This window comes from Tachypleus tridentatus, chromosome 1 (assembly GCF_004210375.1).
Source record: "Tachypleus tridentatus isolate NWPU-2018 chromosome 1, ASM421037v1, whole genome shotgun sequence".
Lineage (NCBI taxonomy): Eukaryota > Metazoa > Arthropoda > Merostomata > Xiphosura > Limulidae > Tachypleus > Tachypleus tridentatus.
Genome location: NC_134825.1, coordinates 180,649,579 through 180,721,667, shown reverse-complemented (window position 1 = coordinate 180,721,667; position 72,089 = coordinate 180,649,579). Strand labels below are relative to the sequence as shown.

Below are 72,089 nucleotides of genomic sequence, written 5' to 3'. Positions count from 1 at the left end.
GCCCATCAGTGTGTCTTGACTTGACCTACAGAGTACATAGTAATGTGTGTGGAATGCCCATCAGTGTGTCTTGACTTGACCTACAGAGTACATAGTAATGTGTGTGGAATGCCCATCAGTGTGTCTTGACTTGACCTACAGAGTACAGTAAGAATGCCCATCAGTGTGTCTTGTGTGGAATGCCCATCAGTGTGTCTTGACTTGACCTACAGAGTACATAGTAATGTGTGTGGAATGCCCATCAGTGTGTCTTGACTTGACCTACAGAGTACATAGTAATGTGTGTGGAATGCCCATCAGTGTGTCTTGACTTGACCTACAGAGTACATAGTAATGTGTGTGGAATGCCCATCAGTGTGTCTTGACTTGACCTACAGAGTACATAGTAATGTGTGTGGAATGCCCATCAGTGTGTCTTGACTTGACCTACAGAGTACATAGTAATGTGTGTGGAATGCCCATCAGTGTGTCTTGACTTGACCTACAGAGTACATAGTAATGTGTGTGGAATGCCCATCAGTGTGTCTTGACTTGACCTACAGAGTACATAGTAATGTGTGTGGAATGCCCATCAGTGTGTCTTGACTTGACCTACAGAGTACATAGTAATGTGTGTGGAATGCCCATCAGTGTGTCTTACAGAGTACATAGTAATGTGTGTGAATGCCCATCAGTGTGTCTTGACTTGACCTACAGAGTACATAGTAATGTGTGTGGAATGCCCATCAGTGTGTCTTGACTTGACCTACAGAGTACATAGTAATGTGTGTGGAATGCCCATCAGTGTGTCTTGACTTGACCTACAGAGTACATAGTAATGTGTGTGGAATGCCCATCAGTGTGTCTTGACTTGACCTACAGAGTACATAGTAATGTGTGTGGAATGCCCATCAGTGTGTCTTGACTTGACCTACAGAGTACATAGTAATGTGTGTGGAATGCCCATCAGTGTGTCTTGACTTGACCTACAGAGTACATAGTAATGTGTGTGGAATGCCCATCAGTGTGTCTTGACTTGACCTACAGAGTACATAGTAATGTGTGTGGAATGCCCATCAGTGTGTCTTGACTTGACCTACAGAGTACATAGTATGTGTGTGGAATGCCCATCAGTGTGTCTTGACTTGACCTACAGAGTACATAGTAATGTGTGTGGAATGCCCATCAGTGTGTCTTGACTTGACCTACAGAGTACATAGTAATGTGTGTGGAATGCCCATCAGTGTGTCTTGACTTGACCTACAGAGTACATAGTAATGTGTGTGGAATGCCCATCAGTGTGTCTTGACTTGACCTACAGAGTACATAGTAATGTGTGTGGAATGCCCATCAGTGTGTCTTGACTTGACCTACAGAGTACATAGTAATGTGTGTGGAATGCCCATCAGTGTGTCTTGACTTGACCTACAGAGTACAGAGTATGTGTGTGGAATAGTAATGTGTGTGGAATGCCCATCAGTGTGTCTTGACTTGACCTACAGAGTACATAGTAATGTGTGTGGAATGCCCATCAGTGTGTCTTGACTTGACCTGTACATAGTAATGTGTGTGGAATGCCCATCAGTGTGTCTTGACTTGACCTACAGAGTACATAGTAATGTGTGTGGAATGCCCATCAGTGTGTCTTGACTTGACCTACAGAGTACATAGTAATGTGTGTGGAATGCCCATCAGTGTGTCTTGACTTGACCTACAGAGTACATAGTAATGTGTGTGGAATGCCCATCAGTGTGTCTTGACTTGACCTACAGAGTACATAGTAATGTGTGTGGAATGCCCATCAGTGTGTCTTGACTTGACCTACAGAGTACATAGTAATGTGTGTGGAATGCCCATCAGTGTGTCTTGTACTTGTGTGTAACCTACAGAGTACATAGTAATGTGTGTGGAATGCCCATCAGTGTGTCTTGACTTGACCTACAGAGTACATAGTAATGTGTGTGGAATGCCCATCAGTGTGTCTTGACTTGACCTACAGAGTACATAGTAATGTGTGTGGAATGCCCATCAGTGTGTCTTGACTTGACCTACAGAGTACATAGTAATGTGTGTGGAATGCCCATCAGTGTGTCTTGACTTGACCTACAGAGTACATAGTAATGTGTGTGGAATGCCCATCAGTGTGTCTTGACTTGACCTACAGAGTACATAGTAATGTGTGTGGAATGCCCATCAGTGTGTCATAGTAATGTGTGTGGAATGCCCATCAGTTGTCTTGACTTGACCTACAGAGTACATAGTAATGTGTGTGGAATGCCCATCAGTGTGTCTTGACTTGAACCTACAGAGTACATAGTAATGTGTGTGGAATGCCCATCAGTGTGTCTTGACTTGACCTACAGAGTACATAGTAATGTGTGTGGAATGCCCATCAGTGTGTCTTGTGTACAGAGTACTGGAATGCCCATCAGTGTGTCTTGACCTACAGAGTACATAGTAATGTGTGTGGAATGCCCATCAGTGTGTCTTGACTTGACCTACAGAGTACATAGTAATGTGTGTGGAATGCCCATCAGTGTGTCTTGACTTGACCTACAGAGTACATAGTAATGTGTGTGGAATGCCCATCAGTGTGTCTTGACTTGACCTACAGAGTACATAGTAATGTGTGTGGAATGCCCATCAGTGTGTCTTGACTTGACCTACAGAGTACATAGTAATGTGTGTGGAATGCCCATCAGTGTGTCTTGACTTGACCTACAGAGTACATAGTAATGTGTGTGGAATGCCCATCAGTGTGTCTTGACTTGACCTACAGAGTACATAGTAATGTGTGTGGAATGCCCATCAGTGTGTCTTGACTTGACCTACAGAGTACATAGTAATGTGTGTGGAATGCCCATCAGTGTGTCTTGACTTGACCTACAGAGTACATAGTAATGTGTGTGGAATGCCCATCAGTGTGTCTTGACTTGACCTACAGAGTACATAGTAATGTGTGTGGAATGCCCATCAGTGTGTCTTGACTTGACCTACAGAGTACATAGTAATGTGTGTGGAATGCCCATCAGTGTGTCTTGACTTGACCTACAGAGTACATAGTAATGTGTGTGGAATGCCCATCAGTGTGTCTTGACTTGACCTACAGAGTACATAGTAATGTGTGTGGAATGCCCATCAGTGTGTCTTGACTTGACCTACAGAGTACATAGTAATGTGTGTGGAATGCCCATCAGTGTGTCTTGACTTGACCTACAGAGTACATAGTAATGTGTGTGAATGCCCATCAGTGTGTCTTGATGACCTACAGATCATGTGTGTGAATGCCCATCAGTGTGTGACTTGACCTACAGAGTACATAGTAATGTGTGTGGAATGCCCATCAGTGTGTCTTGTTGTAACCTACAGAGTACATAGTAATGTGTGTGGAATGCCCATCAGTGTGTCTTGACTTGACCTACAGAGTACATAGTAATGTGTGTGGAATGCCCATCAGTGTGTCTTGACTTGACCTACAGAGTACATAGTAATGTGTGTGGAATGCCCATCAGTGTGTCTTGACTTGACCTACAGAGTACATAGTAATGTGTGTGGAATGCCCATCAGTGTGTCTTGACTTGACCTACAGAGTACATAGTAATGTGTGTGGAATGCCCATCAGTGTGTCTTGTTGTAACCTACAGAGTACATAGTAATGTGTGTGGAATGCCCATCAGTGTGTCTTGACTTGACCTACAGAGTACATAGTAATGTGTGTGGAATGCCCATCAGTGTGTCTTGACTTGACCTACAGAGTACATAGTAATGTGTGAATGTGTGACCTACAATGCCCATCAGTGACCTGTACATAGTAATGTGTGGAATGCCCATCCTGACTTGACCTACAGAGTACATAGTAATGTGTGTGGAATGCCCATCAGTGTGTCTTGACTTGACCTACAGAGTACATAGTAATGTGTGTGGAATGCCCATCAGTGTGTCTTGACTTGACCTACAGAGTACATAGTAATGTGTGTGGAATGCCCATCAGTGTGTCTTGACTTGACCTACAGAGTACATAGTAATGTGTGTGGAATGCCCATCAGTGTGTCTTGACTTGACCTACAGAGTACATAGTAATGTGTGTGGAATGCCCATCAGTGTGTCTTGACTTGACCTACAGAGTACATAGTAATGTGTGTGGAATGCCCATCAGTGTGTCTTGACTTGACCTACAGAGTACATAGTAATGTGTGTGGAATGCCCATCAGTGTGTCTTGACTTGACCTACAGAGTACATAGTAATGTGTGTGGAATGCCCATCAGTGTGTCTTGTTGTAACCTACAGAGTACATAGTAATGTGTGTGGAATGCCCATCAGTGTGTCTTGACTTGACCTACAGAGTACATAGTAATGTGTGTGGAATGCCCATCAGTGTGTCTTGACTTGACCTACAGAGTACATAGTAATGTGTGTGGAATGCCCATCAGTGTGTCTTGACTTGACCTACAGAGTACATAGTAATGTGTGTGGAATGCCCATCAGTGTGTCTTGACTTGACCTACAGAGTACATATAAGTAATGTGTGTGGAATGCCCATCAGTGTGTCTTGTGTCTTGACTTGACCTACAGAGTACATAGTAATGTGTGTGGAATGCCCATCAGTGTGTCTTGACTTGACCTACAGAGTACATAGTAATGTGTGTGGAATGCCCATCAGTGTGTCTTGACTTGACCTACAGAGTACATAGTAATGTGTGTGGAATGCCCATCAGTGTGTCTTGACTTGACCTACAGAGTACATAGTAATGTGTGTGGAATGCCCATCAGTGTGTCTTGACTTGACCTACAGAGTACATAGTAATGTGTGTGGAATGCCCATCAGTGTGTCTTGACTTGACCTACAGAGTACATAGTAATGTGTGTGGAATGCCCATCAGTGTGTCTTGACTTGACCTACAGAGTACATAGTAATGTGTGTGGAATGCCCATCAGTGTGTCTTGACTTGACCTACAGAGTACATAGTAATGTGTGTGGAATGCCCATCAGTGTGTCTTGACTTGACCTACAGAGTACATAGTGTGTGGAATGCCCATCAGTGTGTCTTGACTTGACCTACAGAGTACATAGTAATGTGTGTGGAATGCCCATCAGTGTGTCTTGACTTGACCTACAGAGTACATAGTAATGTGTGTGGAATGCCCATCAGTGTGTCTTGACTTGACCTACAGAGTACATAGTAATGTGTGTGGAATGCCCATCAGTGTGTCTTGACTTGACCTACAGAGTACATAGTAATGTGTGTGGAATGCCCATCAGTGTGTCTTGACTTGACCTACAGAGTACATAGTAATGTGTGTGGAATGCCCATCAGTGTGTCTTGACTTGACCTACAGAGTACATAGTAATGTGTGTGGAATGCCCATCAGTGTGTCTTGACTTGACCTACAGAGTACATAGTAATGTGTGTGGAATGCCCATCAGTGTGTCTTGACTTGACCTACAGAGTACATAGTAATGTGTGTGGAATGCCCATCAGTGTGTCTTGACTTGACCTACAGAGTACATAGTAATGTGTGTGGAATGCCCATCAGTGTGTCTTGACTTGACCTACAGAGTACATAGTAATGTGTGTGGAATGCCCATCAGTGTGTCTTGACTTGACCTACAGAGTACATAGTAATGTGTGTGGAATGCCCATCAGTGTCTTGTGACCTACAGAGTACATAGTAATGTTGTGGAACCTACTTGACTTGAGTACATAGTAATGTGTGTGGAATGCCCATCAGTGTGTCTTGACTTGACCCTACAGAGTACATAGTAATGTGTGTGGAATGCCCATCAGTGTGTCTTGACTTGACCTACAGAGTACATAGTAATGTGTGTGGAATGCCCATCAGTGTGTCTTGACTTGACCTACAGAGTACATAGTAATGTGTGTGGAATGCCCATCAGTGTGTCTTGACTTGACCTACAGAGTACATAGTAATGTGTGTGGAATGCCCATCAGTGTGTCTTGACTTGACCTACAGAGTACATAGTAATGTGTGTGGAATGCCCATCAGTGTGTCTTGACTTGACCTACAGAGTACATAGTAATGTGTGTGGAATGCCCATCAGTGTGTCTTGACTTGACCTACAGAGTACATAGTAATGTGTGTGGAATGCCCATCAGTGTGTCTTGACTTGACCTACAGAGTACATAGTAATGTGTGTGGAATGCCCATCAGTGTGTCTTGACTTGACCTACAGAGTACATAGTAATGTGTGTGGAATGCCCATCAGTGTGTCTTGACTTGACCTACAGAGTACATAGTAATGTGTGTGGAATGCCCATCAGTGTGTCTTGACTTGACCTACAGAGTACATAGTAATGTGTGTGGAATGCCCATCAGTGTGTCTTGACTTGACCTACAGAGTACATAGTAGTAATGTGTGGAATGCCCATCAGTGTGTCTTGACTTGACCTACAGAGTACATAGTAATGTGTGTGGAATGCCCATCAGTGTGTCTTGACTTGACCTACAGAGTACATAGTAATGTGTGTGGAATGCCCATCAGTGTGTCTTGACTTGACCTACAGAGTACATAGTAATGTGTGTGGAATGCCCATCAGTGTGTCTTGACTTGACCTACAGAGTACATAGTAATGTGTGTGGAATGCCCATCTTGACCTACAGAGTACATAGTAATGTGTGTGGAATGCCCATCAGTGTGTCTTGACTTGACCTACAGAGTACATAGTAATGTGTGTGGAATGCCCATCAGTGTGTCTTGACTTGACCTACAGAGTACATAGTAATGTGTGTGGAATGCCCATCAGTGTGTCTTGACTTGACCTACAGAGTACATAGTAATGTGTGTGGAATGCCCATCAGTGTGTCTTGACTTGACCTACAGAGTACATAGTAATGTGTGTGGAATGCCCATCAGTGTGTCTTGACTTGACCTACAGAGTACATAGTAATGTGTGTGGAATGCCCATCAGTGTGTCTTGACTTGACCTACAGAGTACATAGTAATGTGTGTGGAATGCCCATCAGTGTGTCTTGACTTGACCTACAGAGTACATAGTAATGTGTGTGGAATGCCCATCAGTGTGTCTTGACTTGACCTACAGAGTACATAGTAATGTGTGTGGAATGCCCATCAGTGTGTCTTGACTTGACCTACAGAGTACATAGTAATGTGTGTGGAATGCCCATCAGTGTGTCTTGACTTGACCTACAGAGTACATAGTAATGTGTGTGGAATGCCCATCAGTGTGTCTTGACTTGACCTACAGAGTACATAGTAATGTGTGTGGAATGCCCATCAGTGTGTCTTGACTTGACCTACAGAGTACATAGTAATGTGTGTGGAATGCCCATCAGTGTGTCTTGACTTGACCTACAGAGTACATAGTAATGTGTGTGGAATGCCCATCAGTGTGTCTTGACTTGACCTACAGAGTACATAGTAATGTGTGTGGAATGCCCATCAGTGTGTCTTGACATGACCTACAGAGTACATAGTAATGTGTGTGGAATGCCCATCAGTGTGTCTTGACTTGACCTACAGAGTACATAGTAATGTGTGTGGAATGCCCATCAGTGTGTCTTGACTTGACCTACAGAGTACATAGTAATGTGTGTGGAATGCCCATCAGTGTGTCTTGACATGACCTACAGAGTACATAGTAATGTGTGTGGAATGCCCATCTGTGTGTCTTGACTTGACCTACAGAGTACATAGTAATGTGTGTGGAATGCCCATCAGTGTGCGTCTTGACTTGACCTACAGAGTACATAGTAATGTATGTGGAGTGCCCATCTGTGTGTCTTGACATGACCTACAGAGTGCATAGTAATGTGTGTGGAATGCCCATCAGTGTGTCTGACTTGACCTACAGAGTACATAGTAATGTGTGTGGGTGCCCATCAGTGTGTCTTGACTTGACCTACAGAGTACATAGTAATGTGTGTGGAATGCCCATCAGTGTGTCTTGACTTGACCTACAGAGTACATAGTAATGTGTGTGGAATGCCCATCAGTGTGTCTTGACTTGACCTACAGAGTACATAGTAATGTGTGTGGAATGCCCATCAGTGTGTCTTGTTGTAACCTACAGAGTACATAGTAATGTGTGTGGAATGCCCATCAGTGTGTCTTGACTTGACCTACAGAGTACATAGTAATGTGTGTGGAATGCCCATCAGTGTGTCTTGACTTGACCTACAGAGTACATAGTAATGTGTGTGGAATGCCCATCAGTGTGTCTTGACTTGACCTACAGAGTACATAGTAATGTGTGTGGAATGCCCATCAGTGTGTCTTGACTTGACCTACAGAGTACATAGTAATGTGTGTGGAATGCCAATCAGTGTGTCTTGACTTGACCTACAGAGTACATAGTAATGTGTGTGGAATGCCCATCAGTGTGTCTTGTTGTAACCTACAGAGTACATAGTAATGTGTGTGGAATGCCCATCAGTGTGTCTTGACTTAACCTACAGAGTACATATAATGTGTGGAATGCCCATCAGTGTGTCTTGACTTGACCTACAGATTACATAGTAATGTGTGTGGAATGCCCATCAGTGTCTTGTTGTAACCTACAGAGTACATAGTAATGTGTGTGGAATGCCCATCAGTGTGTCTTGACTTGACCTACAGAGTACATAGTAATGTGTGTGGAATGCCCATCAGTGTGTCTTGACTTGACCTACAGAGTACATAGTAATGTGTGTGGAATGCCCATCAGTGTGTCTTGACTTGACCTACAGAGTACATAGTAATGTGTGTGGAATGCCCATCAGTGTGTCTTGTTGTAACCTACAGAGTACATAGTAATGTGTGTGTGCCCATCAGTGTGTCTTGACTTGACCTACAGATTACATAGTAACGTGTGTGGAATGCCCATCAGTGTGTCTTGACTTGACCTACAGAGTACATAGTAATGTGTGTGGAATGCCCATCAGTGTGTCTTGTTGCAACCTACAGAGTACATAGTAATGTGTGTGGAATGCCCATCAGTGTGTCTTGACTTGCAACCTACAGAGTACATAGTAATGTGTGTGGAATGCCCATCAGTGTGTCTTGACTTGACCTACAGTACATATGTGTGTGGAATGCCCATCAGTGTGTCTTGACTTGACCACAGAGTACATAGTAATGTGTGTGGAATGCCCATCAGTGTGTCTTGTTGCAACCTACAGAGTACATAGTAATGTGTGTGGAATGCCCATCAGTGTGTCTTGACTTGACCTACAGAGTACATAGTAATGTGTGTGGAAATGCCCATCAGTGTGACTTGACTCCCAGAGTACATAGTGTGTGTGGAATGCCCATCAGTGTGTCTTGACTTGACCTACAGAGTACATAATAATGTGTGTGGAATGCCCATCAGTGTGTCTTGTTGTAACCTACAGAGTACATAGTAATGTGTGTGGAATGCCCATCAGTGTGTCTTGACTTGACCTACAGAGTACATAGTAATGTGTGTGGAATGCCCATCAGTGTGTCTTGACTTGACCTACAGAGTACATAGTAATGTGTGTGGAATGCCCATCAGTGTGTCTTGACTTGACCTACAGAGTACATAGTAATGTGTGTGGAATGCCCATCAGTGTGTCTTGACTTGACCTACAGAGTACATAGTAATGTGTGTGGAATGCCCATCAGTGTGTCTTGACTTGACCTACAGAGTACATAGTAATGTGTGTGGAATGCCCATCAGTGTGTCTTGACTTGACCTACAGAGTACATAGTAATGTGTGTGGAATGCCCATCAGTGTGTCTTGACTTGACCTACAGAGTACATAGTAATGTGTGTGGAATGCCCTTCAGTGTGTCTTGACTTGACCTACAGAGTACATAGTAATGTGTGTGGAATACCCATCAGTGTGTCTTGACTTGACCCACAGAGTACATAGTGTGTGGAATGCCCATCAGTGTGTCTTGACTTGACCTACAGAGTAATGTGTGTGGAATGCCCATCAGTGTGTCTTGACGTGACCTACAGAGTACATAGTAATGTGTGTGGAATACCCATCAGTGTGTCTTGACTTGACCCACAGAGTACATAGTAATGTATGTGGAATGCCCATCAGTGTGTCTTGACTTGACCTACAGAGTACATAGTAATGTGTGTGGAATGCCCATCAGTGTGTCTTGACTTGACCTACAGAGTACATAGTAATGTGTGTGGAATGCCCATCAGTGTGTCTTGACTTGACCTACAGAGTACATAGTAATGTGTGTGGAATGCCCATCAGTGTGTCTTGACTTGACCTACAGAGTACATAGTAATGTGTGTGGAATGCCCATCAGTGTGTCTTGACTTGACCTACAGAGTACATAGTAATAATGTGTGGAATGCCCATCAGTGTGTCTTGACTTGACCTACAGAGTACATAGTAATGTGTGTGGAATGCCCATCAGTGTGTCTTGACTTGACCTACAGAGTACATAGTAATGTGTGTGGAATGCCCATCAGTGTGTCTTGACTTGACCTACAGAGTACATAGTAATGTGTGTGGAATGCCCATCAGTGTGTCTTGACTTGACCTACAGAGTACATAGTAATGTGTGTGGAATGCCCATCAGTGTGTCTTGACTTGACCTACAGAGTACATAGTAATGTGTGTGGAATGCCCATCAGTGTGTCTTGACTTGACCTACAGAGTACATAGTAATGTGTGTGGAATGCCCATCAGTGTGTCTTGACTTGACCTACAGAGGTACATAGTAATGTGTGTGGAATGCCCATCAGTGTGTCTTGACTTGACCTACAGAGTACATAGTAATGTGTGTGGAATGCCCATCAGTGTGTCTTGACTTGACCTACAGAGTACATAGTAATGTGTGTGGAATGCCCATCAGTGTGTCTTGACTTGACCTACAGAGTACATAGTAATGTGTGTGGAATGCCCATCAGTGTGTCTTGTTGTAACCTACAGAGTACATAGTAATGTGTGTGGAATGCCCATCAGTGTGTCTTGACTTGACCTACAGAGTACATAGTAATGTGTGTGGAATGCCCATCAGTGTGTCTTGACTTGACCTACAGAGTACATAGTAATGTGTGTGGAATGCCCATCAGTGTGTCTTGACTTGACCTACAGAGTACATAGTAATGTGTGTGGAATGCCCATCAGTGTGTCTTGACTTGACCCCATAGTAATGTGTGTATGCCCATCAGTGTGTCTTGACTTGACCTACAGAGTACATAGTAATGTGTGTGGAATGCCCATCAGTGTGTCTTGACTTGACCTACAGAGTACATAGTAATGTGTGTGGAATGCCCATCAGTGTGTCTTGACTTGACCTACAGAGTACATAGTAATGTGTGTGGAATGCCCATCAGTGTGTCTTGACGTAACCTACAGAGTACATAGTAATGTGTGTGGAATGCCCATCAGTGTGTCTTGAATTGACCCACAGAATACATAGTAATGTGTGTGGAATGCCCATCAGTGTGTCTTGACTTGACCTACAGAGTACATAGTAATGTGTGTGGAATGCCCATCAGTCTTGACTTGATGTACATAGTGTGTGGAATGCCCATCAGTGTGTCTTGACTTGAACCTACAGAGTACATAGTAATGTGTGTGGAATGCCCATCAGTGTGTCTTGACTTGACCTACAGAGTACATAGTAATGTGTGTGGAATGCCCATCAGTGTGTCTTGACTTGACCTACAGAGTACATAGTAAGTGTGTCTTGACTTGTGTGGAATGCCCATCAGTGTGTCTTGTTGACCTACAGAGTACATAGTAATGTGTGTGGAATGCCCATCAGTGTGTCTTGACTTGACCTACAGTACATAGTAATGTGTGTGGAATGCCCATCAGTGTGTCTTGACTTGACTACAGAGTACATAGTAATGTGTGTGGAATGCCCATCAGTGTGTCTTGACTTGACCTACAGAGTACATAGTAATGTGTGTGGAATGCCCATCAGTGTGTCTTGACTTGACCTACAGAGTACATAGTAATGTGTGTGGAATGCCCATCAGTGTGTCTTGACTTGACCTACAGAGTACATAGTAATGTGTGTGGAATGCCCATCAGTGTGTCTTGACTTGACCTACAGAGTACATAGTAATGTGTGTGGAATGCCCATCAGTGTGTCTTGACTTGACCTACAGAGTACATAGTAATGTGTGTGGAATGCCCATCAGTGTGTCTTGACTTGACCTACAGAGTACATAGTAATGTGTGTGGAATGCCCATCAGTGTGTCTTGACTTGACCTACAGAGTACATAGTAATGTGTGTGGAATGCCCATCAGTGTGTCTTGACTTGACCTACAGAGTACATAGTAATGTGTGTGGAATGCCCATCAGTGTGTCTTGACTTGACCTACAGAGTACATAGTAATGTGTGTGGAATGCCCATCAGTGTGTCTTGACTTGACCTACAGAGTACATAGTAATGTGTGTGGAATGCCCATCAGTGTGTGTGACTTGACCTTGACTTGACCTACAGAGTACATAGTAATGTGTGTGGAATGCCCATCAGTGTGTCTTGTTGTAACCTACAGAGTACATAGTAATGTGTGTGGAATGCCCATCAGTGTGTCTTGACTTGACCTACAGAGTACATAGTAATGTGTGTGGAATGCCCATCAGTGTGTCTTGACTTGACCTACAGAGTACATAGTAATGTGTGTGGGAATGCCCATCAGTGAATGTCAGTTGACTTGACCTACAGAGTACATAGTAATGTGTGTGGAATGCCCATCAGTGTGTCTTGACTTGACCCTACAGAGTACATAGTAATGTAGTAATGTGTGGAATGCCCATCAGTGTGTCTTGACTTGACCTACAGAGTACATATAGTAATGTGTGTGGAATGCCCATCAGTGTGTCTTGACTTGACCTGCAGATTACATAGTAATGTGTGTGGAATGCCCATCAGTGTGTCTTGTTGTAACCTACAGAGTACATAGTAATGTGTGTGGAATGCCCATCAGTGTGTCTTGACTTAACCTACAGAGTACATAGTAATGTGTGGAATGCCCATCAGTGTGTCTTGACTTGACCTACAGAGTACATAGTAATGTGTGTGGAATGCCCATCAGTGTGTCTTGACTTGACCTACAGAGTACATAGTAATGTGTGTGGAATGCCCATCAGTGTGTCTTGACTTGACCTACAGAGTACATAGTAATGTGTGTGGAATGCCCATCAGTGTGTCTTGACTTGACCTACAGAGTACATAGTAATGTGTGTGGAATGCCCATCAGTGTGTCTTGACTTGACCTACAGAGTACATAGTAATGTGTGTGGAATGCCCATCAGTGTGTCTTGACTTGACCTACAGAGTACATAGTAATGTGTGGAATGCCCATCAGTGTGTCTTGACTTGACCTACAGAGTACATAGTAATGTGTGTGGAATGCCCATCAGTGTGTCTTGACTTGACCTACAGAGTACATAGTAATGTGTGTGGAATGCCCATCAGTGTGTCTTGACTTGACCTACAGAGTACATAGTAATGTGTGTGGAATGCCCATCAGTGTGTCTTGACTTGACCTACAGAGTACATAGTAATGTGTGTGGAATGCCCATCAGTGTGTCTTGACTTGACCTACAGAGTACATAGTAATGTGTGTGGAATGCCCATCAGTGTGTCTTGACTTGACCCTACAGAGTACATAGTAATGTGTGTGGAATGCCCATCAGTGTGTCTTGACTTGACCTACAGAGTACATAGTAATGTGTGTGGAATGCCCATCAGTGTGTCTTGACTTGACCTACAGAGTACATAGTAATGTGTGTGGAATGCCCATCAGTGTGTCTTGACTTGACCTACAGAGTACATAGTAATGTGTGTGGAATGCCCATCAGTGTGTCTTGACTTGACCTACAGAGTACATAGTAATGTGTGTGGAATGCCCATCAGTGTGTCTTGACTTGACCTACAGAGTACATAGTAATGTGTGTGGAATGCCCATCAGTGTGTCTTGACTTGACCTACAGAGTACATAGTAATGTGTGTGGAATGCCCATCAGTGTGTCTTGACTTGACTTACAGAGTACATAGTAATGTGTGGAATGCCCATCAGTGTGTCTTGACTTGACCTACAGAGTACATAGTAATGTGTGTGGAATGCCCATCAGTGTGTCTTGACTTGACCTACAGAGTACATAGTAATGTGTGTGGAATGCCCATCAGTGTGTCTTGACTTGACCTACAGAGTACATAGTAATGTGTGTGGAATGCCCATCAGTGTGTCTTGACTTGACCTACAGAGTACATAGTAATGTGTGTGGAATGCCCATCAGTGTGTCTTGACTTGACCTACAGAGTACATAGTAATGTGTGTGGAATGCCCATCAGTGTGTCTTGACTTGACCTACAGAGTACATAGTAATGTGTGTGGAATGCCCATCAGTGTGTCTTGACTTGACCTACAGAGTACATAGTAATGTGTGTGGAATGCCCATCAGTGTGTCTTGACTTGACCTACAGAGTACATAGTAATGTGTGTGGAATGCCCATCAGTGTGTCTTGACTTGACCTACAGAGTACATAGTAATGTGTGTGGAATGCCCATCAGTGTGTCTTGACTTGACCTACAGAGTACATAGTAATGTGTGTGGAATGCCCATCAGTGTGTCTTGACTTGACCTACAGAGTACATAGTAATGTGTGTGGAATGCCCATCAGTGTGTCTTGACTTGACCTACAGAGTACATAGTAATGTGTGTGGAATGCCCATCAGTGTGTCTTGACTTGACCTACAGAGTACATAGTAATGTGTGTGGAATGACCCCATCAGTGTGTCTTGACTGTGACCATCAGTGTGTCAGAGTACAGAGTACATAGTGTGTGGAATGCCCATCAGTGTGTCTTGACTTGACCTACAGAGTACATAGTAATGTGTGTGGAATGCCCATCAGTGTGTCTTGACTTGACCTACAGAGTACATAGTAATGTGTGTGGAATGCCCATCAGTGTGTCTTGACTTGACCTACAGAGTACATAGTAATGTGTGTGGAATGCCCATCAGTGTGTCTTGACTTGACCTACAGAGTACATACTTAACCTAATGTAATGTGTGGAATGCCCATCAGTGTGTCTTGACTTGACCTACAGAGTACATAGTAATGTGTGTGGAATGCCCATCAGTGTGTCTTGACTTGACCTACAGAGTACATAGTAATGTGTGTGGAATGCCCATCAGTGTGTCTTGACTTGACCTACAGAGTACATAGTAATGTGTGTGGAATGCCCATCAGTGTGTCTTGACTTGACCTACAGAGTACATAGTAATGTGTGTGGAATGCCCATCAGTGTGTCTTGACTTGACCTACAGAGTACATAGTAATGTGTGTGGAATGCCCATCAGTGTGTCTTGACTTGACCTACAGAGTACATAGTAATGTGTGTGGAATGCCCATCAGTGTGTCTTGACTTGACCTACAGAGTACATAGTAATGTGTGTGGAATGCCCATCAGTGTGTCTTGACTTGACCTACAGAGTACATAGTAATGTGTGTGGAATGCCCATCAGTGTGTCTTGACTTGACCTACAGAGTACATAGTAATGTGTGTGGAATGCCCATCAGTGTGTCTTGACTTGACCTACAGAGTACATAGTAATGTGTGTGGAATGCCCATCAGTGTGTCTTGACTTGACCTACAGAGTACATAGTAATGTGTGTGGAATGCCCATCAGTGTGTCTTGACTTGACCTACAGAGTACATAGTAATGTGTGTGGAATGCCCATCAGTGTGTCTTGACTTGACCTACAGAGTACATAGTAATGTGTGTGGAATGCCCATCAGTGTGTCTTGACTTGACCTACAGAGTACATAGTAATGTGTGTGGAATGCCCATCAGTGTGTCTTGACTTGACCTACAGAGTACATAGTAATGTGTGTGGAATGCCCATCAGTGTGTCTTGACTTGACCTACAGAGTACATAGTAATGTGTGTGGAATGCCCATCAGTGTGTCTTGACTTGACCTACAGAGTACATAGTGTGTGGAATGCCCATCAGTGTGTCTTCTTGACTGTGAACCTACAGAGTACATAGTAATGTGTGTGGAATGCCCATCAGTGTGTCTTGACTTGACCTACAGAGTACATAGTAATGTGTGTGGAATGCCCATCAGTGTGTCTTGACTTGACCTACAGAGTACATAGTAATGTGTGTGGAATGCCCATCAGTGTGTCTTGACTTGACCTACAGAGTACATAGTAATGTGTGTGGAATGCCCATCAGTGTGTCTTGACTTGACCTACAGAGTACATAGTAATGTGTGTGGAATGCCCATCAGTGTGTCTTGACTTGACCTACAGTGTGTCTTGAGAGTACATAGTATATGTGTGTGGAATGCCCATCAGTGTGTCTTGACTTGACCTACAGAGTACATAGTAATGTGTGTGGAATGCCCATCAGTGTGTCTTGACTTGACCTACAGAGTACATAGTAATGTATGTGGAATGCCCATCTGTGTGTCTTGACATGACCTACAGAGTGCATAGTAATGTGTGTGGAATGCCCATCAGTGTGTCTTGACTTGACCTACAGAGTACATAGTAATGTGTGTGGAGTGCCCACGTTTTACTGATGTCACAACAGTACAAATTTGAACGTTAAGAGTCTTTTATATATTTATCTTTTATATATATAAATAAAGAAACAAACGCAAAATTAAAGAAGCCTTACTTATACAACAACTTAAACCCAAAATAAACCAATATAAAGGAACGCCTTTATACCTGTATTAAATATAATAAAATAAAATTATATATTCAAACATCTAACACCGCCCTCTACATTCCGACACTCAGTTACACAACCCCTTCCAAACATGTGGTCAGCTTCCCGTCAGTTACCTCTTTCTTTCTTTGTGAACCTGACGATGACCGAAGAAGGTCGAAACGTTGTTCGCTCTTCAACGTAAAATATTTTCTCAACCTAAACGAGCCGTTTTTGCATACATATTTCTCTACAAGTGGGTCATCACTGATTATTACGTCACTTATATGATGTATTTTTAGTTTCTACTGATTACACACTACTGTATACTGTGGAATACACAGTTAATAACATTGGTATGTCAGGAATCGTTAAATAAAACTGTGGAATACAGTTAATAACATACTGTCTGTAATCGTTAAATAAAGCTGTGGAATACACAGTTAATAACATTAGAATGTCAGGAATCGTTAAATAAAACTGTGGAATACACAGTTAATAACATTAGTATGTCAGGAATCGTTAAATAAAGCTGTGGAATACACAGTTAATAACATTAGAATGTCAGGAATCGTTAAATAAAACTGTGGAATACACAGTTAATAACATTAGTATGTCAGGAATCGTTAAATAAAACTGTGGAATACACAGCTAATAACATACTGTCAGGAATCGTTAAATAAAACTGTGGAATACACAGTTAATAACATTAGTATGTCAGGAATCGTTAAATAAAACTGTGGAATACACAGTTAATAACATACTACGTCTGGAATCGTTAAATAAAACTGTGGAATACACAGTTAATAACATACTACGTATGGAATCGTTAAATAAAACTGTGGAATACACAGTTAATAACATACTGTCTGGAATCGTTAAATAAAACTGTGGAATACACAGTTAATAACATACTACGTCTGGAATCGTTAAATACAACTGTGGAATACACAGTTAATAACATACTGTCAGGAATCGTTAAATAAAACTGTGGAATACACAGTTAATAACATACTGTCAGGAATCGTTAAATAAAACTGTGGAATACACAGTTAATAACATACTGTTTAGAATCGTTAAATAAAACTGTGGAATACACAGTTAATAACATACTGTCTGGAATCGTTAAATAAAACTGTGGAATACACAGTTAATAACATACTACGTCTGGAATCGTTAAATAAAACTGTGGAATACACTGTTAATAACATACTGTTTGGAATCGTTAAATAAAACTGTGGAATACACAGTTAATAACATACTACGTCTGGAATCGTTAAATAAAACTGTGGAATACACAGTTAATAACATACTGTCTGGAATCGTTAAATAAAACTGTGGAATACACGGTTAATAACATACTGTCTGGAATCGTTAAATAAAAATGTGGAATACACGGTTAATAACATACTGTCTGGAATCGTTAAATAAAACTGTGGAATACACGGTTAATAACGTTAATATGTCAGGACGATTTACAAGAGTTGTAAACAAGTGAACAAAATAAACAGAGGGAAATATTTCTATTTTATTTATGTAGATAATTGTGAGTTTGTGTTTTGCTATACGTGAAAAAAAGCTACCTTTATTTTGAGGGAGAACTATTCCTAAATAAGTAGAGAAATATTTCTTCTTGTAATATTAAAGCTCTGTAAGGTTATGTGTCTTAACAGAACTTTCAATCCCAGTGTCTTCTCTTCTTAAAATGTTTGATACATGTTGTTACAGGTATTCGCAGGTGAAATAGTACCAGTTCTTTACGTGTATCATACGCCCTCTAGTGATAAGGTTTTTATTGATCACCAACGTCGCGTGCAAAACTGGTCACACTTTTCACGTGTACATAAGTGAAGTAGTAAGATTCGAAGTTTCTCTCCAGTCCTAGTAATTTTATTGACGCGACAAAAGTGATAATTATCGGATACAAACTGGTAAGTAGAAAAAATATCTCTTGTTAGTTTTTTTGTTTCTAGTGTCCTTACAATGACATTATACAATTTTCATATGTCTAAAAGTTATTCGAACGCTTACAATGTTTATTCTTTTCTATTTGTTAACAAACAAAATTCATCCAAGAAAAAACGAATGTGAACACGTTATATTGTAAGATTGTGTTAGAATAGGGAGGGCTTGTAAAGGTAAATGTATTTAACATTAAGGTTTACACTGATGTGCAGCGTAAACTGTTACAAGGTTTTCATAATGCAACGATGACGAACACATATGTGAAAATTAGTCATTACAATGTTGCCACAATGTAACAAAGACATACAATTCTATAAACATAATACATTGTAATGTTTTATTGTTGTAATAATGACGTACACGTATATAAAGGTAATCCATTGTATAGTTTTATTATTGTAAAAATGACGTACAAATATATAAGCATAATACATTGTAATGTTTTATTGTTGTAATAATGACGTACACGTATATAAAGGTAATCCATTGTATAGTTTTATTATTGTAAAAATGACGTACAAATATATAAGCATAATACATTGTAATGTTTTATTATTGTTACAGCTATGTAAAAAAGCATAACTTTCAAGGACATAACAATAATATATTATAATGTTTTATTACTCTGACAATGACGTCCAAGTACGCTATAGTAATATATAATAACGTTTATTACTGTAACAATGACGTCCAGGACGTAACAGTAATATATTATAACGTTTCATTACTGTAACAATGACGTCGAGGACGTAACAGTAATATATAATAATGTTTTATTACTGCTACAATGACGTTCAAGTACACAACAGTAATATATTATAATGTTTTATTACTGTTACAATGACGTCCAAGTACATAACAGCAATATATTATAATGTTTTATTACTGTTACAATGACGTCCAAGTACACAACAGTAATATATTATAATGTTTTATTACTGTAACAATGACGTACAAGTACATAACAGTAATATATTATAATGTTTCATTATTGTAACAATGACGTACAAGTACACAACAGTAATATATTATAATGTTTTATTACTGTTACAATGACGTACAAGTACGTAACAGTAATATATTATAATGTTTTATTACTGTAACAATGACGTACAAGTACACAACAGTAATATATTATAATGTTTTATTACTGTTACAATGACGTCCAAGTACACAACAGTAATATATTATAATGTTTTATTACTGTAACATTGACGTACAAGTACATAACAGTAATATATTATAATGTTTTATTATTGTAACAATGACGTACAAGTACATAACAGTAATATATTATAATGTTTTATTACTGTAATAATGACGTCCAGGTACAGAACAGTAATATATTATAATGTTTTATTACTGTAACAATGACGTACAAGTACATAACAGTAATATATTATAATGTTTTATCACTGCAACACTGACGTACAAGTACACAACAGTAATATATTATAATGTTTTATTATTGTAACAATGACGTACAAGTACATAACAGTAATATATTATAATGTTTTATTACTGTTACAATGACGTACAAGTACGTAACAGTAATATATTATAATGTTTTATTACTGTAACAATGACGTACAAGTACACAACAGTAATATATTATAATGTTTTATTACTGTTACAATGACGTCCAAGTACACAACAGTAATATATTATAATGTTTTATTACTGTAACAATGACGTACAAGTACATAACAGTAATATATTATAATGTTTTATTATTGTAACAATAACGTACAAGTACATAACAGTAATATATTATAATGTTTTATTACTGTAATAATGACGTCCAGGTACAGAACAGTAATATATTATAATGTTTTATTACTGTAACAATGACGTCCAGGTACAGAACAGTAATATATTATAATGTTTTATTACTGTAACAATGACGTACAAGTACATAACAGTAATATATTATAATGTTTTATCACTGCAACACTGACGTATAAGTACACAACAGTAATATATTCTGTTTTATTATTCATCTGTACTTATACAACAAAACCTTTTCAACTGTAATCTGTCCTCGTAAAGATCCTTTGTTTCTAACGCAAAGCCACACAATACTCTGGCCACCACGTATCGAAACCCGGTTTCTGAGGATGGAAGATCGTGCCCAGTGAGTGAGATCACATTGTTTTCTACTTGCGCGAGCGTGGTCTTGTCGTGATCCGCAGGTTTTACCGGATGTGATGAATACTCTTGTTAAACGATCCGTGGGTTTCCTAATTTTACTGCGATGTAACTTCCTGTTGAAAGAAACGGAAATGAAGTTTTGGCTTTTATAAATAGATCGAAACGTCGTCGTGTAATTTCATTGAAAGGTCAGCCGAATTCTGTTGAAGTTCCCAAAGTGGCTACCACGTCTATTTAAAGTTTCAATGAACGAACTATCCTTCACGTAACTTCCAACCGCTTGGTTTATCTGCTTCAAGTTATGATTTAAGTGGTTTATTCAAGCTGCACTAGGTGTCATTACTTTAAATCTCACAAAGCAACTGGGAGGTGTCAAAATGAAACACATAACTGATATATCGAGTTAATTAAGTACGCTACTATCTAGTTAATGTACACCTATCGTTGACGAAACCGAATAGATAAACCTAAAACAACGTAGAGTTTAATGTGAGGCAGAGTAGCAGATAAGCCTAGCGATTTAAAGCGATTCGCTAGAGAATTTTCTTTATCTCTCCCTACTCCAACAGGGAGGGAAGACCTGGTGACAATTAATTTGTAGTTTATCGAATAAAATCTTTACAGGTTTAGTAAGACTAACAAAGAGCCAGGATGGCTCACAGGTTCACTTGACCAAACGAATATTGATGAATTTACAACACCTGGGAATAAGTCATATGAACTTGGAGGTGTTTGGTTTAAAGCAAACGACAAGACGGAACATATCAACCTCAATTTTTGTAAGTCTACAAACTTGCAGACTGTAGGAACAAAATTGTTATTGAGAAATCAATTATACGTAAGCTGTTCCTATAGGTGTACATGTTTGTTATATCGTGAGGCACTCTAAACCCGAGTTAGAAATTCCACTGAACTAAAGCCACTGTTCTGTAAGATTTATATAGAAAAGTTATTGTAGTCTATAATATAAAGATACTAAAGCCGCTGTTCCGTAAGATTTATACATAAATACTGCTGTATAGTCTGTAATATAAACATACTAATGTCACTGTTCTATAATATTTATACAAAAAGATTGCTCTATAATCTATAATATAAAGATACTAAAGCCACTGTTCTGTGAGATTTATATAGAAAAGTTATTGTACAGTCTATAATATAAAAATACTAATTTCACTGTTCTATAAGATTTATATAGAAAGGTTGCTGTACATTCTGTAATATAAAGATATTAAAGTCACTTTTCTATAAGATTTATATAGAAAGGTTGCTGTACATTCTGTAACATAAAGATATTAGTCATTTTTCTGAAAGATTTATATAGAAAGGTTGCTGCAGTCTATAATATAAAGATACTAAAGCCATTGTTCTATAAGATTTATATAGAAAGGCTACTGCAAGTCTGTAATATAAAGATACTAAAGTCACTGTTCCGTAAGATTTATACAGAAAGATTGTTGTACAGTCTGTAATATGAAGATACTAAAGTCACTGTTACGTAAGATTTATATATAAAGACTGCTGTACAGTCTGTAATATGAAGATACTAATGTCACTGTTCGATAAGATTTATATAGAAAGGTTACTGTACTTTGCTGAACATGTCTTGTCTGTTTTCCTTTTTAATCGAAAATAAATAAGTCCACTGTTGAGGACATCCAACATCGAACATGGTTTAACAGGACCCATCGAGCGTAGTGAGGAATGCTTAATGTGGCTACGAGTGAGATTTTCTAACTGTAATCGTTAGGGGTTTGAAGAATACAATATTTATCCACGTGGTCAAGTCTGATCTGACGTTATTTTGTACAATTTATAGATGAGACAATTTAACATTGTATTATACTTTTTAAACAATGCTCGCAAATGGTTCTTTTATTGATTTAGATTATTTATTTAACTTTGGAAATAAATGTTATTTCGCACAAATACTGTAGCCACCTAGCGGCTAACAGGTCAGTCAGAAGTGTTTTATTATAAGACTAAAAACCAATTTCGGTATTCTTACTAAGCACAGCACTAGTGGTGTATTTTGGTTCCCTGCGCATAACAACAAACAATTTGTTCATTAATTTTGAAAGATAATAATAAATTATTATGTACACAAATCGGGTACGTGTTGTTTGATTGTTCTAAGTTAACATTCGGTTACGGTTTTATCCTATTTCTACTGTCGTCACACAAATTAATTAAACCTAAAACTGGATTTTGTCGCAGTGACTTTAAAACCATACTAACATTATATAACATATCTCAATAATTTACTAAAAACAATTTTTAATATATTTGGGTAATGTACTTGGATTTAGTGTTAGCGAACTCACAAATTAATTAAAAGGTGAAAACGTCTTCATCTCTAAACACTAGACTGTGACTCACAGACCATGTTCATCGTATTAAACGACTGGATAGATAAAATTGTTACGATGTCGGGACGGTCTCAAGTGAAGACAAAGCCGTTACGGTCTGTAGTTGGATAATAAAGTGAAAATACTACCGAAATTCTCTTTGTCACTTACTTATAAATATGTAAATAAAAAATAATGAATTACAGCATACCCTAACAATGCCGTTTGCAAGTTGCAGTGTTTAAGAGATCTCCAACAATAGACCACATCGGGCGAGTGCAGAATATTAAGTTTATTAGAACATGATATGAGCATCAAAATGAATCAAACAAGTACAATATACATCTTTAAATAAAATTGTCAAATACTTCAACCAACTGCAATCTCAAAACCTAACGAAACTAAGATCCAAGAACCTTCTTTAACGGACGTGTCGTCAATTTTGATAAAAATAAATAAACAAGTAGAAAATTAATATTATCATGAAACGTTTTCTTCTTGTTTGACAACCGAATAAGACAGAGAATATAGTATTACTTTCTTTGTACCTGGAAAACGACAAAGGTTTCAATAGAGATCAACATCAGACTAAGCACACACTTGGACAGGAATGTTTACATTTGTGAGTAAAACATCAGTTGGTAAGACTGCGAAAGATTTAGTTTATTTTAAAGTTTACGCAAAGCTGCGTGATGGTTACCCGTGATGGCTGTCCCTAATCCAGCAGCGATAAACTAGAGATGCGCACAGCCTAGACCTTGTTCATAAAACAGGTATCAATGATGTACAGTTTAGACCTTGTTCATAAAGTAAGTATCAATGATGTACAGCCTAGACCTTGTTCATAAAATAAGTATCAATGATGTACAGTCTAGACCTTGTTCATAAAGTAAGTATCAATGATATACAGCTAGACCTTGTTTATAAAGTAAGTATCAATGATGTACAGCCTAGACCTTGTTTATAAAGTAAGTATCAATGATGTACAGCCTAGACCTTCTTCATAAAATAAGTATCAATGATGTACAGTCTAGGCCTTGTTCATAAAATAAGTATCAATGATGTACAGCCTAGACCTTGTTCATAAAACAGGTATCAATGATGTACAGTCTAGACCTTGTTCATAAAGTAAGTATCAATGATGTACAGTCTAGGCCTTGTTCATAAAGTAAGTATCAATGATGTACAGTTTAGACCTTGTTCATAAAGTAAGTATCAATGATGTACAGCTAGACCTTGTTTATAAAGTAAGTATCAATGATGTACAGCCTAGACCTTCTTCATAAAACAGGTATCAATGATGTACAGTCTAGACCTTGTTCATAAAGTAAGTATCAATGATGTACAGTCTAGGCCTTGTTCATAAAGTAAGTATCAATGATGTACAGTTTAGACCTTGTTCATAAAGTAAGTATCAATGATGTACAGCTAGACCTTGTTTATAAAGTAAGTATCAATGATGTACAGCCTAGACCTTCTTCATAAAATAAGTATCAATGATGTACAGTCTAGGCCTTGTTCATAAAGTAAGTATCAATGATGTACAGCCTAGACCTTGTTCATAAAGTAAGTATCAATGATGTACAGTCTAGACCTTGTTCATAAAGTAAGTATCAATGATGTACAGTTTAGACCTTGTTCATAAAGTAAGTACCAATGATGTACAGTGTAGACCTTGTTCATAAAGTATCAATGATGTACAGTCTGGACCTTGTTCATAAAGTAAGTATCAATGATGTACAGTCTAGACCTTGTTCATAAAGTAAGTATCAATGATGTACAGTCTAGACCTTGTTCATAAAGTAAGTACCAATGATGTACAGTGTAGACCTTGTTCATAAAACAGGTATCAATGATGTACAGTTTAGACCTTGTTCATAAAGTATCAATGATGTACAGTCTGGACCTTGTTCATAAAGTAAGTATCAATGATGTACAGTGTAGACCTTGTTCATAAAACAGGTATCAATGATGTACAGTTTAGACCTTGTTCATAAAGTAAGTATCAATGATGTACAGTCTAGACCTTGTTCATAAAGTAAGTATCAATGATGTACAGTCTAGACCTTGTTCATAAAGTAAGTACCAATGATGTACAGTCTAGACACGAATGAAAGTATTGTTGGGAGAATAGTATAACGTAATAAAGTGAACATTAACCAACACATTGTTGAGAAAGAATGTGGTAGCTAATGTTGACATGCAGTAAGGTATCATTGAAAGAGAATAATATAATAATAATGTCAATACAACCGTTTATTGAAAACTAAGGAATTGTAGTCGCAGTTGTGTAAAAATGATAACGGATAATATCATGAGTCAATTGTATGAAATTTGTACTTTGTACTAAAAATTAAAAGGTTTGATTAACAAATTGTATTTATTCCTTAGATGAGAGGTCATTATTCACTCTTGATTGTGTTGATAAATACATGGTTTAATAACAGGAAGATATTTAATTAGGTGGTGGTACTTTGAATTTCGGAACTGGACATCCGGGTTTGGATTCTTCCAGTTCCACCAAAATATTCTCTGCAGTAAAAGCTATTTGAGTAGCATTCAACCTTACAAAACGCACCCAAGTTAATAAATAAAATCACATAGTTTGTTATTGGTTTAAGGATTGTTTCCTTGGGCACATTTAGTTTGCTATTGGTTTTAAGGATTGTTTCCTTGGACACATTTAGTTTGCTATTGGTTTTAAGGAGTGTTTCCTTGGGAACATTTAGTTTGCTATTGGTTTTAAGGATTGTTTCCTTGGACACATTCTGATTACAGATTGAAAGTATTATGTCGATTACTGGACAATTTGTTGATGACTGATCATCAGACGACGCCTCGGAAAAAAGAATGGATACCATTGGGAGCAAAGACAACAAATTTATGTGTCCTAAAATCAAACATGATGCTTTCGAAATGGTTGTTCTCCCTGACGAAACAGTGGCATCCGATAATCGCTTGTCACCCTGCCATGCCTCCATCTTAATGCCAATATGTGGTAAGTTGCAGAATCGGCAGTTTCAGTTATTTTTCTACTTTGGCAACACATCATTGCTTGTTAAACGAAGAGATTAAATCCCACTTGTTAAACATTGCCGAAACCAATTCAAAACAATAATAATTAGTTATCTCTTATTCTATTAAGGACAATATTCTTCTATTACTCTGTGTTCCTTATCGCCCATTCTTTTTCTATACTGTTTCTAGACTGCCTACATTTAGATTTAACTATTCCACATCTAAACTGCCCACATTTAGACTTAGCTGTTCCACATCTAGACTGCCTACATTTAAATTTAACTGTTCCACATCTAAACTGCCTACATTTAAATTTAACTGTTCCACATCTAAACTGCCCACATTTAGACTTAGCTGTTCCACATCTAGACTGCCTACATTTAAATTTAACTGTTCCACATCTAGACTGCCTACATTTAGATTTAACTGTTCCACATCTAGACTGCCTACATTTAAATTTAACTGTTCCACATCTAAACTGCCCACATTTAGACTTAGCTGTTCCACATCTAGACTGCCTACATTTAAATTTAACTGTTCCACATCTAGACTGCCTACATTTAGATTTAACTGTTCCACATCTAGACTGCCTACATTTAAATTTAACTGTTCCACATCTAGACTGCCTACATTTAAATTTAACTGTTCCACAACTAGACTGCCTACATTTAAATTTAACTGTTCCACATCTAGACGGCCCACATTTAGATTTCTTAAATACATGATTTATTTTTCATGTACTTCATTAGCAGTGAAATCAATGTATGGATGAGTGTTAGGTTTGTTTTTCTGTAAAGCACGAACCAGTAAGTGCAATCACTCATTTTCTGAATAAAATATGTTAAAAGCAATAAGTATTATTAATTATATCAGCAGTGAACCTTTATAACATAAATTAGCAGCAATTTATAAGATTTAATTATGTTATTGATGAAGATTTGAAACAGGTTTTAAGCAGTTAATAAGGTTAAATTATTAGCAGTAATTAATTATACTATTAATGAAACTTCGTAAAATAGGTTACCAATAATTATTAAAATTAATTATGTAATTGATGAAACTTTGTGAAATATATCAGCAGTAATTAGTAATATTAATTATATTCCTGATGAAACATTGTGAAATACATTAATAGTAATAATAATTACATAATTAATGAAACTGTAAAATACGTTAACAGTAATTAATAATATTAATTAAATTACTAATGAAACTTTTTAAAATAAGTTAGCACTAGTTAATGAGATTAATTTCATACATTACTGATGATTCTTTTACATTTATGTGTTTGTAACTCACACAGTGTTTAAAAATTTGAAACCCACAAGCTGGTTAGGGCATGAATATTTGTGAGTGTTATCTTTAAGAATCTGTAATTTGGGGGTTAATTAGTTTACGTGATAGTTCATTGTTCTCTCCATTATCAGCTATAAACACGTCTCTGTTGTAACCCTAAACATTCGGTTTTACCATTGTAATAAAATCTGATTCCAGAATTATAAGCTCCCATATTGACTGCCAAGCCACCAAGGAAATATGTGGTTTTATAACTATAACAGAAACTTTAAACTCGTTACCTCAACATTTTAGTACGTACCTGATTTTAAAGAGAAACTAATATTAGAATGACCTCACTGTGGTCAAATTTATCTCTTTAAATAAACAAACATAAGCTATAAGTTCTTCCACCAATACTCGTTCTATTCATCAGTACATGAACAATTTCCAGTTGGCGCCTTCTTTCTCTACATTTATACAAAGTTTAATAACAAATAAATATAATTTTTAGATATTTTTCCAATACTCTAACCCAAGTAAAGATCGTTACGAGAACTCGGTATGTAACACTAAAAGTGTTCTAACACAAGTGGAGATCGTTACGAGAACTCGGTATGTAACACTAAAAGTGTTCTAACACAAGTGGAGATCGTTACAGGAACTCGGTATGTAACACTAAAAGTGTTCTAACACAAGTGGAGATCGTTACTAGAACTCGGTATGTAACACTAAAAGTGTTCTAACACAAGTGGAGATCGTCACGAGAACTCGGTATGTAACACTAAAAGTGTTCTAACACAAGTGGAGATCGTTACGAGAACTCGGTATGTAACACTAAAAGTGTTCTAACACAAGTGGAGATCGTCACGAGAACTCGGTATGTAACAATAAAAGTGTTCTAACACAAGTGGAGATCGTTACGAGAACTCGGTATGTAACACTAAAAGTATTCTACCACAAGTGGAGATCGTTCTGACAAATCAGTATATAACACCAAGAATGTTCTTTTACACTAGTTAAGATCATTCTGACACTTGGACTATAACAATAATAAAGTGTTCTAACACTTGTCAGCTCCAAGAACTCTGTAGGTTTAAGAATAAGTTAGGTGGTAAGTCGAAAGTTACTAACTAGTTAACGTTGTAATCCTAGTGGTTTAAGAATGAATTATGTGGTAAGTGGAATGTTACTAACCAGTTAATATTCTAATCATAGTGGTTTAAGAATGAGTTATGTGGTAAGTGGAATGTCACTAACTAGTTAATGTTGTTATCCTTGTGGTTTAAGAATGAGTTATGTGATAAGTGGAATGTTAGTAACTAATTAATGTAATCCTAGTGGTTTAAGAATGAGTTATGTGATAAGTGGAATGTCACTAACTAGTTAATGTTGTAATCCTAGTGGTTTAAGAATGAGTTATGTGATAAGTGGAATGTCACTAACTAGTTAATGTTGTAATCCTAGTGGTTTAAGTATGAGTTATGTGGTAAGTGGAATGTTAGTAACTAGTTAATGTAATACTAGTGGTTTAAGTATGAGATATGTGGTTAGCTTAGTTGATAGATAGTTAATGTATTAACTCTGTATGTTTCAGTTAAGATCTTTGCCTATAAAAATAAACCTTCTATTTAAACGTAACCTGATTATATATGCATCTATCTTACTCGTTTAAAACTGGAATTTGAATATTTATGTAATGAATAACCAATCCATTGTCTTTAGATGTAACCCGGCGTTATATATGATTCAACAACCTTCTTTAACAAGGGAATACTAGCTGTTCAATACGATTTATTGACGTGAAAACTCGCTGTGACAAGTAGAGTCAAACACTAGTTTCTGTTCGAGATACAAACAAATCTAACAAGACAAAGAACTTCGTACACATTTTCCGTCGCTAGGAAACAGAACTGTGGAACTAAATTGTTTACATTTCTAACTGTATAGCTTCTTCACTATCTAACTGTGTAATTTGCCACACAATCTGAAGAAACAAGCATATCTCCGTGTCGATTTGTTTTCACTTGCTATTGAAGCTAGAAAGAATGGGGCACGTTTACGAATAGCGTTACAGTTGTTTAATCACTATGTTCCATACAATATATTACCTGCTGTAACTGACAAAAATATATAGATGGAGGAAGAATGCAGTGTCGTGGTTGCTAATGAACTTCCATGCTATTAATAAATACTTTTCTGGTAATTCGATGTTGCAGGATATAACAGGTTTACTGTTGTACATATAGTTTAGTGTCTACGATTATTTCTATATAATTTTCTTCTTTGCATGTGTCGTATATTTTTCATTATGCATTGCGTCAGTCCTCCTGTTCTCGAAATTTTAGAACGTTTCTGATTGTAAATATCAACAATATTTGTCCACCAAAACGCACGAGATCATTTTGAAAATTCTAGAAACTCTCGTGATTGGTATATAAAAACCGACGCGCCGAGAGACAGGGTATTTTTATACGTCAGCTATAGCCACTGTGTTATAGGCCTAGGAAGCTACAATTGTAATTATCGTCTACTAATCGGAAAACTACAGATTTGCACCAAGAATATTTATAGATTTCGAACATTATAAGCCGTTCAACATGAGTGAATTACTTCAAACGTTATTATTTGTACAAATATCTTCGGTAAAAAGTGAGCTTTAATCAGTGTGAGGCCAAACAAGCTAGCTAGCCTAAACAAGATGTGTGACAGTATCAACTCAGAATTAATTTGTTGCTCGTCGTGGACCTGGATAATCGATAAAATATTTAGTTCCATACTAGATAAAAAACTCAGTGTTCTCCATAAGTTTATAAAACTATTGTATATAAATCATCATTTGTAATAACTATTAGTAATAACAATTAAAATAAATTGTATTGTTTCATGTTTTTATATAAACATATATTTGTGTTTAAAAAAAAAGAAAATTGTGAATATTAATCTTGCTGACAAATAACATAAAATTAGCACATATTAATATATTACTACATAGCATAATAAATCGAAGACTCTTCCGAAAAAAATCAAAACACGTAACAAGGGTAAATGGTAAAATTACAGCAGAAAATAACATTTATCAAAACAAAGCAGGAAAAATGCTCCGTTTCAACAAACTGTACAGACTTAATGGCGAAACGTTGTTAAACACATATTAATTTCAACTCAACATTCCTATGTTACTATTACATACGTTGAACTCACACAGTTGAATAATTATTGAACGGTTAAGTTCATCCTACAAGTTTTTAACATCGACTGCAGAGTTATGAAACTGGTTACATTAGTTACACTTCATAAAGTTGTAACGGTTAAGTTCATGTAAGTGTGAGTGTTTAACATCGACTGAAGAGTTACGAAACTGGTAAAGTGTGTGTTTAAGTTATTCTTTCCATTTGTTCTATACATGTTAAGTTAACAACAGTATGTTATAGGTGTACTACACATTATAACTAAAGGTTTCATCAAACAAATACTATTTTTATCTTCGTTTCCAAGTATACTGAACCAACTGATTCAGCTTCCTCTTCTTATTTTCCAACTACATGTGTTCCCTTTCGTTCTCTTCACGAACTTTGTCCTCCTTTGTACTTTCAGCTTTCTTTCCACAGTTTTCTTAGTTTCTTCATGTCCTTAGAAAATATTATGAATTATTTACTTATGATATTTGTAGTATTAGTATTACTTATTAAGTAGTATTAATATTATTTATTAAGTAGTATTAGTATTACTTATTAAATAGTATTAGTATTACTTGTTAAGTAGTATTAGTATTACTTATTAAGAAGTTGTTCTCTGCTTTATTTATATAAAAGTTTTGATATCCATACCAGTCGTTCTGAGACACATCTGAAACACTCCAAACTGGTGAGTGATTTTAATTATATATAAAAGTTTTGATCCCCATACCGGTCGTTCTGAGACACATCTGAAACACTCCAAACTGGTGAGTGATTTTAATTATATATAAAAGTTTTGATCCCCATACCGGTCGTTCTGAGACACATCACTCCAAACTGGTGAGTGATTTTAATTATATATAAAAGTTTTGATCCCCATACCAGTCGTTCTGAGACACATCTGAAACACTCCAAACTGGTGAGTGATTTTAATTATATATAAAAGTTTTGATCCCCATACCGGTCGTTCTGAGACACATCTGAAACACTCCAAACTGGTGAGTGATTTTAATTATATATAAAAGTTTTGATCCCCATACCAGTCGTTCTGAGACACATCTGAAACACTCCAAACTGGTGAGTGATTTTAATTATATATAAAAGTTTTGATCCCCATACCGGTCGTTCTGAGACACATCTGAAACACTCCAAACTGGTGAGTGATTTTAATTATATATAAAAGTTTTGATACCCATACCGGTCGTTTTGAGACACATCTGAAACACTCCAAACTGGTGAGTGATTTTAATTATATATAAAAGTTTTGATCCCCATACCAGTCGTTCTGAGACACATCTGAAACACTCCAAACTGGTGAGTGATTTTAATTATATATAAAGTTTTGATCCCCATACCGGTCGTTCTGAGACACATCTGAAACACTCCAAACTGGTGAGTGATTTTAATTATATATAAAAGTTTTGATACCCATACCGGTCGTTTTGAGACACATCTGAAACACTCCAAACTGGTGAGTGATTTTAATTATATATAAAAGTTTTGATACCCATACCGGTCGTTCTGAGACACATCTGAAACACTCCAAACTGGTGAGTGATTTTAATTATATATAAAAGTTTTGATACCCATACCGGTCGTTTTGAGACACATCTGAAACACTCCAAACTGGTGAGTGATTTTAATTATATATAAAAGTTTTGATCCCCATACCAGTCGTTCTGAGACACATCTGAAACACTCCAAACTGGTGAGTGATTTTAATTATATATAAAAGTTTTGATCCCCATACCGGTCGTTCTGAGACACATCTGAAACACTCCAAACTGGTGAGTGATTTTAATTATATATAAAGTTTTGATACCCATACCGGTCGTTTTGAGACACATCTGAAACACTCCAAACTGGTGAGTGATTTTAATTATATATAAAAGTTTTGATCCCCATACCAGTCGTTCTGAGACACATCTGAAACACTCCAAACTGGTGAGTGATTTTAATTATATATAAAAGTTTTGATCCCCATACCAGTCGTTCTGAGACACATCTGAAACACTCCAAACTGGTGAGTGATTTTAATTATTACTCATTATTTTTATTGTTTTACTAATTTAGTCTTATTTATTTACAACACAAAGTTTCAAAATACAATGAAAGCTACAATAAGAATAAATGCGTATGAATTTATTTAAAACATATCTAAACAAAAAATACAATGAACTTAGAAAAAGTTTGAGTTAACTCTATATAATTAACTTCGTTAAACTTTCATCAGATGTGCTGCTAGGTTGTATTAAAAGCCTACTAGCTGTATTAATTAAAAGCTGAAGCTATCTTTTCATGACTAATTAGATGAAGTGCTAATTATTTATTTATTTTTTCCTGTATAGGACCACTAAGCAACATTCAAGACTTCGTGGAGACGACAATAGTCCTGAAGAAAGACAAGAACGAGCTGGGAATCAGTGTAGCTGGTGGGAGTGACACTTATCTGGTGAGTAGTATATTGGTGACACCTAGCGGTGAAAATTTGAATATAATTATAATGGTTAGAGGATGATGAGCAGAAAACAATGGTGATGCCTACCGCTATATACATTCCAGTATAATAAAATATCCAAATGCTGGTTACAGAATTTATGGTATTGATGGATACGTATTAAAGGTGACATATAGTAGTAACTATTTGGATATAATATACATAATACTATAAACAACAGAACACGGTAATAACAAATATCGGTGACTTTCAACTTAGTTAACTGGGGTAAAATCACAAAGCTGGGAAACGCCTATTTCATGACGTTTTGAATATTTAACAATAGCGACATCTCGTAATGACGAGAAACCCACTTGAAGTAAAAATGTATCTCAAGATGGCTGGTATGTGTATTAAAACTTTTATTAAAATTTATATTTTATATTGTCCTCCGCTAGTACAGCGGTAAGTCTACGGATTTAGAACGCTAAAATCAGGGACTTGGTTCCCGTCGATGGACTAAACAGATAGCCCAATGTGGCTTCGCTATAATAAAACATACAATATATTATATTTTTCTTAATAGCGACATCTAGCGAGTGAAACTGTACTAATGATCGCTTAACGATGGCATACTAAATAAACTTAGTAGCGTGATAAGTGATACATAATGCAGAAAGTGGCTGTTGTTTTTAGTTCATATTTAAAACAAACACTCATCGATATTTTTCAGGATACTGATATTTGATATATGATATTTTTCAGGAAGTAGTATGTGTAACTAAAATCCACCATGGAGGAGCAGCCTACAAAGATGGACGATTAAAAGCAGGGGACCTTCTCCTAGCGGTGGGTTATGTAATTACATATCCATTTCACTGATGACATTACGCTTGCACGTGACCACTAATATCTATCATTTGAAATTCAACATATATAACCTAAACAAAAAATAAACATATCTAGTCATTAGGTTTATTTTATAATATGAATATAATACAGTATATTTGAAAGAAAACACACTCCGATATCGAAAACAATATTTTAAAACATAAATACTTAAAAGGAAATTAATAACCACTTATTTCTATCATGTTTTGGTCATATCACTAATGGATTTACTGTAGTTATTTTTTACACATGATGTTGAGGAACTAGAAACATCATTTATCTTATCTAGTGACGCAGCTTAATTTACTTTTACAGAATAAACCTCTCTTTGTGACACAATGAAATTTAGTTTTACAAATTATAACTCTCTTTGTGACAGTGTGGTTTAGTTTTACAAATCAACCCTTTCTTTGTGACAGTGTGGTTTAGTTTTACAAATCAACCCTTTCTTTGTGACAGTGTGGTTTAGTTTTACAAATCAACCCTTTCTTTGTGACAGTGTGGATTAGTGTTACAAATCAACCCTTTTTTTGTGACAGTGTGGATTAGTTTTACAAATCAACCCTTTCTTTGTGACAGTGTGGTTTAGTTTTACAAATCAACCCTTTCTTTGTGATAGTGTGGATTAGTTTTACAAATCAACCCTTTCTTTGTGACAGTGTGGTTTAGTTTTACAAATCAACCCTTTCTTTGCGACAGTGTGGTTTAGTTTTACAAATCAACCCTTTCTTTGTGACAGTGTGGTTTAGTTGCACAGACGAAGCATATATTACTTAGTTTGCATATTACCTCCCGTTTATTTACAGCATGCGTTACTTCGATTTTGAAGTTAACTTCTATATATCCTTGTGTCTCTGTGTTACTTGTTTTTTGATTTTCATGGTACGTTTCGTTTTCAGATTAGCTTTTGTGGCAGCCATTGCTATATCTTTTCTACTTTGTTCAAACAATTACAAAAAATCTTAAAATAGATTACTTAATACTTATTTTAAAACTTTTAATATAAAAAAAACTTTCACGTCAATGCAAGCTCTACTGATTTTGTGAAGTTTATAATATAAGATTTTAACCTGTCAGAAATCTTGGGGTTTTTGGTTTTTGCAACTTAAAATGAAAATCGAAATGTACAATCCTTTTAAAACATTAAAACAAGTACTTCTGTTGAGTTTTACAAAGTTCAAAATAAACCTGATACACTATTAACATATAAGCATATATTTACTTTAGTTTGAGTTTAAACGTGAGATCTTGGATTTTTATATCTACTTTAAACCCTATTAACATACACTGAATACAACTTCACAATAGTGTAGCTGAGTTTCTAGACATTATAAGAAGTGACGTCAGGGAAAATCAATAAATAGTGTAAATATGCGAATCACAACATTGTGGTTTTAAAAATCAATAAATAGTGTAAATATCTGAATCACGTTACCATCTCGTGCTTCATCTATACAGGTAAACGAGATTCCCTTGCGGGATCAACCAACCACTGAAACCTTGCGTTCTTTGAGAGAAGCGCCCTCTCCCGTCAGATTGTTGGTCCTCAGGGAAAACCCACAAAAACTTTTCACATCAAGAGAAAGTAGGTCTGGAAATGAACTGTACAAAATAAAATGAAGTACATCTAATGTACTCTTATAACAATTATACTACTGTGTAAGTATGAAGGAAGGAACCATTAGTTAAATATGTCGAATACAATAAGACAGAAAAGGAAAATATAACGTTTTACTTTCACACCTTAAAAATTAGCTATCAAGGTTGTATAAGACAAATAAATGCCTGTGAGTATTCTCGTGGTCTGGAATTAGTTTTTTACGTTTTTTGTGTTTAAAATAAAATGAAAAGAGGCCTCATATACTAAGCATAATTATACATTTATTACTCCATCGATTTAAAATTATAATTTTTTTCTGTAATGATAATTGAATAACGTAGGATCAGATTGACATCTAAAACAGTCCATTTATAGTTGGCCAAAGTTGATTCTTTTACAAGTGAAATAATAACACGTGTGTTTTAATAATATAACACTTAACTAAAATTCTCTCCGTCTTTCTTCTTCAGAAGCTACCAAATTCATCACTGTTGAACTCCGAAAATCTAGCATCACGGAACGATTAGGCCTCAGCGTGATGCAAAGAGTGTGAGTTTATACACCATTTATCACCGTATAAAGTGAATCTAGATTAGTGTATATGTCTTTCTTTAACTGTTTTAACTGCCATGAGCAGTTAAAAGTACACGTTGAAAAGATATGTGGGACTTTCTATATCCAGAAACAAGAATTATTTCTTCTTCAAAATTCCCAAAGATTCCCACTTTCAACATTTGAAGAAATAATGGACTATTTTTTTACTCTTTAATGGTTTATCTAAAAATAAACCTGGCGCTTGAAATGTTGTTTACCTACAACCGTGATACAAGTCTTGTAGCTTTTCCAAGTCGTATTTTAACATTCCATAAACAATTCCCAGCACTTCTCCTATCTCACGTCTTTAAAAGCAACCAAGCACGTCTGTCTTATTTCCCTAACACCAACGAAGTACTTCTTCTGTCTCACCAATACAAAACAAACAAGCACTCTCTCTCTCACTAATATAAAAGCAGCTAAGCGCTTTTCCTGTCTTACTTCTCTAACTGCAACTTTAACAGCAGTTCAGCACTTACACCAGCCTGAACAATATTCAAGCTTCTATATTGTCTCACTTCTTTACCATCAGATTAACACTATGGCTACACATTGCTTCTCACTACTACAGACACAGTAACTCCACATTGATTCTCGTCATTACAATACAAAGGGTTAATAAAAGCGTTTAAAGAAAAAGGCCATATCTTAGTTTTGTCAGAAATACTGTCCAGAATTAACTTCAGGGATGAAGTAGATCACCATGGTTAAATGTTAGGTTTAAGTTAGTATACTTCAGGGATGAAGTAGATCACCATAGATAAATGTTAGGTTTAAGTTAGTATACTTCAGGGATGAAGTAGATCACCGTGGTTAAATGTTAGGTTTAAGTTAGTATACTTCAGGGATGAAGTAGATTACCATAGTTAAACGTTAGGTTTAAGTTAGTATACTTCAGGGATGAAGTAGATCACCATGGTTAAATGTTATGTTTAAGTTAGTATACTTCAGGGATGAAGTAGATCACCGTGGTTAAATGTTAGGTTTAAGTTAGTATACTTCAGGAATGAAGTAGATCACCATGGTTAAATGTTAGGTTTAAGTTAGTATACTTCAGGGATGAAGTAGATCACCGTGGTTAAATGTTAGGTTTAAGTTAGTATACTTCAGGGATGAAGTAGATCACCGTGGTTAAATGTTATGTTTAAGTTAGTATACTTCAGGGATGAAGTAGATCACCTTGGTTAAATGTTAGGTTTAAGTTAGTAAGTAAAGATGAGCGTATAGAGTTGTTGGACTTGTGAGATCGGTGTAGTGGAAAAAAATATGGAATGGGTTGTTTGTGTTTAAATAGAGTATGGATTGTACTAAGGCTATTAACCCAGCTCTGAAGGAAGTTGAAGCGAGAACTACACGGTCAGTGGTGAGGGCAAAGAATGCAGAAAGAATAAAATATAGAAAAAAAGTTTAACACATTTAATGAGTAAAGACGTCATAGAAAATTAATAAAAACCCTATAATGGAAGTAGATATAAGGATAGGCTTAATTGTTACTATTGTAATGGTACATGTATAAGGTTTGGTTTGGAATTTAGTGGATATAAAGGGTTTGGTTTGGAATTTAGTGAATATAAAGGGTTTGGTTTGGAATTTAGTGGATGTTGAAGGGTTTGGTTTGATATTTAGTGGATATAAAGGGTTTGGTTTGAAATTTAGTGGATGTTGAAGGGTTTGGTTTGGAATTTAGTAGATATGAAGGGTTTGGTTTGAAATTTAGTGGATATAAAGGGTTTGGTTTGAAATTTAGTGGATATGAAGGGTTTCGTTTGAAGTTTAGTGGATATAAAGGGTTTGGTTTGGAATTTAGTAGATATAAAGGGTTTGGTTTGGAATTTAGTGGATATAAAGGGTTTGGTTTGGAATTTAGTGGATATAAAGGGTTTAGTTTGAAATTTAGTGGATATAAAGGGTTTGGTTTGAAATTTAGTGGATATAAAGGTTTAGTTTGGAATTTAGTGGATATGAAGGGTTTTGTTTGAAATTTAGTGGATATAAAAGGGTTTAGTTTGGAATTTAGTGGATGTTGAAGGGTTTAGTTTGATATTTAGTAGATATAAAGGGTTTAGTTTGAAATTTAGTGGATGTTGAAGGGTTTAGTTTGGAATTTAGTAGATATGAAGGATTGGTTTGAAATTTAGTGGATGCTGGTTTGGTTTGAAATTGAAGTAGATATAGAAGAGTTTCATTTGAAATTTAAGTAGATATAAAGGGTTTAGTTTGGAATTTAGTAGATATAAAGGTTTAGTTTGGAATTTAGTGGATATAAAAAGGTTTAGTTTGGAATTTAGTGGATATAAAAGGTTTAGTTTGAAATTTAGTAGATATAAAGGGTTTAGTTTGAAATTTAGTAGATATAAAGGGGTTTAGTTTGGAATTTAGTGGATATGAAGGGTTTAGTTTGAAATTTAGTGGATATAAAGGGTTTGGTTTGGAATTTAGTGGATATAAAGGAGTTTAGTTTGGAATTTAGTGGATATAAAAGGTGTGGTTTGGAATTTAGTGGATGTTGAAGGGTTTGGTTTGAAATTTAGTGGACATAAAGGGTTTAGTTTGAAATTTAGTAGATATAAAGGGTTTAGTTTGGAATTTAGTGGATATAAAGCTGGTTTAGTTTGAAATTTAGTGGATATAAAGAGGTTTAGTTTGGAATTTAGTGGATATAAAGGGTTTAGTTTGAAATTTAGTGGATACAAAGGGTTTAGTTTGGAATTTAGTGGATATAAAAGGTTTAGTTTGAAATCTAGTAGATATAAAGGGTTTAGTTTGGAATTTAGTGATATAAAGGGTTTAGTTTGAAATTTAGTGGATATAAAGGGTTTAGTTTGAAATTTAGTGGATATAAAGGTTTAGTTTGGAATTTAGTGGATATAAAGGTTTAGTTTGAAATTTAGTGGATATAAAGGGTTTAGTTTGAAATTTAGTGGATATAAAGGGTTTGGTTTGAAATCTAGTGGATACGAAGGGTTTAGTTTGAAATTTAGTGGATATGAAGGGTTTAGTTTGGAATTTAGTGATATGAAGGGTTTGGTTTGAAATTTAGTGGATATAAAGGGTTTAGTTTGGAATTTAGTGGATATAAAGGGTTTAGTTTGGAATTTAGTGATATCAAAGGTGTGGCCTGGTAGTGGATATAAAGGGTTTGGTTTGAAATTTAGTGGACATAAAGGGTTTGGTTTGAAATTTAGTGGATATAAAGGGTTTATTTGGAATTTAGTGGATATGAAGTTTAGTTTGAAATTTAATGGATATAAAGGTTTAGTTTGGAATCTAGTGATATAAGCTGGAGTTTAGTTTGAAATCTAGTGGATACAAAGTTTCTGTTTGAAATTTAGTGGATATAAATGGCCTGGTTTGAAATTTCCAGTGATATGAAGGGCCTGGTTTGAAATTTAGTGGATATAAAGGGTTTGGTTTGAATCCTAGTGGATATAAAGGTTTAGTTTGAAATTTAGTGGATATAAAAGGTTTAGTTTAGGAAATTTAGTGATATAAGCTGGTTTAGTTTGGAATTTAGTGATATAAAAGTTTCATGCCTGAAACCTAGTGATATAAAGGGTTTAGTTTGAAAATTTAGTGATATGAAGGTTTGGTTTGAAATTTAGTGGATATAAAGGGCCTGGTTTGGAATTTAGTGATATAAAGGTTTGGTTTGAAATCCAGTGGATATGAAGGTTTAGTTTGAAATTTAGTGGATATAAAGGCCTAGTTTGGAATTTAGTGGATATAAAAGGTTTGGTTTGGAATTTAGTGGATATAAAGGGTGTGGTTTGGAATTTAGTGGATATAAAGGGCCTGGTTTGGTATTTAGTGGATACAAAAGGGTTTGGTGAAAATTAGTGGATATAAAGGTTTGGTTTGGAATCTAGTGATATAAAGGTTTAGTTTGAAATTTAGTGGATATAAAGGGTTTGGTTTGGAATTTAGTGGATATGAAGGGTTTCTGTTTGAAATTTAGTGGATATAAAGGGTTTGGTTTGGAATCTTAGTGGATATAAAGGTTTGGTTTTGGTTAGTAGTGGATGCTGAAGGTTTGGTTTGAAATTTAGTGGATATAAAGGGTTTGGTTTGGAATTTAGTGGATATGAAGGGTTTGGTTTGAAATTTAGTGGATATAAAGGGTTTGGTTTGAAATTTAGTGGATATAAAGGGTTTAGTTTGAAATTTAGTGGATATGAAGGGTTTAGTTTTGAAATCCAGTGGATATAAAAGGTTTGGTTTGAAATTTAGTGGATATAAAAGGTTTGGTTTGAAATTTAGTGGATATCAAGGGTTTAGTTTGAAATTTAGTGGATATAAAGGGTTTGGTTTGAAATTTAGTGGATATCAAGGGTTTGGTTTGAAATTTAGTGGATATAAAGGTTTAGTTTGAAATTTAAGTGGATATGAAGGGTTTGGTTTGAGATTTAGTGGATATAAAGGGTTTGGTTTGGAATTTAGTAGATATAAAGGGTTTAGGGAATTTAGTGGATATAAAGGGTTTGGTTTGGAATTTAGTGGATATAAAGGGTTTAGTTTGGAATTTAGTGGATATACAAAGGTTTAGTTTGAAATTTAGTGGATATAAAGGGTTTGGTTTGGAATTTAGTGGATATAAAGGGTTTAGTTTGAAATTTAGTGGATATAAAGCTGGTTTAGTTTGAAATTTAGTGGATATAAAGGGTTTAGTTTGGAATTTAGTGGATATAGAAAGGGTTTAGTTTGAAATTTAGTGGATATAAAGGGTTTAGTTTGGAATTTAGTGGATATAAAGGGTTTGGTTTGGAATTTAGTGGATATAAAGGGTGTAGTTTGGAATTTAGTGGATGTTAGAAGGGTTTAGTTTAAACTTAGTGGACATAAAGGTTTAGTTTGGAAATCTAGTAGATACAAAGGTTTAGTTTGGAATCTAGTAGATATAAAGGGTTTGGTTTGGAATTTAGTAGATATAAAGGGTTTAGTTTGGAATTTAGTGGATATACAAAGGTTTAGTTTGAAATTTAGTGGATATAAAAGGTTTGGTTTGAAATTTAGTGGATATAAAAGGTTTAGTTTGGAATTTAGTGGATATGAAGGTTTAGTTTGAAATTTAGTGGATATAAAGGGTTTAGTTTGGAATTTAGTGATATAAAAGGGTTTGGTTTGGAATTTAGTGGATATAAAGGTGTGGTTTGGAATTTAGTGGATGTTGAAGGGTTTAGTTTGAAATTTAGTAGACATAAAGGTTTAGTTTGAAATTTAGTGGATATAAAGGGTTTAGTTTGGAATTTAGTGGATATGAAGGGGTTTAGTTTGAAATTTAGTGGATATAAAGGGTTTGGTTTGGAATCTAGTGGATATACAAAGGGTTTGGTTTGAAATTTAGTGGATATAAAGGGTTTAGTTTGGAATTTAGTGGATATGAAAGGTTTAGTTTGAAATTTAGTGGATATAAAGGGTTTGGTTTGGAATTTAGTGGATATAAAGGGTTTGGTTTGAAATTTAGTGGATATAAAGGGTTTAGTTTGAAATCTAGTGGATATAAAGGGTTTGGTTTGGAATTTAGTGGATATGGCTGGTTTAGTTTGAAATTTAGTGGATATAAAGGGTTTGGTTTGAAATTTAGTGGATATAAAGGTTTGGTTTGAAATTTAGTGGATATAGAAGGGTTTAGTTTGAAATTTAGTGGATATGAAGGTTTGGTTTGGAATTTAGTGGATATGAAGGGTTTGGTTTGAAATTTAGTGGATATAAAGGGTTTAGTTTGGAATCTAGTGGATATAAAGGGCCTGGTTTGGAATTTAGTGGATATCAAGGGTGTGGTTTGGAATCTAGTGGATATAAAAGGTTTAGTTTGAAATTTAGTGGACATAAAGGGTTTAGTTTGAAATTCCAGTGGATATAAAGGGTTTGGTTTGGAATTTAGTGGATATAAGAAGGGTTTGGTTTGAAATTTAGTGGATATAAAGGTTTAGTTTGGAATTTAGTGGATATAAAAGGGTTTGGTTTGAAATTTAGTGGATACAAAGAGTTTCGTTTGAAATTTAGTGGATATAAAGGGTTTGGTTTGAAATTTAGTGGATATGAAGGGTTTGGTTTGAAATTTAGTGGATATAAAGGGTTTGGTTTGAATTTAGTGGATATAAAGGGTTTGGTTTGAAATTTAGTGGATATAAAGGGTGTGGTTTGGAACTCAGTGGATATAAAGGGTTTGGTTTGGAATTTAGTGGATACAAAGAGTTTCGTTTGAAATTTAGTGGATATGCTGGTTTGGTTTGAAATTTAGTGGATATGAAGAGGTTTGGTTTGGAATTTAGTGGATATAAAGGGTTTAGTTTGAAATTTAGTGGATATGAAGGGTTTAGTTTGAAATTTAGTGGATATAAAGGGTTTGGTTTGGAATTCTAGTGGATATAAAGGGTTTAGTTTGGAATTTAGTGATATAAAGGTGTGGTTTGGAATTTAGTGGATATAAAGGGTTTAGTTTGGCATTTAGTGGATATAAAGGTTTGGTTTGAAATTTAGTGGATATAAAGGGTTTGGTTTGGAATTTAGTGGATATAAAGGGTTTGGTTTGAAATTTAGTGGATATAAAGCTGGTTTGGTTTGGAATTTAGTGGATATGAAGGGTTTGTTTGAAATTTAGTGATATAAAGGGTTTAGTTTGGAATTTAGTGGATATAAAAGGTTTGGTTTGGAATTTAGTGGATGCTGAAGGGCCTAGTTTGAAATTTAGTGGATATAAAGGTTTAGTTTGGAATTTAGTGGATATAGAAGGGTTTAGTTTGAAATTTAGTGGATATAAAGGGTTTAGTTTGGAATCCTAGTGGATATAAAGGTTTAGTTTGAAATTTAGTGGATATAAAGGGTTTGGTTTGAAATTTAGTGGATATCAAGGGTTTGGTTTGAAATTTAGTGGATATAAAGGGTTTGGTTTGAAATTTAGTGGATATGAAGGGTTTGGTTTGAAATTTAGTGGATATAAAGGTTTGGTTTGAAATTTAGTGGATATAGCTGGGTTTAGTTTGAATTTAGTGGATATAAAGGGTTTAGTTTGGAATCTAGTAGATATAAAGGTTTGGTTTGGAATTTAGTGGATATAAAGGGTTTGGTTTGGAATTTAGTGGATATAAAGGGTTTGGTTTGGAATCTAGCAGATATAAAGGGTTTGGTTTGAAATTTAGTGATATAAAAGGAGTTTAGTTTGGAATTTAGTGGATATAAAGGTTTAGTTTGAAATTTAAGTGGATATGTGCTGGTTTGGTTTGAAATTTAGTGGATATAAAGGGTTTGGTTTGGAATTTAGTGGATATGAATGGTTTAGTTTGAAATTTAGTGGATATAAATGGTTTGGTTTGGAATTTAGTGGATATGAAGGGTTTGGTTTGAAATTTAGTGGATATAAAGGGTTTGGTTTGGAATTTAGTGGATATAAAGGGTTTGGTTTGGAATTTAGTGGATATGAAGGGTTTGGTTTGAAATTTAGTGGATATAAAGGGTTTGGTTTGGAATTTAGTGGATATAAAGGGTTTGGTTTGAAACCTAGTGGATATCAAGGGTTTGGTTTGAAAATTTAGTGGATATAAATGGTTTGGTTTGAAATTTAGTGGATATGAAGGGTTTGGTTTGAATTTAGTGGATATAAAGGGTTTAGTTTGAAATTTAGTGGATATAAAGGGTTTAGTTTGGAATTTAGTGGATATAAAGGTTTGGTTTGGAATTTAGTGGATATAAAGGGTTTAGTTTGGAATTTAGTGGATATAAAGAGTTTAGTTTGAAATTTAGTGGATATAAAGGGTTTAGTTTGAAAATTTAGTGGATATGAAGGGTTTAGTTTGAAATCTAGTGATATAAAGGTTTAGTTTGGAATTTAGTGGATATAAAGGGTTTAGTTTGGAATTTAGTGGATATAAAGGGTGTGGTTTGGAACCTTAGTGGATATTGAATGGTTTAGTTTGAAATTTAGTGGATATAAAGGGTTTGGTTTGGAATTTAGTGGATATAGAAGGGTTTGGTTTGAAATTTAGTGGATATAAAGGGTTTGGTTGGAAATTTAGTGGATATCAAAGGTTTGGTTTGAAATTTAGTGGATATAAAAGGTTTGGTTTGAAATTCTAGTAGATATGAAGGGTTTGGTTTGAAATTTAAAGTGGATATAAAGGGTTTGGTTTGAATTTAGTGGATATAAAGGGTTTAGTTTGAAATTTAGTGGATATAAAGGGCCTAGTTTGGAATTTAGTGGATATAAAGGGTTTGGTTTGGAATTTAGTAGATATAAAGAGTTTCGTTTGAAATTTAGTGGATATAAAGGGTTTGGTTTGAAATTTAGTGGATATGAAGGGTTTAGTTTTGAAATTTAGTGGATATAAAGGGTTTAGTTTGGAATTTAGTGGATATAAAGCTGGTTTAGTTTGAAATTTAGTGGATATGAAGGGTTTAGTTTGAAATTTAGTGGATATAAAGGGTTTGGTTTGGAATTTAGTGGATATAAAGGGTTTGGTTTGGAATTTAGTGGATATAAAGGGTGTGGTTTGGAATTTAGTGGATATAAAGGGTTTGGTTTGGTATTTAGTGGATATAAAGGGTTTGGTTTGAAATTAGTGGATATAAAGGTTTAGTTTGGAATTTAGTGGATATAAAGGGTTTAGTTTGAAATTTAGTGGATATAAAGGGTTTAGTTTGGAATTTAGTGGATATGAAGGGTTTGGTTTGAAATTTAGTGGATATAAAGGGTTTGGTTTGGAATTTAGTGGATATAAAGGGTTTGGTTTGGAATTTAGTGGATGTTGAAGGGTTTGGTTTGAAATTTAGTGGATATAAAGGTTTGGTTTGGAATTTAGTGGATATAGAAGGGTTTAGTTTGAAATTTAGTAGATATAAAGGGTTTGGTTTGGAATTTAGTGGATATAAAGGGTTTAGTTTGAAATCCAGTGGATATAAAGGGTTTAGTTTGAAATTTAGTAGATATGAAGGGTTTGGTTTGAAATTCCAGTGGATACAAATGGTTTAGTTTGAAATTTAGTGGATATGAAGGGTTTAGTTTGAAATTTAGTGGATATAAAGGGTTTGGTTTGAAATTTAGTGGATATAAAGGGTTTGGTTTGGAATTTAGTGGATATAAAGGGTTTAGTTTGAAATTTAGTGGATATCAAGGGTTTAGTTTAGAAATTTAGTGGATATAGAAGGGTTTGGTTTGAAATTTAGTAGATATAAAGGGTTTGGTTTTGAAACCAGTAGATATAGAAGGGTTTGGTTTGAAAATTTAGTGGATATAAAGGGTTTAGTTTTGAAATTTAGTGGATATAAAGGGTTTAGTTTGGAATTTAGTGGATATAAAGGGTTTAGTTTGAAATTAGTGGATATCAAGGGTTTAGTTTGAAATTTAGTGGATATGAAGGGTTTGGTTTGAAATTTAGTGGATATAAAGGGTTTAGTTTGAAATTTAGTGGATATGAAGGGTTTGGTTTGAAGTTTAGTGGATATAAAGGGTTTGGTTTGGAATTTAGTAGATATAAAGGGTTTGGTTTGGAATTTAGTGGATATAAAGGGTTTGGTTTGGAATTTAGTGGATATAAAGGGTTTGGTTTGGAATTTAGTGGATATGTGCTGTTTAGTTTGAAATTTAGTGGATATAAAGGGCCTAGTTTGGAATCTCCAGTGGATATAAAGGGTTTAGTTTGAAATTTAGTGGATACAAAGGGTTTAGTTTGAAACCAGTGGATATAAAGGGTTTAGTTTGGAATTAGTGGATATGAAGGTTTAGTTTGAAATTTAGTGGATATAAAGGGTTTGGTTTGGAATTTAGTGGATATAAAGGGTTTGGTTTGGAATTTAGTGGATATAAAGGGTGTGGTTTGGAATTTAGTGGATGTTGAAGGGTTTGGTTTGAAATTTAGTGGACATAAAGGGTTTGGTTTGAAATTTAGTGGATATAAAGGGTTTGGTTTGGAATTTAGTGGATATGAAGGGTTTGGTTTGAAATTTAGTGGATATAAAGGGTTTGGTTTGGAATTTAGTGGATTTCAAGGGTTTGGTTTGAAATTTAGTGGATATCAAGGGTTTGGTTTGAAATTTAGTGGATATAAAGGGTTTGGTTTGAAATTTAGTGGATATGAAGGGTTTAGTTTGAAATTTAGTGGATATAAAGGGTTTGGTTTGAATTTAGTGGATATAAAGGGTTTGGTTTGAAATTTAGTGGATATAAAGGGTTTGGTTTGGAATTTAGTGGATATAAAGGGTTTGGTTTGGAATTTAGTGGATATAAAGGGTTTGGTTTGGAATTTAGTGGATATAAAGAGTTTGGTTTGAAATTTAGTGGATATAAAGGGTTTGGTTTGAAATTTAGTGGATATGAAGGGTTTGGTTTGAAATTTAGTGGATATAAAGGGTTTGGTTTGGAATTTAGTGGATATAAAGGGTTTGGTTTGGAATTTAGTGGATATAAAGGGTGTGGTTTGGAATTTAGTGGATGTTGAAGGGTTTGGTTTGAAATTTAGTGGATATAAAGGGTTTGGTTTGGAATTTAGTGGATATGAAGGGTTTGGTTTGAAATTTAGTGGATATAAAGGGTTTGGTTTGGAATTTAGTGGATATAAAGGGTTTGGTTTGAAATTTAGTGGATATAAAGGGTTTGGTTTGAAATTTAGTGGATATAAAGGGTTTGGTTTGAAATTTAGTGGATATGAAGGGTTTGGTTTGAAATTTAGTGGATATGAAGGGTTTGGTTTGAAATTCGCAAGCTACTCGAAGGGTATCCGCGCTAGCCATCCTGATTTAGTAGTGTAAAACTAGAGGGAAGGCAGCTAGTCATCACCACCCACCACCACCTCTTGGGTTACTCTTTTGCCAACAAATAATGGGACTGACCATCACATTATAAAGACCACACGGTTGAAAGGGCGAGCATGTTTGGCGTGACGGGGGGATGTAAAGGGAAAAGGTTTTCAGTGGTATTTTGTTACAGACTACCAAATGAGGTTTTCAGTGGTATTTTGTTACAGACTAACAAATGACATTGATGAAAGTAGTGAGAAACTTTACACTGATATTCAGATTTCAGCACTTAGTGAAGTCACAATTATGGGTGATTTTAATTTCAGATATAGAGACTGGGAAATACTAGAGTCAAACCATGAGAGAGAAAAGGGTTTTTGGAACTGTTTAAGATGGTTTTATTTACAAATTAGTCAAGGAACCTACTAGAGACAATGTTATTTTAGGTTCATTTTAACTTCAAATATAGAAATGATTGAAAGAGTAGAAATTGAGGAACATTTGGGTGCAAGTGATCCTTGTTCCACTAGGTTCGATGTTTTAATGCATATAGAGATAAGAAATAATGATATTTTGGTTACAAACTTTGAAGTGATGCAACAAGAATTATCTGTTGTGAATTGAGCAGCTGAGTTGTTTGGAGACACTGATCAGATGTGGAATGTTTTTAAATATTCATGTGAAACATATTATTTATAGAAAGAAAAGGGCAGTTGGAAGTAAAAAAAAAATCAGGTTGGCTCACAAAAAGTATAACAGATAAAATTAAAGAAAAACATCATAAATTTAAAATATTTAAACTGACTGAAATGTTTGGAGACTTAGAATATTGTATAAAATCAATGAATTTGGTAAAACAGGACATAAAACCTTATGAGAATAGGTTGGCTGAAAATTTAAACATTAACGATATGGTTTTCTTTAAATTCATTAAGGGTAAACAAAATGTTAGAACTGGGGCAGGACTCTTGAGGAATGGTAAAGGAGGGCATATATCTAATAATTATGAGATGGCTGGATCATCATATTTTGATTTTTCTTAAATTCGTTCGTTTTGAATTTCGTGCAAAGCTACACGAGGGCTATTTGGACTAGCCATCCCTAATTTAGCAGTGTAAGTCTAGAGAAAAGGCAGCTGGTCATCATCACCCACTGTTAATTGGTCAATGTTTAAATTTTCAGCCAACAATAAGGTTTTAATTTCCTGTTTTACTAACTTTCTTGATTTTATAAAATCTTCTAAATCTCCTGACATTCCACTCAATTTACTACTCTTTTTACCAGTGGGATTGACCACCACATTATAACGCTCCCACGGCTGAAAGGGCGAGCTATTTGGTGTGACGGGGTTTCGAACCCTTGTGCCTTAACCACCTGGCCATGTCGGGCCTTCTCTTAAGTTTTTACTAATGAAAATTGAAATAGTATTCCACGTCTTGAACAGTTGATAGATGAAAACAAGATCAAACAAGATGAATCCATTAATTTTGAGCTGGTTTAAAAAAAAGATAATATTTCTCCAAAGGTTTTGAAGGAGGCTAAGGATAGGAAAACATTTTGGAAAGTCTGTTAAAAATTAGTTACAAAGTCATTTAATAAAGTTTATATATTTTATTTTATTTTTGATAGTGAACATGGTTCCACTAAGGGAAAGTATTGCCTTAAAAATCTTTTGGTATTCCTTGCGAAGTTTGCTGCTTATTTATATGATGGTAAGTGTGTAGACTTGGTGTACATATATTTTCAAATCTCTATAGGAGTGGGGGATAACTTAGGTAATTGGATAGAAGAGTGACTGGATGGAAGAAAGCAGAGGGTTGTTAAAAATGGAGTTCAATCAAACTGGATTAAAGTCACCAATGGAGGAGGTACCTCAGGACTCAGTCTTATGAAGGAATAGTCAATAAGTTACTTATATTAGATTGTCCAGAAATAAATGTCAGAATTCTAACGCTGACATATAGGAGCTGAATATTGAGTAAGTTTAATCCAACAATTGTCGCTAACAAGGTGTCTAAATTGTCTGCTGTTTCAACTCTACTCAGGGTAAGTTTTGTAATCCCCAAAACAGCATGAACAAGAAGAACTTGTGTCTGATTTCCCTCTACGACTTTAAACTTGGACGAAAAGCTACCGAAACTACACGGAACATCAACCAGAAATTCAGCCATGGATCTGTTACTGAAAATAAACTTTAGCGTTGGTTCCAAAATTTTCGACATGGAGATGAAAGTCTTGAAGACCACGAAGGTCTTGGAAGGAAGCCATCCTTAGATGAAAACACATTAAGGAAAGCAGCTGAGACAGACTCTAGCATAACAGTACATGAGCTTGTAGAAAAGCTAGGCACAAGCAAATCAAGCATTGCCAATCACCTGAGTGTGATTGGAAAGAGGAAAAAGTTGGATAAATGGGTTCCACATGAGCTGACTGAAGATGATCAACAAAATCGGCGTTATAAGACCCATCAAAGATGACATTTCAAGAATTGGGAATCGAGGTTCTGCCTCATCAACCTTATTCCCCAGACCTTTCCCTATACATTTTTATTTCTAAGCACTTTGACAACTTTTTGAACAACAAACTTTAAAAACCAGGCAGCTGCAGAAGAAGCTTTCAGGGAGTTTATTTAACCATATAAACTCTGATTTATACAGCAGGGAAATAAACGTTACACGTTGACAAAAGTGTGTTTACTTTGATTATTACATGTTTTACAACAATGGTTTATACTTTTCTAAATTTTGCAGTTCAACAAAAACATTTATTTCTGGACAATGTAATGTTTACAGATGATATTAAGGTCTTGAACTGGACAACGTAATGTTTACAGATGATATTAAGGTCTTGGACTGGACAACGTAATGTTTACAGATGATATTAAGGTCTTGGACTGGACAACGTAATGTTTACGGATGATATTAAGGTATTGGATGTTGCTAGTTGTGAAGAAGATGCTGCTAATTTACAAAAGGGTTTAGATAATTTAGTGAGTTGGGTAAATAAATGGTTGATTGGTTTTAATTATAATAAATGTAAGATAATGCATGTGAGTTATCATAGTTTGAATTATAAGTATAATTTGGATAGGGATAACCCTAACAGTCTTATGAAGGAAAGGGTGTAATTGTTGATTAGTGTCTAAAGCCATCCAAACAGCGTGTTGTTACTAGTGGTATAGCAAATAGGATATTAGATTGTATCTACAGATATATTGAATACAAGTCTAAATAGGTTATAATTTTATTGCACAGGTTAGGCTATATTTGTAATATTGTGTTCAGTTTTGGGCTCCTTACCTTAGGAAAGACATTGAATTGTTCAGAGAATGGTTACTAGAATGTAGGGGTTATTATATAAGGAGAGGTTGAGGTATCTTAAACTGTTTACTTTTAAAAAAAGAAGAGTTAATGGAGGTCTTTTTATTTTCTCTTGAAAAAAGAGGGTAGATCTGATTAAAGTGTTTAAGATTGTTAATGGAACTGAAAGTGATGATGCTTTTTTTTTAATTTTCATAGTGGCAATAGTAACACTTGGGCACACAAATATACATTTTGACAGGGTAGGAGTCATTTTCAGCTGAAAAAGTTTTATTTCCTAGCAGGGTGGTTGATCTTTGAAATGGGTTGCCTTCAAGTGTTGTAAAGACAGTCAATTTGAATGAGTTTAAGTGTGATAAGTGCATATATCATGAGAGGTGACTTTTAGATTTCTTTGTTTTTTAAATTAGTTTACAGAATGGAACAGCCTAGATGGACCAATAGATTTCATGTTATTCGAAAATGATATATTTTGATCGTATAAACAGTAACTTACCTTACATACAACTTATCTAGGTAATTTAAATACTAGCGTACCTTACATATCAGTTATTCATTCTCTAGGTAAGTTAAATACTAGCTTACCTTACATATCACTTATCCAATGCCTAGGTAAATTAAATAGTAGCTTACCTGAAACATCAGTTATCTAATATGTAGGTAATTTAAATACTAGCTTACCTGAAACATCACTTATCTACTGTGTAGGTAATTCAAATACTAGCTTACCTGAAACATCACTTATCTACTGTGTAGGTAATTCAAATACTAGTTTACCTGAAACATCAGTTATCTACTGTGTAGGTAATTCAAATACTAGCTTACCTGAAACATCACTTATCTACTGTGTAGGTAATTCAAATACTAGCTTACCTGAAACATCACTTATCTACTGTGTAGGTAATTCAAATACTAGCTTACCTGAAACATCACTTATCTACTGTGTAGGTAATTCAAATACTAGCTTACCTGAAACATCACTTATCTACTGTGTAGGTAATTCAAATACTAGCTTACCTGAAACATCACTTATCTACTGTGTAGGTAATTTGAGCACAAAATTACCATAACCATTACTTGTCTGATGTATAATTTATTTAAATAGTAGTTTATGTAAAACATTGCTCATGCAATGTTTACTTTATATAAACATTAACTTATATTAAAGGTAATATGTCTTCTGTCTTTAACGAAGGCTGAAACTTTAATTTCATTATATGTAACGTGTTTTGTTTTTTTTTTGCCATTCCTACTAAATACTAGCATCCTTTTTATTTAATTTGAGGTTTCGTCTTGCCCTAAAGCTTGCAGGTGAGAACCGCTACGTGATCTGTTATGACGTTCATGTTGGAAATGTGAGTGTGGCGCTTGTATTTTGTGATCATGCTATTAAAATATGTGTTAACATAATGTTATATGGTTATCAGCGGTTCTAGAACCAGAAATCTCGATGTTACATAACTTTTGTTAATTATTCTTGTTTTTCAGTAATGGACGAGGTGTGTTTATTACCTATGTGGTAAGTATTACGATACTTATATTTCTTAAACTGAATACATTATAACCACATTTGACCTTTATATGATGTAATTAAATCTACTTGTGTCACGCAGTACCCAGCTAAGAGGTCTTCTCGATGCTTCAAGTCTACACGTAATATCACGTGCTGTTGTTGTCTCATATTTTTTATTGGAGCATATATGATATTTCTGTATAGTTAATGCTTGACCAGTGATCAGATCTCCCCCAAGTAGATATATTCCGAGTTATTCTTACCCCACAGTACTTTACTGAATGAAACATAAGATATTTGTCATTTCTTCAGTTTGAATATTTTGTTATGTTTATGTTTTCTTGTTTGTATGTTTTGAGAAACAATCAAATTTATTTAAAATTTATTATAGTGTTGAAGATATTGGTTAGAGAGCATAAAACTCTAATATCTCGTATAATGTATCTTATTGGAAAATAATTTGCCCCAGCAGCCAGGTAGCATTGCAGCTCATCACGGCCGCAGAATTCTCCAGGGAGACCAGATCCTGGAGGTCAATGGTCATAACGTTAGAGAAAGCAACCAGAAGGACGTGTCCGAGATGTTAAAGGTAATCACACGTTCCATCAATAAACCAAATGTTAATGACTGGATGAAATATACTTCTTCCAAACTCACTTCTTTTGATGCCCGTGCTGACCACTGTTTTCGTTTCTCTATGACACCCCGTCTAAAGTTATAAACAGTTTCCCAACAGTTCCGTGAGACTCCAACTTAAAGTAAGAAACAGTTTCCCAACAGCTCCGTGAGACTCCAACCTAAAGTTAGAAACAGTTTCCAAACAGCTCCGTGAAACTCCAACTTAAAGTTAGAAACAGTTTCCCAACAGCTCCGTGAGACTCTAACTTAAAGTAAGAAACAGTTTCCCAACAGCTCCGTGAGACTCCAACTTAAAGTAAGAAACAGTTTCCCAACAGCTCAGTGAGACTCCAACTTAAAGTTAGAAACAGTTTCCCAACAGCTCAGTGAGACTCCAACCTAAAGTTAGAAACAGTTTCCCAACAGCTCCGTGAGACTCCAACCTAAAGTTAGAAACAGTCTTCCAACAACTCAGTGAGACTCCAACTTAAAGTTAGAAACAGTCTTCCAACAGCTCCGTGAGACTCCAACCTAAAGTAAGAAACAGTTTCCCAACAGCTCAGTGAGACTCCAACCTAAAGCTAGAAACAGTTCTTTATCTACTCTGTGAAAATCAACGTTGTTTTTCTCGTCACTAATAAATTCCTTACTGCTCTTTACAGATTATAGAAGGAGCCATTGTCCTTCTGTTAGGTCGAGTACCTACACTTACTGCAGCTATCCAAGAGTGGGCCCGAACCAAACTCCGAAACAGGACCTCCACCTGGTCAGCTTATTCAGATGCTACAAAAGAAAAGCTTCAGGTCCAGCGACCCAGGTTGGTAAATACTTTACATAATAAGGGTCATTTAGAGATTGAATTTGTTCAACAAGAATTCGGATTACGTATCTGATCCCAATTACTGAAGGAGTAATTGAATAAACAGGAAACATTTGGTTTAGTTGGACTTTCGTGCAAAACTACCAGTAATTCAGTAGTGGTGGACTAGACCCAAGAGGAAAGTCAACCAATCACCACTTCCAACTCTTGAGCTATTCTTGTAACAGTGATATTTACTTTCAAATGGCTGAGAGAGTGAGCAGGGATAAACAGGATAGACATAGATGTAGATTTTTGTTTACATCAGTATGTCCACTTTCAAGCACAATTGTAAAAAACAATCTTGAAAGTCCTATCACATCAAATTAACCCTTGAAATAACAACCCTCGATCTACAGCAACAAACATATCAAAACATGGTGTTAACGAAACTCTTAGAATTTCACCCTCAAAGCAAGAGAAAACTACAGATACATATTTCTGTATAATTTGGCCCGGTATCAGATGGTTAAACGACAGAAGTGACAGAACAATACAGATACATATTTCTGTATAATTTGGCCCGGTATCAGATGGTTAAACGACAGAAGTGACAGAACAATACAGATACATATTTCTGTATAATTTGGCTCTGTATCAGATGGTTAAACGTCAGAAGTGACAGGACAATACAGATACATATTTCTGTTTAATTTGGCCCTGTATCAGATGGTTAAACGTCAGAAGTGACAGAACAATACAGATACATATTTCTGTATAATTAGGCCCGGTATCAGATGGTTAAACGTAAGAAGTGACAGGACAATACAGATACATATTTCTGTATAATTTGGCCCTGTATCAGATGGTTAAACGTCAGAAGTGACAGATACATATTTCTGTATAATTAGGCCCGGTATCAGATGGTTAAACGTCAGAAGTGACAGGACAATACAGATACATATTTCTGTATAATTTGGCCCTGTATCAGATGGTTAGAAATCAAAAGTGACAGAACAACAGAACTACACAGGCCATTGTATTCTCAAGAAGCTGGTACTGATATTAAAACTTTAATTAAAATAAAGTGAAGAACAACATTTTGACCTTCTTAGGTCATCTTGGAGTTAACAAAGAGAATTTGCAACTCACCGTTGCCACACACGTCTTACGGACGAGAGTGTAAGCCGTGCCCGCCAAAGGTCAGTTGCAAACTCTCTTGGTTAGCCTAAGAAAGTCGAAATGTTTCTCTCTATTTTATTTTTATTATAATTTTAATATCAGAACCAGCCGTCTTGAGAATACATTTTTATTATAGTTTTAATATCAGCACCAGCCGTCTTGAGAATACATTTTTATTATAGTTTTAATATCAATACCAGCCGTCTTGAGAATACATTTTTATTATAGTTTTAATATCAGCACCAGCCGTTTGGAGAATACATTTTTATTATAGTTTTAATATCAGCACCAGCCGTCTGGAGAATACATTTTTATTATAATTTTAATATCAGCACCAGCCGTCTTGAGAATACATTTTTATTATAGTTTTAATATCAGTACCAGCTGTCTTGAGAATACATTTTTATTATAGTTTTAATATCAGTACCAGCCGTCTGGAAAATACATTTTTATTATAATTTTAATATCAGTACCAGCCGTCTGGAGAATACATTTTTATTATAGTTTTAATATCAGTACCAGCCGTCTGGAGAATACATTTTTATTATAGTTTTAATATCAGTACCAGCCATCTGGAGAATACATTTTTATTATAGTTTTAATATCAATACCAGCCGTCTGGAGAATACATTTTTATTATAGTTTTAATTTCAGTACCAGCTGTCTTGAGAATAAATTTTTATTATAATTTTAATATCAGTACCAGCCGTCTTGAGAATACATTTTTATTATAGTTTTAATATCAGTACCAGCAGTCTTGAGAATACATTTTTATTATAGTTTTAATATCAGTACCAGCCATCTGGAGAATACATTTTTATTATAGTTTTAATTTCAGTACCAGCTGTCTTGAGAATACATTTTTATTATAGTTTTAATATCAGTACCAGCCGTCTGTAGAATACATTTTTATTATAATTTTAATATCAGTACCAGCCGTCTGGAGAATACATTTTTATTATAGTTTTAATTTCAGTACCAGCCGTCTGGAGAATACATTTTTATTATAGTTTTAATATCAGTACCAGCCGTCTTGAGAAAACATTTTTATTATAGTTTTAATATCAGTACCAGCCGTCTAGAGAATACATTTTTATTATAGTTTTAATATCAGTACCAGCTGTCTTGAGAATACATTTTTATTATAGTTTTAATATCAATACCAGAATACATTTTTATTATAATTTTAATATCAGTACCAACCGTCTGGAGAATACATTTTTATTATAGTTTTAATATCAATACCAGAATACATTTTTATTATAGTTTTAATATCAATACCAGAATACATTTTTATTATAGTTTTAATATCAGTACCAGCTGTCTTGAGAATACATTTTTATTATAGTTTTAATATCAATACCAGAATACATTTTTATTATAATTTTAATATCAGTACCAACCGTCTGGAGAATACATTTTTATTATAGTTTTAATATCAATACCAGAATACATTTTTATTATAGTTTTAATATCAATACCAGAATACATTTTTATTATAGTTTTAATATCAGTACCAGCCGTCTGGAGAATACATTTTTATTATAGTTTTAATATCAGTACCAGAATACATTTTTATTTCAAGTGGATTTCTCGTCATCATGAATTACATAGGAACTTAGTTGTCAAAGTTTGAGATCTCTGCCATCATGAATTACATAGGAACTTAGTTGTCAACGGTTGAGATCTCTGCCATTATGAATTACATAAGAACTTAGTTGTCAAAGTTTGAGATCTCTGTCATCATGAATTACATAGGAACTTAGTTGTCAAAGTTTGAGATCTCTGTCATCATGAATTACATAGGAACTTAGTTGTCAAAGTTTGAGATCTCTGCTTTTAATCTTGGAAACATTTATTCAATATCAATGTTTGTGTGAGAATATTTGTAAAAGTTCTCAGTGGGCCCGGCATGGTCAAGCGCGTTAAGGCGTGCGACTCGTAATCCGAGGGTCGCGGGTTCGCATCCCCGTCGCGCCAAACATGCTCGCCCTTTCAGCCGTGGGGGCGTTATAATGTGACGGTCAATCCTACTATTCGTTGGTAAAAGAGTAGCCCAAGAGTGAACGGTGGGTGGTGATGACTAGCTGCCTTCCCTCTAGTCTTACACTACTAAATTAGGGACGGCTAGCACAGATAGCCCTCGAGTAGCTTTGTGCGAAATTCAAAAACAAACAAACAAACAAGTTCTCAGTGCTGCTGTTTCTAGTGTTACTCTCTGAGCTATTGTAGACTCCTAATGCTTTACTATGTGTTTTATGGACTTACAGTGTTATTCTGTGTGTGTTATGGACCTCAAGTGCTGTAGTGTGTGTGTTATTATGGATCCACAGTGTTATTCTATGTGTGTTATAGACCTCAAGTATTTGCAGTATGTGTGTTATTATGGATCCACAGTGTTATTCTATGTGTGTTATAGACTTCAAGTATTTGCAGTATGTGTGTTATTATGGGTCCACATTGTTATTCTATGTGCGTTATGGGCCTCAAGTATTTGCAGTATGTGTGTTATTATGGGTCCACAGTGTTATTCTCTATATTCTATGACCTCAAGTGCTGTCGTGTGTGTGTTATTATGGATCCACAGTGTTATTCTATGTGTTATAGACCTCAAGTATTTGCAGTATGTGTGTTATTATGGATCCACAGTGTTATTCTATGTGTGTTATGGACCTCAAGTATTTGCAGTATGTGTGTTATTATGGGTCCACAGTGTTATTCTATGTGTGTTATGGGCCTCAAGTATTTGCAGTATGTGTGTTATTATGGGTCCACAGTGTTATTCTATGTGTGTTATGGGCCTCAAGTGCTGTTGTATATATGTTATTATGGATCCACAGTGTTATTCTATGTGCGTTATGGGCCTCAAGTGCTGTTGTATATATGTTATTATGGACCCACAGTGTTATTCTATGTGCGTTATGGGCTTCAAGTGCTGTTGTATATATGTTATTATGGATCCACAGTGTTATTCTATGTGCGTTATGGGCCTCAAGTGCTGTTGTATATATGTTATTATGGACCCACAGTGTTATTCTATGTGCGTTATGGGCCTCAAGTATTTGCAGTATGTGTGTTATTATGGGTCCACAGTGTTATTCTATGTGTGTTATGGACCTCAAGTATTTGCAGTATGTGTGTTATTATGGATCCACAGTGTTATTCTATGTGTGTTATAAACCTCAAGTATTTGCAGTATGTGTGTTATTATGGATCCACAGTGTTATTCTATGTGTGTTATAGACCTCAAGTATTTGCAGTATGTGTGTTATTATGGGTCCACAGTGTTATTCTATGTGTGTTATGGACCTCAAGTATTTGCAGTATGTGTGTTATTATGGATCCACAGTGTTATTCTATGTGTGTTATGGACCTCAAGTATTTGCAGTATGTGTGTTATTATGGGTCCACAGTGTTATTCTATGTGTGTTATGGACCTCAAGTGCTGTTATATATATGTTATTATGGACCCACAGTGTTATTCTATGTGCGTTATGGGCCTAAAGTGCTGTTATATATATGTTATTATGGACCAACTCTGTTATTATATGTATGATATGGATCTCAAGTGCTGTTGTATGTGTTAATATGGACCAACAGTGTTATTTTATGTTATGTGTTGTTCTGTTTTTTTATTCGTGCTGCATAATAAGTGTTCTAATTAAATCGGTTTATTTTTATGTATCCTAATTCTTCTTTTATATCACGTTAACAAATTTCTATTCCAGCCTCCCTGTGGGTCATCAAACCACCACATTGGGATTCCCTAACTGTGTGTCCATCTCTGCGGGTCCGTCGAGAGAAACCAGTCCTAATACGCTTGCCAGGCGGGCGAGGCTTAGCATTGTTGCAGAAAACAGTCGGAGCACAAACGACAACAAGTTGAATATATTTAATTTCCAACAAAGTGATTTCCACGAATCAGAGGAGCTTGTTGACAATGGGGCAGATTGTCCCCTTCTCCCCAGTATCAAAGTCACGAGTTTTTAAAGCTACACATCGTAGTAGCATATTTATGGTGATTTAAAAAGAGTTCATACGATACAGACAGCTGGTTAAAGAGTGCCAAACGATATGTGCCAAATGGTTTCTACCCATCTATAAACCCTTCCAAAACATACCTCATTAGCAATACTGAAGTCTATTCTTATTACACATAAAGTAGTCACTAAACTTTGTTGTCCTGAATATCATTATCTTTCATATAGGTACAAATAATTTAGATTTGTAAGCTATTCAAAACAACTGCTGTAATTTCCAAATTGTATGAACATTTTCTCTGCATGTTTAACTACTCGATACATTTCTTAATACACTGTTTTTTTGATTAATCATTAAAATAGTATATTGCTAGACTTATATATGTGGAAATCTGCCATTACCATAAAACCAGTTTTATATCTAATTTAATTTGAAATATTGTGATAACTAAACGTGAAATATGAATTATATTTCTCTTGTAAACATTGTGATAACTACATGAACAAGCTCTAGCTTACAAAGATATCTATTCTTGTATTATGTAAACTTCCGGAGTCACTTGGTGTTGTTTTATATTGTAAAACCATCCGAAGGTTCACAATATCTTTTTATGAACTTCCTCAGAGCGGTGACTACAGTAAATGATCCAAGCAGGAAGTTTACTCTCGAGGGTGGTTATAATACTGTCTATGTATAACTCTCGGTATATCTTTACACACTATATTTATAATAAGTACCGTACTTTTGATATAACACAAGTTATATTGATATACTCAACTATAGATAGCTATATACAGTTGTTATAATGGATAGTTTTAAATCGCTACCTCTTAATGTCAACAAATTTATTGTGTAGGAAAACTGTATCCCAGCAGCTCGATATTATATTAGTTACCGAAGTATTCTCATTTCCTGCTTTAACTTACATGTATGTTATGTATAGATTTATCTCTTACAGTATAGTTATAGTATGTTATGTATAGATTTATCTCTTACAGTATACTTATAGTATGTTATGTATAGATTTATCTCTTACAGTATAGTTATAGTATGTTATGTATAGATTTGTCTCTTACAGTATACTTATAGTATGTTATGTATAGATTTATCTCTTACAGTATAGTTATAGTATGTTATGTATAGATTTATCTCTTACAGTATAGTTATAGTATGTCGTTTAATTTGATATTTATATCAACTATCCACATATTCTATCGATATATTTTAAGTATAATGTTTGAAATGAGGAGTCTTTCTGAATGTAATATCTGTCTTAGAAGTTTTCCTTGAATTAGCAATTTGTATATGTTTTACATTTCACTCGTACGGTTAATGAATAGAATAGTTATAATAGTGAAAATATAAAATAAACATTTACCCTATTCGTAGCTTTGATTATTAAAGTGTACATTTTTAACAATCTTGAATGTTTATTACTTCCTGTATATTTAACAATCTTGAATGTTTATTACTCCCTGTATATTTAACGTTTATTACTTCCTGTATATTTAATTATACTTTATGACAGTGATCTTTCAAGTTTCTAATCATCAGTCTGGTTATATGAATGTTAAATAGTTAACAGTTAATTTTGTGTTTTATTGTTAAAATCCAGGGTACATAATAACTGTGATAACATGCCTTCATGTCTGCAAATCTCTTTCTCGTTCCACTACTTACAATAACGATCTATGGGAACTAAGATGACGTAACAGTAAACATCTCTGTCGATCATGCGCAGTGTTCCCTCGTTCATTCATTTTGCCAAAAAGGAGACACAAATGAAACATTTTCTTAGAAACCAAGATTCAAAAATGAATAAATGTTCTTTACGGTTCTCAACCAAAACTTGTCTTTGGTTTTATCATCTACAAATTTTATTCCACAACCACCCTTTTCTGAAACAACACGACAAACAAACAAACTTAACAGTTCGTGATGGCGAGAAACCCACTTGAAGTAAAAATGTACCTCAACGCGGTTGGTATGGGTATTAACACTTGTATAAAAAATAAAGTACAGAACAATGTTTAGATCTTCTTAGGTCATCTTCAGGTCGTCCACCTCTGGAACAACGGTTCTTAGGTCATCTTCAGGTCGCCCACCTCTGGAACAACGGTAAATCTTCGGATTTATAACGCTAAAATCAGAGGTTCGATTCCCCTCGGTAGACATAGTAGATAGCCTCTTGTGGTTTTACTATAAGAAAACATACATACATCTCAAAGCTTAAGCTAATGATGTTTGACGTTTATTGTCTCTCTGTGCCACTTAGACTAATGATGTTTGACGTTTATTGGCTCTCTGTGTCACTTAGACTAATGATGTTTGACGTTTATTGTCTCTCTGTGTCACTTAGACTAATGATGTTTAGCACTTATTGGCTCTCTGTGCCACTTAGGCTAATGACGTTTGACGTTTATTGTCTCTCTGCTCCACTTAGGCTAATGATGTTTGACGTTTATTGTCTCTCTGCGCCACCTAGACTAATGATGTTTGGCGTTTATTGGCTCTCTGCGCCACTTAGGCTAATGATGTTGGACGTTTATTGGCTCTCTGTGCCACCTAGACTAATGATGTTTGGCGTTTATTGGCTCTCTGCGCCACTTAGGCTAATGATGTTGGACGTTTATTGGCTCTCTGTGCCACCTAGACTAATGATTTGTTTTTTTGTTTTGGAATTTCGCACAAAGCTACTCGAGGGCTATCTGTGCTAGCCGTCCCTAGTGTAAGACTAGAGGGAAGGCAACTAGTCATCACCACCCACCGCCAACTCTTGGGCTACTCTTTTACCAACGAATAGTGGGATTGATCACACATTATACACCTCCACGGCTGGGAGGGCGAGCATGTTTAGCGCGACGCGGGCGCGAACCCGCGACCCTCGGATTACGAGTCGCACGCCTTACGCGCTCGGCCATGCCAGGCCGACTAATGATGTTTGGCGTTTATTGGCTCTCTGCGCCACTTAGGCTAATGATGTTTGACGTTTATTGGCTCTCTGTGTCACTTAGATTAATGATATTTGACGTTTATTGGCTCTCTGTGCCACCTAGACTAATGATGTTTGGCGTTTATTGGCTCTCTGCGCCACTTAGGCTAATGATGTTGGACGTTTATTGGCTCTCTGTGCCACCTGGACTAATGATGTTTGGCGTTCATTGGCTCTCTGTGCCATTTAGGCTAACGATGTTTGACGTTTATTGGCTCTCTGTGCCACCTAGACTAAAGATGTTTGACGTTTATTGGCTCTCTGTTCCACGTAGACTAAAGATGTTTGACGTTTATTGGCTCTCTGTTCCACTTAGGCCTGTAAATAGCGCTCTTTGGAGACAAATAGTCTCCTCTAATCGTATCAGTGTACATATTTTGCGAATTCTTTCTTCTCGAGTTTCTTTTAATCACTAGTAATAAAGAAAACCTTACAGAGTTTAAAACCCATAATCAATTTCAAACTCACTTGACAAGAGAATGAGCTAATGGTAAGGACGTTCCACTCGTCAACGAAATACGCTCGCTCTTTTAGCCGCGAGGGAGGGAAGACGTTATAACGTTTGTTTCTATTTTTGGATTTAAGCATAAATAGGCTATCTGTGCTCTGCCCTCCACAGGTATCGAAAGCCAGTTTCTAGGGTCGTGAATCCGAAAACACACCGCTGTACCAGTGTTATAATGTCACAACAAAAGAGTAACTTGAAGTGTGGGGGTGATGGTTAGCTGTTTTCTTTATTACTTCAAAAGTAGAACCGGCTGGTACATAAAATATTTCTTAGAAATAAAAGGCTTCATCGAATCTGGTACAATTTTTCTCGAAAATAAAAATATTCATCAGATGTTCTTGCGAAAGAAGTCCGGGTGACGACAGTGAAATTGTATATCTCGAGGTCTAGCTTCATCGTATTAAGAACTGTGTGTGTGTGTTTTCTTATACCAAAGCCACATTAGGCTATCTGCTGAGTCTACCGAGAGGATCAGTTTAAGAACTGAACACTTCTTATGTAATACCTGTTTTAAGTAAACCATTCGTTATGTATGTATATATATATTTGTAAATATTGTGTAAAACACAAGGTACGCCATAACAATAATTGTTTCTTAACTGTTTATATGTCCGCACGGCTGTGATTCAGTTTCAGAAGGTGTTTTGTGAACAATATTCTTAATATTTACATTTAAATGTTTTTTTCTGCAAAAGGGAAGCTATCATGACGTCATACTGACGTATTCTAGATATTCTGTGCAAGTTAAGACCTCTATAGAATTTTGAAGATTCAGATATTTACATACAAAAATAGGTTTCAAGTAAACGCCAAACCCAGTGAATGTTGGTTAGTGAGTTAACTACTGAGAGTTATACGTTCATTATGTTACTAATCAAATGTTTGTTTGTTTGTATTGAATTTCGCGCAAAGCTGCACGAGGGCTATCTGCGCTAGACGTCCCTCATTTAGCTGTGTAAGACTAGAGGGAAGGCAGCTAGTCATCATCACCCACCTCCAACTCTTGGGCTACTCTTTTACTGACGAATAGTGTGATTGATAGTCACATAATAACGCCTCCACGACTAAAAGGGCGGGCATGTTTGGTGTAACGGGGATTCGAACCCGCGACCCGTGAATTACCTGACCAACTGAATAGATTAGCAAAGATTTTCTACAAGCAAGTTTTAAAATATCTTAGTTTAGGAGTTTTGTAGTTAAAGGAAGTTATACCTACCAATGAACGTACCATTTACATAACGTTATTAATGAAGAAAAGTTATCGTTAAGTCGACTGAACTTGGTAATATTTATACCACACAAGTTATCGACCTACTCAAATGAAATTGTTTAACAAAATGAGGAAAAACAAGTAATAAAAAATGTAAGTATAACATAGGATGGCAACACTAAAAAATACTGAATGTAAGTATAACATATGGATGGCAGCATTAAAAAATACTGAATGTAAGTATAACATATGGATGGCAACAATAAAAATACTGAATGTAAGTATAACATATGGATGGTAACACTAAAAAATACTGAATGTAAGTATAACATATGGATGGCAACATTAAAAATACTGAATGTAAGTATAACATATGGATGGTAACACTAAAAAATACTGAATGTAAGTATAACATATGGATGGTAACACTAAAAATACTGAATGTAAGTATAACATATGGATGGTAACACTAAAAATACTGAATGTAAGTATAACATATGGATGGTAACACTAAAAAATACTGAATGTAAGTATAACATATGGATGGTAACACTAAAAAATACTGAATGTAAGTATAACATATGGATGGTAACACTAAAAAATACTGAATGTAAGTATAACATATGGATGGTAACACTAAAAAATACTGAATGTAAGTATAACATATGGATGGTAACACTAAAAATACTGAATGTAAGTATAACATATGGATGGTAACACTAAAAATACTGAATGTAAGTATAACATATGGATGGCAGCATTAAAAAATACTGAATGTAAGTATAACATATGGATGTCAACAATAAAAATACTGAATGTAAGTATAACATATGGATGGTAACACTAAAAAATACTGAATGTAAGTATAACATATGGATGGCAACATTAAAAATACTGAATGTAAGTATAACATATGGATGGCAGCATTAAAAAATACTGAATGTAAGTATAACATATGGATGTCAACAATAAAAATACTGAATGTAAGTATAACATATGGATGGCAGCATTAAAAAATACTGAATGTAAGTATAACATATGGATGTCAACAATAAAAATACTGAATGTAAGTATAACATATGGATGGTAACACTAAAAAATACTGAATGTAAGTATAACATATGGATGGCAACATTAAAAATACTGAATGTAAGTATAACATATGGATGGCAACATTAAAAATACTGAATGTAAGTATAACATATGGATGGTAACACTAAAAATACTGAATGTAAGTATAACATATGGATGGCAGCATTAAAAAATACTGAATGTAAGTATAACATATGGATGACAGCATTAAAAAATACTGAATGTAAGTATAACATATGGATGGTAACACTAAAAAATACTGAATGTAAGTATAACATATGGATGGTAACACTAAAAATACTGAATGTAAGTATAACATATGGATGGCAGCAAAAGAAATACTAAATGTAAGTATAGCATACGGATGGCAACACTAAAAAATACTGAAACAAGATATGGATGGATACACAACTCACTATACAAGTAGCCAAATATTTCCAATAATAGCTTTTATTTACAACTAAATGTTGAATTCCTGTCAATTACATGGATTCAAGTTTGAATAAAACCGTTTAATCTGAACAGTGCTATACAGTCTTACAGTGGCTGATAACTATAAACTTATAAGTTTGACTGTATTTATTGGCTACTTACGTAAAGATGTTTATATGGTTCTACGTACACATTCCAAGTGTTAAGGTCTCGTTGTTCTATGTTTAACTTTACACATTCCAAGTGTTAAGGTCTCGTTGTTCTATGTTTAACTTTACACATTCCAAGTGTTAAGGTCTCGTTGTTCTATGTTTAACTTTACACATTCCAAGTGTTAAGGTCTTGTGGTTCAATGTTTAACTTTACACATTCCAAGTGTTAAGGTCCTGTGGTTCTATGTTTAACTTTACACATTCCAAGTGTTAAGGTCTCGTTGGTCTATGTTTAACTTTACACATTCCAAGTGTTAAGGTCTCGTTGTTCTATGTTTAACTTTACACATTCCAAGTGTTAAGGTCTCGTTGTTCTATGTTTAACTTTACACATTCCAAGTGTTAAGATCTCGTTGTTCTATGTTTAACTTTACACATTCCAAGTGTTAAGGTCTCGTTGTTCTATGTTTAACTTTACACATTCCAAGTGTTAAGGTCTCGTTGTTCTATGTTTAACTTTACACATTCCAAGTGTTAAGGTCTCGTTGTTCTATGTTTAACTTTACACATTCCAAGTGTTAAGGTCTCGTTGTTCTATGTTTAACTTTACACATTCCAAGTGTTAAGGTCTCGTTGTTCTATGTTTAACTTTACACATTCCAAGTGTTAAGATCTCGTTGTTCTATGTTTAACTTTACACATTCCAAGTGTTAAGGTCTCGTTGTTCTATGTTTAACTTTACACATTCCAAGTGTTGAGGTCTCGTTGTTCTATGTTTAACTTTACACATTCCAAGTGTTAAGGTCTCGTTGTTCTATGTTTAACTTTACACATTCCAAGTGTTAAGGTCCTGTGGTTCTATGTTTAACTTTACACATTCCAAGTGTTAAGGTCTCGTTGTTCTATGTTTAACTTTACACATTCCAAGTGTTAAGGTCCTGTGGTTATATGTTTAACTTTACACATTCCAAGTGTTAAGGTCCTGTGGTTATATGTTTAACTTTACACATTCCAAGTGTTAAGGTCTTGTGGTTCAATGTTTAACTTTACACATTCCAAGTGTTAAGGTCTCGTTGTTCTATGTTTAACTTTACACATTCCAAGTGTTAAGGTCTCGTTGTTCTATGTTTAACTTTACACATTCCAAGTGTTAAGGTCTCGTTGTTCTATGTTTAACTTTACACATTCCAAGTGTTAAGGTCTCGTTGTTCTATGTTTAACTTTACACATTCCAAGTGTTAAGGTCTCGTTGTTCTATGTTTAACTTTACACATTCCAAGTGTGAAGGTCTTGTTTATTTTCGAAGTATATTTTTCGTTTATTTATTTACGTATTTGTTTCTTTTCATTATTTTCGTCTGGTTATGTGTTAATACGCTACGTCACTTTATTTGTTCATTGTAATTACAAACTCATGTAATTCCCAGACGTGGTAATTAATTAAATATCTATCTTGTCTCTTTAGATTGCACTTTGTTAACTTTTCCTTATTCATAATTTTACTACAGATATATACCGATAAATGGAACCATTTGCAATTTTTGTTTTTTCATGATTCTTAACTATGACACAGAATCACGTAAAACGTCTGCTCCTATTGGACAGATCTGTTGCCGTGTCTTAATTTCCATAGTACGCCCTTTGTCACTGGATGGTCATGTTTATCCCTTTGGGCTTAACCTGTAATTCTCGACTTCTCTGACTGTGGCTTCTGTTATGTTTCCATTCGACAAAGGTCATTGTTCTTATTTATTCATAACTGATCGCAAGCTGTTATTCCACGGTGGAAACAACTACGGAATAGCCAATCCTAAAGTACTTTGTATGTGAGGAAAGTAACTTCCATTCGCACACTCTCTTCACTTTCCTAGAAAGTTTAAATAACATTAAAGTAATTCCAGAAGTTGAAGTTAGTAACTACTTGTATGCATTGAGAGCTTATTACATGGATTTAATACTAACCTAAATTTGCAAACGTGACCGAACATTGTGAGATATTGTTGGGATGACGGCCAAAAATGTTGTTAGCAATAAAGGTGTTAATCTGATGAAGCAACACATTATAATCTTTGTAAATAAGAACATAAGAAAGTATTTTAATTAGTTGTATATATTACATGTTTATTTTCTATTTTTAATCCAAGTAGGTGGCTGGATATGATCAAAAGTTAATATTAATACAACAGTTTTCGTACTTACGACGTACAGTATAATATGAAGCTCATATTAATACAACAGTTTCCGTACTTAAGACGTACAGTATGATATGAAGCTCATATTAATACAACAGTTTCCATACTTAGGACGTACAGTACGACATGAAGTTCATATTAATACAACAGTTTCCGTACTTAGGGCGTACAGTACGAAATGAAGCTCATAGTAATACAACAGTTTCCGTACTTAGGACGTACAGTACGATCTGAAGCTAATATTAATACAAGAGTTTCGGTACTTAGGACGTACAGTAAGATATGAAGTTCATATTAATACAACAGTTTCCGTACTTAGGGCGTACAGTATGATATGAAGTTCATATTAATACAACAGTTTCCGTACTGAGGACGTACAGTACGATATGAAGTTCATATTAATACAACAGTTTCCGTACTTAGGGCGTACAGTACGAAATGAAGCTCATAGTAATACAACAGTTTCCGTACTTAGGACGTTCAGTACGATATGAAGCTCATATTAATACAAGAGTTTCCGTACTTAGGACGTACAGTACGATATGAAGTTCATATTAATACAACAGTTTCCGTACTGAGGACGTACAGTACGATATGAAGCTCATATTAGTACAACAGTTTCCGTACTTAGGACGTACAGTACGATATGAAGTTCATATTAATACAACAGTTTCCGTACTTAGGACGTACAGTATGATATGAAGTTCATATTAATACAACAGTTTCCGTACTTAGGGCGTACAGTATGATATGAAGTTCATATTAATACAACAGTTTCCGTACTGAGGACGTACAGTACGATATGAAGCTCATATTAATACAACAGTTTCCGTACTTAGAACGTACAGTAAGATATGAAGTTCATATTAATACAACAGTTTCCGTACTTAGGACGTACAGTACGATATGAAATTCATATTAATACAACAGTTTCCGTACTTAGGACGTACAGTAAGATATGAAGTTCATAGTAATACAACAGTTTCCGTACTTAGGACGTACAGTAAGATATGAAGCTCATATTAATACAACTTTAATGCTTGTGTTACCGACTTTGTGAAAGTTACGAAGATCTGTGCTCACTCTATTTTTCGTTTAGGTGTTACATATGTAAACTGGATGCTCAGGTCGTGTAACACTCGTATTATTAACGAAACATACATCACTGTTCATTGTTCGTTAGTATTTTACTCCAAAAAATATATTTTTTGTTTAATAGTGTTTATTTACAGACAGAGAGCAAAAGAGGAATGTCTGTAGATTTCTTACAAACAAGTAAGCACAGTTCGTAGCTGGTTTTCGATATTATAAACGGTTTTGTTCTTATGAAACTCATGCAATGTGATAACGTGCGTTAACGTCGCTTTCTCCTGGCTGGTAGAAACATGTGCAAGGTTTCACCCAGGGTGTGTATATTTATAACACATATGTCTCTATACTGACTAATGGCTGAGTTAACAAAACTATAAATAAATTGAAAGAGTTGAAAAACTCTCCAGTAAAGTTTAGGTATTAACCATGTTTTAAGTGTCATGAACTCTGACCTCCTATCACTCAGTTCAGAAACAAGGTCGTAGCTGAATGGTTCAACGCACTTCCCGCTGGAGTATTCTGTAGACTTACATCTTTCAATTTTTTTTTTCTAATTTCTTAACTCCCTTATAAACATAACTTAAATTGGTTCCACATTAAGGAGAAAAACATGGAACAAATATCCGATTATGCTGAGCTGTCTTTTCTTAACACTAGTATTGCGTTACTTGTTGGTAGATATAAACGTGTGTGTTTTCTCATAGCAAAGCCACATCGGGCTATCTGCTGAGTCCACCGAGGGGAATCGAGCCCCTGATTTTAGCGTCGTAAATCCGTAGACTTACCGCTGCACCACCAATTCATACCAGTTCCTTCAGTGACCAATGATTTATTAATTTAATTATAATCCTGGTTTATTTAGATAATATTTTTCTCATCCATTAAAATTTAAAAAGAACCAGTTTTGTGATGTATTACTCTTATCTTCGTATCAGAATTGTACCAACTACAGTACAATGTTTTCAGTTTCTTTATCTCTGGTAATATTTATTAACATTCTCTCTAGACATCACAATCAGAACTAAGTCACTTTTCAATCGCATATTTCTTTATTAAAAATTGGTCTTTTTCTCTCGTGTTATGAATCGTGTTTTCAAAGGACGCCTGGTGGTGATAATGAAAAGTGAAAATTAAACTTCCGTTATGTACTACACCGTTTTGCTCTAGTACATAAACGGTCTGTGCATTACTGCACATACACATAATACTGACACCTTCTTTCTGGTACTATAATTGTAAGATTTCACATATGTGGTATTCATCCGTCTTCTCATTGGCTGAATTCTCACAGCGAAATATACGCACAGTGTTAATGTTTTTGTTCACCTAAGTAATGACCTCTATGTAGTTTCGTGTAAACCATGTTGACCTTACACGACTTTCGTTCCTGATTTAACCTAGGTTTCAACACAGTGACCATTACACTATTTTAAGCAGGTTGAAAACATTGTTATAAACGTTACTTCAGTAAATTATTTTCTACTTCTTCGAATATTTTGTCATTTTTCACGTCCCCTTCAGATCTAGCCTGGGCCGGCATGGCCAGGTGGGATAAGGCGTTCGAGTCGTAATCCATGGGTCGGGAGTTCGAACCCCCGTCACACCAAACATGCTCACCTGCAGTGGGAGCATTATAATGTGACGGTCAATCCCACTATTCGTGGGTAAAAAAGTAGTCCAAGAGTTGGTGGTGAGTGGTGATGACTAGCTGCCTTCCCTCTTGTCTTACACTGCTAAATTAGGGACAGCTAACACAGATAGCCCTCGGGTAACTTTGCACGAAATTCAAAAGAAGCTAAGCCACACCCATTGCTAACAGATACATAAAATCAAGCATACAGCCGTAATGACGAGAAAACCCACTTGTAGAGAAAATTATATATTTAAAAACGGTTGGTATGGGTAGAGAAGGCACTAATAGAGGAGCGAACAACGTTTCGACCTTCTTCGGTCATCGTCAGGTTCACAAAGAAAGAAAAGGTTACTGACCGGTACATGACCACATGTTTGAAGGCGGTTGTGTAATTGAGTGTAGGAATGTAGAGGGCGTGCTTAGATGTTTGATTATATTTATTAATATAGGTATAAAGGTGTTCCTTTGTATTGGTTTATTTTGGATTTAAGTTGTTGTACATGTAAGGCTTCTTTAATTTTGCGTTTGTTTATGTTTGTTTCTTTATTTAGTATTTGAGTGTTTTCTATGGTTATGTTGTGTTTATTTGACTTGCAGTGTTCGAAAACGTGTGAAGGTGACTTTTTATGTTCTTTGAATCTGGTTTCCATTTTTCTACTTATTTCTCCAATATAGAAGTCGTGGCAGTTATCACATTGTATTTTATAAATAATGTTAGTGTGGTGTTTGTCAGTGTAGTTTTTGTTGTTGTTTTAAATTAGGCACAAAGCTACACAATGGGTTATCTAATGCCAAGATTTAGATGTAGTGGATTGTTGTTGTTTTGAATTAGGCACAAAGTTACACAATGGGTTATCTAATGCCAAGATTTAGATGTAGTATATTGTTGTTGTTTTGAATTAGGCACAAAGCTACACAATGGGTTATCTAATGGCAGATTTAGATGTAGTGGATTGTTGTTGTTTTGAATTAGGCACAAAGCTACACAATGGGTTATCTAATGCCAAGATTTAGATGTAGTGGATTGTTGTTGTTTTGAATTAGGCACAAAGTTACACAATGGGTTATCTAATGCCAAGATTTAGATGTAGTATATTGTTGTTGTTTTGAATTAGGCACAAAGTTACACAATGGGTTATCTAATGCCAAGATTTAGATGTAGTGGATTGTTGTTGTTTTGAATTAGGCACAAAGCTACACAATGGGTTATCTAATGCCAGATTTAGATGCAATGGATTGTTGTTGTTTTGAATTAGGCACAAAACTACACAATGGGTTATCTAATGCCAAGATTTAGATGTAGTATATTGTTGTTGTTTTGAATTAGGCACAAAGCTACACAATGGGTTATCTAATGCCAAAATTTAGATGTAATGGATTGTTGTTGTTTTGAATTAGGCACAAAGCTACACAATGGGTTATCTAATGCCAAGATTTAGATGTAGTGGATTGTTGTTGTTTTGAATTAGGCACAAAGTTACACAATGGGTTATCTAATGCCAAGATTTAGATGTAGTGGATTGTTGTTGTTTTGAATTAGGCACAAAGCTACACGATGGGTTAACTAATGCCAAGATTTAGATGCAATGGATTGTTGTTGTTTTGAATTAGGCACAAAGCTACACGATGGGTTATCTAATGCCAAGATTTAGATGTAATGGATTGTTGTTGTTTTGAATTAGGCACAAAGCTACACAATGGGTTATCTAATGCCAAGATTTAGATGTAGTGGATTGTTGTTGTTTTGAATTAGGCACAAAGCTACACAATGGGTTATCTAATGCCAAGATTTAGATGTAGTGGATTGTTGTTGTTTTGAATTAGGCACAAAGTTACACAATGGGTTATCTAATGCCAAGATTTAGATGTAGTATATTGTTGTTGTTTTGAATTAGGCACAAAGTTACACAATGGGTTATCTAATGCCAAGATTTAGATGTAGTGGATTGTTGTTGTTTGGAATTAGGCACAAAGCTACACAATGGGTTATCTAATGCCAGATTTAGATGCAATGGATTGTTGTTGTTTTGAATTAGGCACAAAGCTACACAATGGGTTATCTAATGCCAGATTTAGATGCAATGGATTGTTGTTGTTTTGAATTAGGCACAAAGCTACACAATGGGTTATCTAATGCCAAGATTTAGATGTAGTGGATTGTTGTTGTTTTGAATTAGGCACAAAGCTACACGATGGGTTATCTAATGCCAAGATTTAGATGTAGTGGATTGTTGTTGTTTTGAATTAGGCACAAAGCTACACGATGGGTTATCTAATGCCAAGATTTAGATGTAATGGATTGTTGTTGTTTTGAATTAGGCACAAAGCTACACAATGGGTTATCTAATGCCAAGATTTAGATGTAGTGGATTGTTGTTGTTTTGAATTAGGCACAAAGTTACACAATGGGTTATCTAATGCCAGATTTAGATGTAGTATATTGTTGTTGTTTTGAATTAGGCACAAAGTTACACAATGGGTTATCTAATGCCAAGATTTAGATGTAGTGGATTGTTGTTGTTTTGAATTAGGCACAAAGCTACACAATGGGTTATCTAATGCCAGATT

General features: G+C 35.4%; 1 protein-coding gene across 2 annotated transcripts; it reads left to right on the top strand.

The window, feature by feature from the left end:
* Window positions 1–18,420: 18,420 nt before the first annotated feature.
* On the top strand, window positions 18,421–59,643 carry LOC143231792 (inaD-like protein). Of its 2 annotated transcripts, none has more exons than XM_076466456.1 (10): window positions 18,421–18,551; window positions 25,863–26,082; window positions 32,905–33,008; window positions 33,759–33,842; window positions 35,343–35,469; window positions 35,955–36,033; window positions 51,615–51,645; window positions 52,112–52,228; window positions 52,920–53,074; window positions 57,967–59,643. In XM_076466456.1, the coding sequence occupies exons 2-10, from the start codon at window positions 25,935–25,937 to the stop codon at window positions 58,226–58,228; spliced, it is 1,107 nt and encodes a 368-aa protein (XP_076322571.1). In that variant the 5' UTR covers window positions 18,421–18,551; window positions 25,863–25,934; the 3' UTR covers window positions 58,229–59,643. The 2 variants fall into 2 exon arrangements, with proteins under 2 accessions (XP_076322571.1, XP_076322563.1); XM_076466448.1 differs by having other exon boundaries at window positions 52,109–52,228.
* Window positions 59,644–72,089: the final 12,446 nt, after the last annotated feature.

What these genes read in the sequence shown, in the direction of transcription:
- LOC143231792 (XM_076466448.1), top strand. Translation starts at nt 25,935, where the DNA reads ATGGATACCATTGGGAGCAAAGACAACAAATTTATGTGTCCTAAAATC. An exon ending in GTGGGAGTGACACTTATCTG is followed by an intron (nt 33,009 to 33,758) that starts GTGAGTAGTATA and finishes GATATTTTTCAG; the next exon opens with GAAGTAGTATGTGTAACTAA. An exon ending in CAGGGGACCTTCTCCTAGCG is followed by an intron (nt 33,843 to 35,342) that starts GTGGGTTATGTA and finishes TCATCTATACAG; the next exon opens with GTAAACGAGATTCCCTTGCG.